We start from the raw sequence: 72089 nt of genomic DNA on the forward strand, positions 1-72089 counted from the left end.
GGCATTTTCTTTGAGAGAGAGTTCATGAAGGAGAGGGGCAGGGGGAGAGAGAGAGAGAGAGAATCTTAAGCAGGCTCCACATCTAGAGCCTGATGTGGCCTCGATCTCATGACCCTGAGATCATGACCCGAGCCAAAATTAAGAGTCCAGTGCTTAAGCAACTGAGCCACACAGCTACCCTTATGATCTGGCCTTTTACAGAAAAGTTTACCAACCTCTGATCTAAGCATATCAATAAAAAAAGATAGTAAATTTGATAAAAAACAGATCCCAAGAACCAACTGCATGCTACATACAGAAAAACCACTTTAAATTTGAAAATATATATGTTAAAAGTAAAAGAATTGAAAAAGATTCTAGAAAAACACAGTAAAAATTTTAAAAAGAATTATTAGTGGTGGTGTTTCCATCAGAAAAAGTATTCCAGAATAAGGATATTATCAGGGATAAAGAAGGCTAAATAAGAACATAATATAATAATAAAACAGTTGACAGCTACGTAGCTAATAAAATAACTTCAAAATGTACGAAGTAAATACTATTAGAACTTAAATAAAGAAAAGAATTAAATAAATCCATAGTTACAGGTGAATATTTCAATGCTTCAAGGTTAGTAGATATAGAAAATAAGTAAATATATAGAAAGCACAAATATCACTATCAGCCAATTTGACTAAATATATGTATAATATATGCATACATATACACACATGTAATTTTTGACTGTTCATGGCAGAACAAAGAATATCCTAGGCCATAAAAATTGTCTCAATGAGTTAAAAGAACTGAAACAATACAAAGTATATTCTCTGACCAGAGTGAAAGTAAACTAGAAATCATGAGCTCAGAGATATGTGGAAAATGGCCAAATACTGGGATTTTTTACTCTACACTTAAAAATAAACTGTGGATCAAATAGCTAATCACAGAAAGATACAAAGATCTTTTAAATTGAAGCAAAAGTGAAATGCAGCATATCGAATTTATGGAATAATGCTAAAGTGGTGTTTTGAAAATTTTATAGCTTCAAAGTTATCAAATTAGTGATTTAAGCTAGCATTTTAAGAAACTAAGAAAAGAACAAAAATACATCCAAAAGAAGCAGAAAAAAATAGAATTAGATCAATGCCCCCAAATAAATTGATTTTCAATATACTATCAATGAAGAGTTGGAAATTACAGTATTAAGAACATAAGAATTATGAATATTTTTAAAGATTCATTTGTTTTAGAGAGAGTGCATGTGTGCAAGTGAGGGGAAGGGTAGAGGGAGAGAATCTCAAGTACTCACTCTCCCCACTGAATGTGGATCCTGACTGGGGCCTGATCTCATGACCCATGGGACCATGCCGTGAGCCAAAACCAAGAGTCAGATGTTTAATTGACTGAGCCACCTATGGACCCCATGAATGTTTAAATTTCATTAAATGAGTGCATTACCTGAACTGTGAAAAACTGAAATATTAGATAAATAAAAGAAGCCCCCACTAAATGGAGAAATGTACCACACTCATGGATCAGAGGAGTCAATCTATGTTTACTGTCCAAAATTCTTGCAGGTATTGAAAACTTCATGGATATGACAATCTAAATGAAGGGAAACAGGCCAAAAGATAAATAATTGATAGATGATAGATAATATACACATATATACTTTCAGATAATAATAAGTGTTTGGGGAAAGTACATAATGTTTTCCGAAGAAATACCATAGATATATCATTAAATACTTTTAAGGAATATTTTTATTTATTTATTCAAGAGAGGGAGGGAGCAGAGGAAGAGAGACAAGCAGACTCCATGTTGAATTCAGAGCCCTACACAGGGTCCATCTCACCACCCTGAGATCAGGACCGAAGCCAATACTGAGAGTCAGATGCTTAAGAGCCTGAGCTACCCAGGTGCCTCTCGTTTTACAATTTTTGTGACTTATGTAAGTATTGTGACCGGCTTGAAATGCCACTAAGGTAGGATGCTCTATACTCCTTTGTGAAACCCCTTATTCATGGGTGTACTAAGTTCTTATCAAAGGAGTTACAGAATAAATACATTTCCTGGAATAGAATTGGTCAATGTACTCTTCAATTTGATGTATACTTCCACAAATTTCTAAAGGAGTAAACAGAAATTCCTTATAGTTGAAAGGATGTGTCAACTTGTCAAAACCTATCTTAATATTTCACCTTTATTTTGCAATGACTTAAGGGAAAAAAGTTAAATATCTTTTAATCTGTGCTTATGGGAGTTTCTTAGAGATTCTTTTATAAGGAATGGAGCAAAACACAAATATATAAAATTTAATCATTTCCATGAAATGGTATACATGAAAGATAGTTTATCTAGAGGTATACAGTGTGTGTGTGTGTGTGTGTGTGTGTGTTTATAGGGTCTTGGTACACAGATCAGAGAGATGGAAAAAGGAAGTGTGATGTACCATCTATCCTGTCCTTGTCTTCTGGACAGGTTTTGAGTTTTTCATGAAAGAAAAGTTTGAGATTCAAAGCACAAGCAAAAGTGAATCATGGGCTTGGTGCAAGGCCACTCTTCTCCATTCTACCACAATCTCCCATGCAATTATTGGAGCCCAGAAGATGAGGGTGGGGCCAGGGTGGGTAACAGCTAAGAACTTTTGGTTCCAATTAGCAAGCAGCATAAATACCTATGGCTCCCAGGTGAACTGTGCTTTAATGAATGACAGTGACAGGCTACCAGCTTAGAGTGAGCTTTAATCAACAGATATAAACTGCTCTAACCAGGTTATCCAGGTGATCCTTCCAAAGAAACAAATATAATCATGACAGGCCCTGTCTTATTCAATGGCTTTCCATTTCTTAGCGAATAAAAGGCAATAATGAGTACAATGGTATACATTCTGATAACATCCCCACATTAATTACTTAAGGATTGAGTAATTGTGTGATTAGTCATTTAATATTATTCTTCTTTCAGTGTTCCATAAAGTAGACACCATGCTTGTCTTTTCATTTATTCTCAGAAATCAGCATAGAGCCTAGCCCATTGGCTAAGTAAATGAACAGATGCTCTTCCTGAGTTTAGAGTTGGAGTTCCCAAGAAAGTAGTAGATATGTTCTCTATATAAAGATATTGACCCAATGGTGGTGGAAAGATTGAGTTTGTAGCGATAATCTCAGAGTTACATGTAAAAAGGGAAAAGATTTGAGTATAAGCACAGATGAGCTTCAAGCTTCTCATGTCAAATTTGCAAGTTTGGAGATGACATTGTTTGGCTGCAACTTGCAAGCATGGGGTCTGCCTTCCAGAGACTGCTGTTCAGTTCATCTGCCAAAGGGGATTCCTAAAGTGGTTTCTTCCACTTCTGTTATTACACAGGATTTCCCCTTCTTCTTCATGTACCTCCTTTGACTACTTCAGTTCCGGAAGCTTTATAGGAGCACTGTGGCTGTCTTTCAGCAACTCCAGTGATAACATTGGATTTTACCCTTCATTTCTAAGTTTCTTGACATTTATCTTCCCTCTGTTGGTCCTTTCAACCCCTGCTATCTTCCTTAGATGCCTGCTAATCTCTTCTGATAGTTACCATCCTGACAGACACCACAGCTCTACACACAGACTCTTATCTGCCCCAGTTCCTCCACCCCCATCTTTCACTACTGCATGTCTTAAACAACCATATGTTCCATAATGTCAGAAGTTCTGTCAAATGTTATGAAATCTCATGAATAACATAATTGAATCCTTGTTGCTCATGTCCCTTTCCTCTTTAGATTTCCTTACATCCTTATCCCAGGTGTTCCTGTGGTTCATGGCCTCTTTTTATAGGAATAATGTACAGAATTTAAGCAATAGTTTATACAAATAATCATGACTTGTTAATATCTATTATAAAAGACATTAATCTGGGCACTTTGAATGCATTTCTGTAATTGTGAACAGTAGTCTGGCAAGGTAGGAATTACTATCCCATTTTCTAGATAAGGAACAACCAGACACTCTGAATTCCTTTTGACAGGGTTCACATCCTACACATCTCAGAAGACGAAATGTCCTTTCTGAGAGCACTTGGAAAGAAATGGTGATATTTCCTCATTCTCTGTGCCTCTCAGAAATATGGGAGTAACTGAACTCTCTACCCTTTTCACAAGGAGAGAATCAATAATTCTACAACACTACATTTAGGTAACCTGGAAGATACAGAAGGGGACTTATCAAACTAACTAGTAGATAAGGCAAAAATATACAATGGGAAAAAGACAATCTCTTCAGGAAATGGTGTTGGGAAAACTAGATAGCTACATGCAAAAGGATGAAACTGGGACACTTTTTTACACCATACACAAAAATGAACTCAAAATGGGTTAACAACCTAAACATTTGTGACACACGAAATCACAAAGTTTCTAGAAGAAAAGATAGAAAGTAATTTCTTTGACATCAGTCACAGAAACACTTTTCTGGATCTGTTTTCTTTGGCAAGGGAAACAAAGCAAAATTAAACTATTGGGACTGTGCCAAAATAAAAAAAAAACTTTTGCACATCAAAGGAAACCAAATCAGCAAAATAAAAAGGCAAACTTTGAATAGAGAAAATATTTGCAATTGGTATATATGACAAAGGGTTAATATACAAAATTTATAAAGAAATTCTACAACACAACACCAGAAAAAAAAATCCAGTTTTAAAAAATAAGCAGAGGACCTGAATTTTTTTTAAGATTTTATTTATTTATTCATGAGAGACACACAGAGAGAGGCAGAGAAACAGGCAGAGGGAGAAGCAGGCTCCATGCAGGGAGCCCGACATGGGACTCGATCCCAGGTCTCCAGGATCACACCATGGGTTGAAGGTGGTGCTAAACTGCTGAGCCACCCGGACTGCCTTTTTCCAAAGAAATCATATAGATGGGCAAAAAACACATGAAAAGATACTCAACATCACTAAATATCCCAGGGAAACAAACCAAAACAACAATGAGATATCACCTTATGCCTGTCAGAATGGCTAAAATCAAAACCACATGAAATAACAATTGTTGGTGAGAACATGGAGAAAAGGAACTCTTGAGCACTTAGTGGGAATGCAAATTAGTGAAGCCATAATGGGAAACAGTATGGAGTTTCCTCAAAAAATTAAAAATAAGAATTAGCATATGATCCAGTAATACCACTACTGGGTATTTACAAAAACACTAAGTTGAAAGGATATATACACTCCTATGTTTATTGCAGCATTATTTATAGTAGCCAAGATATGGAAGCAACTTAATAGATGAATGGATAAAGATTTGTGTGTGTGTGTGTGTGTGTGTTTGTGTGTATGTGTGTGTATATATATTTGGAATATTACTCGGTCATAAAAAGAATGAAATCTTGCCATTTACAATAATATGGTTGGATCTAGAGGATATAATGCTAAGTTAAATAAGTCAGAGAACAGTAAGTATTATATGGTTTTACTGATATGTGGTATTTAAGAAACAGAACAAATGAACAAAGAAAAAAAGGGACACATGGGTGGCTCAGCAATTGGGCGTCTGCCTTTGGCTTGGGGCATGGTCCCAGAGTCCTGGTATCGAGTCCTGCATTGGGCTCCCTGCATGGAGCCTGCCTCTCCCTCTGTCTAGGTCTCTGCCTCTCTCTCTGTGTCTCTCATGAATAAATAAGTAAAATCTTAAAAGAGAGAGAGAGAGAGAGAGAGACCAAAAACCCTGGCTTATAAGTACAGAGAACAGACTGATGGTCACCAGAGGGGAGGTGGCTGGCAGCTGGGGGAAATAGGTGATGAGGATTACGGTACACTTATCCTGATGAACACTGAAGAATGTATACAATAGTTGAATCATATTGCATACCTGAAAACGAATATAACACTGTATGTTAATTATACTTGAATAGAAAAAAACCTGGTAGATAAGTCCCTAAATTTCCCTAGTTAACTGCAAAGATGACTTTGGTCATGACTGAGAATACAATTGAGCTTGATGTCAGTGCTGTTGTCATCAGGAAGTAAAAGCAGCATTGAGTCTATATTAGTGCCATGCCTTTGAAACTATCCTGCAGCTTTGTCCATGTTCTAGCTGTAGCTGCCCTTCTTAAAAATGTTCTTTCTAATGCCACCTGATAGAAATTTCTAAATGGAAATGTATTATCTTGATGTAAAAGTTTTTCTGTGGCTCTTACTTACCTTGGTTAAGCTCAAACTTTTTACCGTGACATATAAAATGCTTCAGAATTTGTATCCCACTAGGTCTCCACACAATTAATACTCCTTTCTTCATATCCTACCTTCTGCATTCCAACCATATGAGTCAGATTTAGTTGTCTCTATACCTTGTCATGTTTGTGTGCAATGTTCTTTTTATGGCTTCTCTCCTATTTTTGACTGCAGGAGCAACTGTTACTAACGGAATTGTATCTTATCCTTCATGTGTTGGGGAGAGATAGGAGTTGAGAACCTCTGCATGTGATTTTCTACATAATTATGGTACTACGAAATTCTACAGCAATTAAGTGTTTACCTGACTATCTCTCTTTGCTAGGTTAAAGCTTTCTTTATTATACATGCTTGTATCTCAGTGCCTGGCACATGGTTGATTATAAGTTAGTAATTGAAAGTGTGAGTGTTGGAGTGCTTTCCAGAAAGATGCCTTGCACAATATACTTCTTTCTTTTTTAAGATATTCATCTTCAAGATTAATGAAAGCCCCAGTGTTTGAGTTTTTGTTTCCTTAAAGAAAGAACACTGTAGAAATACAAAATGGTCTTTATTAATACAGTGCTGCCAACTCAGTCTTGCTTCTATTAACTTGATTAATTTAACACTATTTTAAATGTCCCAAACACAAACACAGATATGAAAGAATAGAAGAACCAACCTGGTATGATTATATTCAGAAATAGCAAACCCAGGACATTTTTGAGAAATTAATGAATTTAATGGCATTTAGAACTTGATTTGTGAACAGTTGGGAAGAAAAATCTCCTGGGATCACTACAAGTATTACTTAGGGTTCTGTTTTTAGCAATTCATAAAATGCAGCTCCAAAAGAAAATCTCAAAGGGCACATTCTCAACCAAAGTTTGCAAATTGCACTGTCGTCTTTAAGGACTCCTCTTACTTGAGTAGGGAAGACTTTACCATGGGGATTTCTAGTTTCCAGTCATGCGCTCACCACCTCAGCCCTTCCATCTATATTAATGCCAAATCTGCTTGATGGTGACTGACATATTCTCTCTTTGAAATAGACAGGTCATAGAAAAAAAGGCATTTATTTATTTTTTTTTAAGATTTAATGTATTTATTCATGAGAGACACACACACACACAGAAAGAGAGAGAGAGAGAAAGAGAGAAAGAGAGAGAGAGAGAGAGAGAGGCAGAGACACAGGCAGAGGGAGAAGCAGGCTCCATGCAGGGAGCCTGACATGGGACTGGATCCCAGGTCTCCAGAATCACACCCTGGGCTGAAGGCGGCGCTAAACTGCCCAAAAAAGGCATTTCTTAAAACAAGGGTTGTTCTAAAGCCACAGATGGGTCTATGGCACCCACAATCCTACCTCTGTTTTACAAACAGTACTTGGCAGCCTGTGTTAGTTGAGGATTGCGTAGTGTCAAGAAATCTTGAAGGGTCTCTATGGGCCTTCATGAAGACAGCCAGCATTGTCATCTGGTTGTTTCTATGAGGGGGAGGATAAACCAAAAGTTTTGAATTCAATATTTGAATGAATTAGGAAATGAATAGCAAATGTTACAGTGAGACCAATTCCATCCCCAATTAGCCCATCAGGACTTTATGTTTCCTAGTAGCAGAATTTATTGTGTCCTTAAATTTGACCTTTACTTAAAATAGTTATTACAGCTTAATGGAGTAGAGTTTGGATTCTTTTTATTTTTTTAAGATTTAATTTATTTATTCATGAGACACACACACACACACACACACACACAGAGAGAGAGAGAGAGAGAGAGAGAGAGAGGCAGAGACACAGGCAGAAGGAGAAGCAGGCTCCATGCAGGGAGCCCGACATGGGATTCAATCCCAGGTCTCCAGGATCAGGTCCTGGGCTGAAGGCGGCGCTAAACCACTGAACCACCTGGGCTGTCCTGGATTCTTTTTATTTTTTATTTTTTATTTTTATTTTTTTCCTGGATTCTTTTTAAAAAGGTAATAGGTTATTCAGTTATTTGTAAGATTTTGAAAGATAATACCTTTAGGGCCTCAATAATATAGGCAATATTTACTAAAACCTACATATCATGTAAAGTAAGAAAAACAGTAAATAGAAGTACGAATATCTTTTTTGACTGTACTTAAGGACCTCAAAGTTAAGCAAAGAGTGACACAGAGAGGCCCATTTGTAAACCAGCAATTATATTTGAAAAGTATGTAGTGCGTATGTAAGAAATACCAACCCCTATGTATACTAGACTTGTATCTAAAGACTGTCACATAGTATGTACCCCTTTTTGTCTGGGATATTTCATTCAGGATAATTTTTTTGTGACTTATTCATTAATACTATGTGCCATTAGTTCTATTTGTTATTGCAAGTATATTCCATTTTATAATTTTTTCCACAGTTTGCTTATTCATTCACCTATTGAAGGTTGTTTCTAGTTTTGAGATAATAAATAAAGCTATAATAAATGTTCACATGTAGGTCTTTGGACATTCTTTTTCTCTCTTTTTAAAAATACTTTATTGGGCAGCCCAGGTGGCTCAGTGGTTTAGTGCTGCCTTCAGCCCAGGGCCTGATCCTGGAGACCCGGGATCGAGTACCACGTCGGGCTCCCTGCATGGAGCCTGCTTCTCTCTCTGCCTGTGTCTCTGCCTCTCTCTCTCTCTCTCTGTGTGTGTGTGTCTTATGAATAAATAAAATCTTTTAAAAAAACTTTATTTATCTGAGAGAGAGAGAGATGGAGCATGAATGGGGTGGAGGGATAGAGGGAGAGGGAGAAGCAGACTCTCCACTGAGCAGGGAGCCTAATGCAGGACTCCATCCCAAGACCCCAAGACCATGACCTGATCTGAAGGCAGACACTTAACTGATTGAGCCACCCAGGTGCCCCTCTACTTTGTCTTCAGTAAATATCAGGAGCGGGATAGCTGGATTATATGGTAGGTGTATATTTGACATTTAAGAAACTACCAAGTTAAAAAAAAAAAAAAGAAACTACCAAGTTGTAAAACAAACAAACAAAAAAGTGAAAAAGAAACTACCAAATTGTTTTACAACAATGTTTGTACTCATATATATATGTTATACATATGAGTATGTGTATATATACGAGTATGTGTATATACATATACATATACATAATGTATATACCTCTATCTATATATAAGTTTATGTACTCATGAGTATGTATACTTTTGTATACAGGCATTGAAAGAGAGCTTTTCAGAAATTGGCTCATGCTGTTACGGGCCCTGGCAAATCTGAAATCTGTAGGGTAGGTCAGCAGGCTGAAAACACACACACTACTGTTACCCTTCACTAAGGAGACAGTCTATAATCATATTCAGTATTTGCTTCCAGTTTAAAGTAAAGGATTTTGAAGTGATCTTCATGCCTCTGTTAGATCAAATGTGGCTCTGTTATTCTGTACCCTACAATTAAACATACAGCCACTGAAAAACCTTTCAAATTATAGAGGTCCAGGGAGAACCCCATTAAATCTCCAAGAACAGGAGCACCTGGGTGGCTCAGTGGTTGAGCATCTGCCTTTGGCTCAGGTTGTGATCTGGGGTCTTGCAGTGAGTCCCACATCAGGCTCCCCACAAGGAGCCTGCTTCTCCCTCTGCCTATGTCTCTGCCTCTCCCTGTGTGTCTCTCATGAATAAATAAATAAAATCTTAAAAAATAAATCTCCAAGAACAGATGTGTACACATGTACAATATGCACACACCTACAAACAATAAATAATAGGTAGCAAGTAAATAAGTAAACTGGTATGTGGAAGATTTCACTTGCTTCTTGCTTAGGGTAAGGAATAATCTCTCTGATAATAGAATGAGTTCCTTGATTTGACAATCTGGCAGCATAGGGAAATGCTTCCTAGGATAACAGTATTTTTTCTCTGGCCATCAATGGCAAAACTCAGGGTATTTTAAGTGAACATAAGGGACAGGATGCCATTCATTTTAATTGGCTAGATTATGCAGTAAAAAAAAAAAAAAAACCGGTTTTTGTATAACATTGTTTGGAGTTTCTCAGGTAGAAATGTAGCACTGTATCAGGCAGCTAGTCAATTTTGTTATAATAAACAGCATGGATTAGAAATGAATGATAGAAATGTTGTAAATCCATAATTGTTGAATCTGGATCATGCACTTGTTTCTTTTTCTATGTGATATTCTTCTATCATTATCCTTTCTTGAAGCCCTCAGAGAAATGACATCCTTGTCTTTTCTATCTAGAGACTATGTAAAGTAATAGGCATGTGTGATGAGGCTTGGCTCCGTGTTCCCCATTATATGGTGCTTGCATAAAATGGAAGCAATTATTACCTCTGCCATTGGAGTCAAGATCAGGAGATTTTGGAGGAGTGGAGTAAGAAGAAACAACATCACACATCTCTATAAACACTCCTGGGTCCAAAAATCAGTCCACGCTCTACTTGTTGACTAATTGCTCATTGCAAAATGTTTTGTTTTCTTTGTTTTACTCTGCTAATAGAGGTATAAAATCTTACCTCTTTCTGTCTTAGTGGTGCCTTATAAAAACATTTAGAAGAGAATGGACCTTTATCTGATTAACATGAAGGATGCTTCATCAATAAACAAGGACTGAAGTTTTGAGGTGGTCTTCTTCCCTTATCCAGTGAAAACTCCTTATTCTGGGTAAGTGGTGGAAATTAAATTGCCAGCAAAACTTGGAGGAAAGAACTCAATCATAATTTCTGTGAATTTGGGCCTATAGAGCAGTAGACACCTGTAGGGAAAAGGCTGAAGAAGCAAAAGTTGTAACGTAACCCATTGGATGGATGTTTTAAAAATCATTCACTTCCTTATTTTTAATTATTTGACTGCTTTGCATTGTTCACCACCATAATTAATGCTTTCATGCATATGTTTAAATACACATTTCAGACCACAGCTTTAAGTACTCCCTTGGAATAGATTCCTAAGCATGGATTTATAGTGCCGAAGTATATAAACATTTTTATGTTGAAATAGTAAAATTGATAAAGACCATAAATAGCATACACATACACAATTATATATGCATATATATTGGATACAGTATCATATGTTATGTATTTTATATATATATATATATAGTATTGGTTTTGTTTGCATTTTGTTGATAGATGATGATTGGATATCCATACCGTCTTATGAATTTTGTGTCTTTGTGCATGTGTGTGCATGTGATCTATTTATATTCTTTACCAGTTTTACTTTTTTGGCGTTAAAATGTTCTCAATACTTTCTCAATATTCTCAAGCACTTTGCCAGTGTGGATCAAGAGCTCAAAATGTTATTTTTCATTCCAATTTGTAAGCTTTATTAAAAGGTAAAAGATATCCGCCTTTCATTAAACTTTTAATTATGTCGTAGGGAAATAAAAGATTGTTAAGTATGTGATTCCTACCCATATTTCCAAACTCCTGTCACACTAACCTGAACTGCATGTACTTCTTGTAATGTATCACATATTTTCTCTCATTTCAAGTAGAAGAGAGAGGAAAAAAGAAAAATACACTAAAATTTTTATAACAGTTATTTTTGGGTAGTGGATTTTAGATACATTAATTTTCCTCTTTATACTTTTTTCTCCTTTTCACAATGTTAATTTAATAATCAATAAAAGTCAAACTGAAAAAAAAGTACCAAGGGTTCACAGAGGTGAAACTGGTGACTGGGCCTAGTCCAGCTGGGGCAGAAAGGCACAACAGGCTCCTCTGTATTGATGGGCTTCCAGGGGGTTGAGAAATGGTAGAAAAGATTGTGTATTTCTCTGCACCATTTGTTGAAGTCCTTGTAAGGGCCTCTTTCAGGAAAAAATCACATGTTGCAAAGGTCCTACCTAGAATCCCAAGAATAACAGTCCAGCTGACTGCACATGAAGCCAACCGCACCTCATGGCTGAGAGGTGGAAGCCAAACATTATAAAGATGCTAGATGCTTACTGAAGCAGTTGCAAATCTAAAATGATAACTTTTTAGTGGCTTTGGACAGTATAACAATTCTGACTAGAAGAGTCTATTTTGTGGTCAATATCCTTCCCTTTTAGGATGGCTTTATCTTTATCCATTAAGAAAAACATAACAGAGCTCTGCTTTCTTCATGACACTCAAGTTTTTATAGGCAGTGATCTGGAAAAGCAGAGTCTGGGTTGGGTCCCAATAGCTCCCATGTGCTACTGCCTGATATTTACCAAGAAGTCCCTTGGGGTGGAGTAAATGGCGTGTTGTACCTCAGTCACTAATGTCTGAAACAGAGGACTGGTGAGCAAGCCTATAAAAAACTGAGTCACTGGGATGGGGTTCAATAAAGCAGGGCTAGGATTTCTGCTCTGGAAAAAGGAGAAAATAATCTTTCACTGTATTTAAAAGTAAAGATTTCATTTGACCATGCAGAGAACATTGTTTCTTTTTTCCCCCACTATTTTGATGAGAGTGATAATACTGTGTGTGTTTAACTTGGATGCTGCAGTGGGCATCATGCAGAGCTTCTCAGCCTGAGCACTGTCTAGATAGTATCTGATAACAGGGAGAGATTTAGAGACTTAGAGATAGGTCATGTCTGATTAAAATGTGTAATAAATTATGAGAGAGAAAAATTAAGAAGGAAAAAAAGTGACCAAGAGATATGCTAAATGGAGCATAGTCTCCTAGCATTTTTTTCAATTAGTTCCCTTAGAAACTCATGGCTGACTCAGGACACAAAAATTTAAATAGGGTAAGGAGGACTTGAAAAGAACTCAAAGAAAAATGACAAAATTATTAAAAATATGTAAAGCACCAAAAAAAGGGGGGGGGGCTAAAGACTCTATTTCAGATTGCCTACTAGTTGCTGTGCCTTTCTGGGTGTCCACTTTCTCACCTGTGAAGGAAAGAGTTAAGATGAATGGTAAGATTTCCTTGTGTGTGGAAATCCACCTCATTCCAGAGAAAGACCTTTCTCTCCTCTTTTTTTAACTGTCAAAACTTTCATCTATCCTTTTTAGCTCAACACTCTAAGAATTTCCATTAAATATTGATTATTTTTTTATTCTCTCTCTCCTCTCCCCTCCTTCCTCTCACATTTTATGTCTCTCAGATTTTCAATCTCTACTAGCTTTCTTCCTAGGGAATAAACATGCTCTCAATCTAAAAATATAATAATTAAGGAAAAGAAACTCCATTGAAACTTTATGTCTCTCTCCTCCTATTATATTATCTTTTTTTTTTTTTTTTAACTTTCAAGCTAGACCCCATGAAAGTTTGACTTGCATTAACTATGTGAACTCACTTTTCACAGGATAGCCATGATCTGGGAAGGCAGAATGGGGCACTTTTGAGGCAAAATTATTTCTAGCTCAATTTGGTATAAGGAGAGAACTAAGTTCATCAGAAGGGGCAGCCTGGGTGGCTCAGCGGTTTAGCGCTGCCTTCAGCCCAGGGTGTGGTTCTGGAGACCTGGGATTGAGTCCCATGTTGGGCTCCCTGCATGGAGCCTGCTTCTCCCTCTGCCTGTGTCTCTGCCTCTCTCTCTGTCTCTGTCTCTGCGTGTGTCTCTCATGCATAAATAAATTAAATCTTAAAAAAAAAAAAGAAAATTTCTCCAAATCTTCTCTCCAATATAAAATTTGGATATTATAGTAGTATTAGCCAAATATTATTATGTAAGTCTGTGTCAGAGTATAGTGTGTATCATATATGTATGCATTATATACATAATTTATTGTTAGGTATCAAATACATTATAATTACGCATATATGTATTACATATACATATATGTATGATGTTATATGATATATGTATTATGTGTGATATATGTGTATATATATGATATATGTATTACATACTTACATGATACGTGTATTATATAAGTCTGCCAGAATGCAGTACAAACTAGCAAGATAAATCTGTCACAGTTGTCTAAGCCACAAATCAAATGCCACCACATCTTTGTATATTTAACTCAGTTTTTTCATTTAAACTTCATTCAGTCTGCAGCTCTCCTTACATATGCTTGGTCTATGTAATAATCATCTTATCTTCATTCTTCAAAAAAAACAGCTTTTTGTTTTTATGGTTCCATGCCCTACTTGATATTGACCAAGATACCTAATAATCACTTAATTGGCTAAACTAGTAGGTTCCTTTCAGTTCTCATTTTGTTTGGCTTCCCCGTAGCATCCAGAATTTCTCAAAATTTCTTTTCTTTCAATTTACATGACCACAAGTTTTTCCTACTTTGAATCTTCTTACTCTTGCCTTAGTTTGCTCTTTTGAGAATTTAGTTCTTTTATTTAATGTGTTCTTGATAATCTTCTCTTTTCACTCAATAGATGAGCTCATTAGCTCTACAATTTTACTTCCAGTTATAAACATATACAAACACACATACACATCTGTATATACTTATGTATATACATATATATTATATACAAGGCATATTTCCATACATATGACATATTACACATTTCTAAAGTGTTGTGTATAACTTTTTGCTCTTCTTAAATAACTGTCCATGAGCTTCCTGTTAGCTGGCAGCTTCAATTTTTCAGACAAGGTCCAAACCCTAAGGAGTCATGGAGCAACACAGATAGAATTAATTTGGAACTCTGGATGACTAAGCAGTGTTGCTTGACCACCATGGGTCCATAGCAATTTTGGACAGTTAACATGAGTGATAAATAGAACCTCCATCTTTCCTGAGGAATTATTTTAGTATCTTTTTGTTGATAGCATCATATGCACATTGTATACTCTGCTCTCACTAGTTTAATGTCTCCCTGTAGAATATCACTAGACTACTAACTAAATTAGTAGAACTCTAAAACAGTGAAATGGCTGGTTTTGGTAATGTAGGAGTGTGTGTGTGGAATTAAAGGTTTTTGGAATGGGATAAACCAAGACCCATCTAGACATACCTGGTAGTCACTGAAAAAACCACAGTTTGCTTGAGAGAATGATCAGCCCTGCTCAATTCACTGGATTTATCTGTTGAGAGCCTTCGGAATATCTTGGGATCTGCTGCAGAAGGAAAGATTCTCTTTCAATTAGACATAATACATCCTGTTAACTTAGAGGGTTCACAGACCACTGACTTGCAGTCTTATTCTTCTTCCCCTCTATTAGCATAACATAAGAAACCTTTTTGCAGTTTCCAATATTGGAAGGATCTACTGGCTAGGATCTGCCTTTTCCTTATCAAGAGTAGGTGAGAAGCAAGAATAAAAATAAGTAATACAAGTAAGTGTGTGATATACACACTTAACTAAAAATCTATCTCTTCAAAGAGTATGATCATGTTTAGTACTGAGAGCTAATGTGCTAGAGTCTGAGACTATTCTTGTGGCCAGACTACTAACCAATACACCAAAGTATATCCGAGAACTTTGTAATCAACATAGCCAAGTTGGAATTCCTTTCCTTGTGATATCAAACCATATTATAAACCATCTTTGACCTCCTGAATTTCTTATCAGTCTGCATATGGCAGCATGAAAGCTATTGCATTAGCTCATCCCTGATGACTATTGCCATAGTGCATTAGGATCTGCCTAAGATCTTGCCTCAGCCCACTCCAGTCATCTACCATTGTTCCAAAAAGATTTCATTTCCATCATTAAAGTGGCCTATTAGTTATCTCCCCACCCCAACCCCTTGCACAGTTACTTATGATTCTTCCTAATTGGGTTACTGCCTTCCCTGTAGTCTGTGGTCTCACAGCATCATCCCTCGCCCTCAGCCTTTCATCATACCGACTGTGTCTTATGTACTTCCTTTAACCTTGATGCACTTTCCTCTTGAGTTCACTTTTCCAACTTCATTGCAAAAATCATGTCAAAAGCTGCCTCTTTTTAAACACCATCCCACCCCTTTTAATTCTCATGTCACCAGCAAGAGTGGAATTAACCAATACCATTCTTTTTGTTCTTTCTGTATTCTATATACATATAACCTACAATACTGAATTTGTGCACTTTTAACAAAATGCATCCCATCACCCAAAATAATACTTGGCACATGATAGTTAGGAAATATTTGCTGAATGCGTAAGTGAGTTAATGAGGAAGGCGATGAAATTACTACTTTAGCAAATATGTCCTTAGAGGGATACTGATTTGAGTTGTAAAATTTTAAAGTCATGGCCTTTTATTTTATGATTAAAATGAAATTCTGACACTGATTTATCGAGATGTACATTGCCCATAGGATTATTTAGTCAAACAACTGGTTCACTTAATTGACCAAGTTTATCCAAACTTATATTTTAATCTACTTTTAAAGTCTACAGCAATTCAGCTGGGGTAAATCGGCAAGTCTAAAGTAAAAGTTCTGGAGCTTTGATTTGGGGATATAGGCATCTTTATACCCCCTCCTGCTGCTAGCCTCCCTTCCTTTTGCCCTGCTCTGCCCCAAAGCTTCTCTGGGGTTGGTGGGGTGGTGTTTTGCATTGAATCTCCTGCCTGTCTTTCTGCCAGCAGAGGGGCCTCTTGCTCTGCACCAGTTTTTAAGATTCAGTATCAGGGAGCTGGCAAAGATCAGTGAATGTTTCCTGATTAGCTGTCATGATATTAAAATAAAAACTAAGGCTTAATGACTCTTTGGGAAAATCTTCAAATGCAGTTAAAAACAACTAGATTAATATTAAGCGTTACAAACTGTATAAATAAAGTGAACACGTTTTTATTTGTACATAAATATGAAAATATGGAAAAATTTTCAATCAAAAAAATTTGGAAAGAATCCCTAAAAAGAGCTGAAGTGTTAGAAAAATTGGAAACAACTTTGAAAAGATGAAGAAATCCATAAAGAATGGCATCACATATCAAATGAGGTTTAAGTTATCATTACAAAATATGGAATTTAAGAGAAAAACTAAGTCATCCAATAATTTTCAGGTTTGAAAAGTTGAACAAACAGCCCTTTAAAAATGTTTCTTACAAGTTCATACTGACTGAATAGATTCAAGAACACTCTTTTCAAAATAAGATTTTATATCTATGAGGATGTTAATCATCAGCAAAGAAGATTTTGGTAGATTGATTAATTTGTCAAGTTAAATTTTCAAAAAAATGATGCTTTGATGAATTAATTTGTGCAGTGTTGACCTTTTCCCAGTATGAGACAACTAGAGCCCACCTGCGACAGGATGAGCATACTGATGGCCGAGCTGGGGAATAATGTCTCCTGATTACAAATCTTCCTCTTTTTCTACTACAATGTGTTTTCTGTGTTGCTCCTCATAGCCACAAAATATAAAAAAAGATAACTTTTATTTATTTATTTAGATTTTATTTATTTGAGAGAGAGGGTGAGTGAGAGAGAGAGAGAGAGAGATCATAAGCAGGGGGAAGGAGTAGAGGGAGAAGCAGACTCCGTGCTCTGCAGGGAGCCCAACATAGGGGCTGGATCCCAGGATCCCAAGATCAGGTCCTAAGCTGAAGGCAGACTCTTAACCAACTAAGCCACCTACATGCCCCAAAAGAAAATAATTTTCAGGTAAAAGGAATAATTTCTAAGTCATTGACACAGAAGAGACCTAAAATAAGGTGAAGTTGAGCAAAACAACAAAACAAACAACTCACAGATCATCTGTCAAATTTACTTTATAGACTAAAAATAAATTGATAAATTTTATTTTATTTTTAAATTTTTATTTATTTATGATAGTCACACACAGAGAGAGAGAGAGAGAGAGAGAGAGAGAGAGAGTGAGAGAGGCACAGACACACACGGGCAGAGGGAGAAGCAGGCTCCATGCACCGGGAGCCCGACGTGGGATTCGATCCCGGGTCTCCAGGATTGCGCCCTGGGCCAGAGGCGGGCGTCAAACCACTGCGCCACCCAGGGATCCCAAATTGATAAATTTTAATTTGTATTTCAAAAGGGTGACTTTCCCAAGGCTAGGCAAACACTAAATTTCTATTATTAATTTTCTCTCATTTCATCTCTTTCATTTTCTGCCTCCACTTTATCTAGGATATTAGTATTTTCTTAGACTTGATTTGGGCGGTAGACCTTCAGTACTTAGCCTAAAGTCCATAGCGATTCTACTAATGACAAATTGGTTCTGGGTTCTTCATTTACTCTATTCTAATGAAATTTTGGATCTTACCACACAAAACTGCTCCTCTCCCATCCTATTCTGTATTCACATTAAGTTTTCCTCACCTTGATATCAGGCCTAGGTATGCAGCAATGATACTTACATTCATTTGATCATTATGTACCAACTATTTGGTGAGGGCATGAAATGTCCTACCAGGCAATGAGTCATAGAGACTTCCCAAAAGAATCAGCAGGCAAAGGGCATCCTGAAGCCACATGAAAGCCTTGGTTTTCAAACCACAGGAATTTTCACCATATCTTAGAGCTGAATGATCTCTCTAGTTTCCAGTATTGGGCAAGTATTCTTTGTGGAATCTCTAAAGGGCAGACTGATCTCTGAATCATGGCTGACAAAGGTTGATGCTTAAAATTAATTTTCAGCCTAAGAAAAATTAGTCCAGGAAATACTCCAATCAAAGGGAGCTGAGTTCTGATAGTAAGTAATTCTGTGTGTTTTCGAATGTTGTTGAAATAATGATGGAGAAATGGAAATCCATGAAAAGTGCTGTATGCTGATTCTGCCCTGACTTCTTCCTTTACCTAGATATTTAAAGAAACCAAAGCTTTGTCTAGTTTTTAGTATCAGTTTCTGCAGTACTTCCTGCCACTTACAGACACTGATAAAGTGCATGGGAACTTGATTTGTTCTGTGTCTCTCGTGATATTGGTGTGCTAAAGGAAGTAGCACATATGCCAGCAGTGTAGGCCAGGTACAAGAGCCCAAATTAGCTGTGGAGTTGACTAGCTGAAGGATTCTGAACTTCTTTGGATAGAGGAGTTAGTATAACATCTTCCTTTACATTTTCTGAAATTTAAACTGAGAAAATAGAAGTGACTGTTTCAAAGAGGAAAGGAAATGTTTTGTTTTTGCCTCACTATTGTGTATGAAACACTGAGCTGATCCCTTTTGACATTTGTCTAATATTAACATCATACTAGAAAGATAGGATTTTCTTCATTTAAAAGAAAAAAACAGAAAATTGGGAAGTTTAAATGACTTGTGAGAGGTCACATGGGTTACAAGAGGCAGAGCTGGGATTCAGATTTGGAATTTCCGTCTATCTGAGCTTTCATATCACACAAAAGGCTAAACAAATTGAACATGCCTTTTTATCAGTCTATCATGTGCTTTAGAGAATTTGCTAACCTTTTATTCAAAGAGTATCACTTTTAACAGTTAATAAAACTATAACACTTTCCATAATTCTTTATTTCAAATATTTATATTAATGAAGTCAATGTTGTAAGATGATGGTTTTCAGTACATGCAAAATAGGGTTATACTAATAAAATGCCACTTTTACCTTGTATTTTGGGCTTTTGTATATTAATATATTTAAAGGCTACTACCATAGGCTGAAAAAAAACAAGAAAAAAATGAAGGAAGGGGAGAAAAGGAAAGAAGAAAGAAAAGTAATAAAGTCTTCCAAATTTTTTAGAATTTCTAGACAGACTTTGCTAGTGTGTGACTGTATAATTAAGAATTAGAATTTGAACTGGAGGGTATTATGCTGAGTGAAATAAGTCAATCGGAGAAGGACAAACAGTGTATGTTCTCATTCATTTGGGGAATATAAATAATAGTGAAAGGGAATATAAAGGAAGGGAGAAGAAATGTTGGGAAATATCAGGAAGGGAGACAGAACATAAAGACTCCTAACTCGGGGAAACGAACTAGGGGTGGTGGAAGGGGAGGAGGGCGGGTGTTGGAGGGGAATGGGTGACGGGCACTGAGGTGGACACTTGACGGGATGAGCACTGGGTGTTTTTCTGTATGTTGGTAAATTGAACACCAATAAAAATTAATTAAAAAAAAAAAGAATTAGAATTTGATTTCCTGATTCTCTGTCCTCTGATCATTCCTTTGTGACATATTGCTTCCTTCAATTATCAAACTCCACAATTCTGAATTGATTATCTTTTAAAAATTTGTTCTTTCTGTAATTTAATATGGTTGACAATTTTTTCTTTAAAGTTAATGTATTAAAATTATGAAATATAGCAGTTATTACTGTGCCATTGTTGTCATATCAAAAAAAAGTAAAAGTTAAAAAATGTAGCAACAATATCAAGAGAAAACTGGGTTTTCAACAGGTGGAGAAAATCAAGTTCTATTTCTAAGGGGCAATTTTAGATTTTGATAATGTAAGATTCAAATTGCAGAAACAAAGGACAACAGTTTGATTGAGGCTATTCAGGTATAAAATAGTAGTGGAAGACTTTGAGAAGATGTAAAATCCCTAAAATTAGTGTTATTCTCTTGGAATCTGGGAATCCAAGGAATTTGTAGAAGGGTTTCAGGAAATTTGTCAACGAAGTAGTTGTATCAAATGGGTATGTGTGTGGGTACATGTGTGTATGTGTATGAGCGGTATGTGTGGTGTATGTATGTGTGGTATATATATGTGTGGTATGTGTGTAAAGTGTATATGTGTGTGTAGTGTGTGTGTGATATATGTATGTGTATATATGTGTGTGATGTGTGTATGGAGTGTGTGTGTTCGTGTGTATCTACACACATCCACACCCAGACACATGTGATTATTCAGAAAAGGGGGAGTCCATAGTTTTCTTCAGACTTTCAAAGCAATTCATGTTGACTTTTTTTTTACGCACTTCAGATGCAGTACAAATGGCACTTAGGTCTATTCCTTATTGTAGATTCTGTGATTCTCAGACGACCACTTTCTACCAGAGAAAGACATGAACATTGATATTATTGAGGGTGAAGTGTATGTTATTGAAGAGCATAAGGGTTAGATATGCGTGCTAGAAGCTTAAAAAGAACATGAAAGAGGTGGATTAGATGGAAAAAACATATATCCTGAGTATATTCTGAGTTAAACAGGTCTAAAATCCTTGAGGATGGAGTCTGACTAGCCTTAATCTCGTATTTGCCTGAAAGCAGCTCATTTAGCTCATAATTATATATCATCTTTTACTCATCATTCATTCTTTCAAGTATAAATCTGATCCTCATTTCAATGGATCTTATTAAATTCATGAATATATTCTTCAGACCCTAAAATTATCAGCATAATACATCTTTGCAAATCCCTTCTTTAAATATGTAAGTGATAAAAAAGAATTCTTCCTCTAAAATAGAAGCACTTTCACTCTACAAGTCTGACAGAGGGCTTATCTTCCTATTCTAAATGATTATACTGAAAGCAGATTTTTCAGTAGACATCTCTTCCTAGGCTTCTAGATTCTCAGGCTGAAATAAAATCCCAAGACCCCATTCTTCCCCCCTGTTATTGTTAATACTTCAATTTCCCAAAGTATATACAGAGAAAGATTTTATTTTAGGAAAGGAATATCATTATATCCCAATTTTAGATTTTTTTTCCTTAGTGAATGCCCGAGCAAAGATCTTCTATTTCCAATATAAGAAATATAGCTATAGGTATGTTTTCAACTGATTTTCTTAATTTATTCGGTAGGATTAGGAATTCTCAGAATATCTCTAATTTTCTTCCATTCTACCAATTAGATTTGTTTCTTCTATCAATAAGAGATTGTATGTTATTGCTGGTGAAGGTTAAAAATAACAAACCCATATTTATTTGAATTTGAACAGTTGTATGCATTGTAAAAGCCATGGAATATATCAATAGTGGTGACATTTCAGTCACAGTGACAAAATGTTGGGAAAGTACAAAGGGAATTTTAGGCAAGGGTTCCATTTTAGAGGTGTCCTCCATATCAAATCACAAAATCCATTACCTACATTATCTAAAGGTCAATTAGCCACTCCTGAAAAAAAAATAAAATTGTAAAGAATCTCTAATGATTCCTGTCCCTAAACTTTCCTAGTAATATATTATTTTTTTGTCCCTTGAATGATAAACCAGATAAAGATTAAAATTCTCATACGATTGGAAAAAGAATCAGAACAGACATTAAAGTAGGTAAGTAACAACGTCTCCCGTCAAATAGGGGCCAAAACTGGATGTCAGATACTGAGAATGAATGAGAAGTGGGGGAGTGGAGAGAGTCCATATTGAGCTACCAATAGACTAAATATCCCATGAGGTTAGATATCTCTCACACTGGTTCTGACTATTTGTATTACCCTCCTTCCTATATATTTCTCTCAGTGCTTTGCTCAAAAATGTTCAAAATATATTGTCTTTGCATTTTTTTTCTTAGAGTAACAATTTACTTAATGATGGATGAATGTATACCCATCAGTGATTTCAAAGTATAGATATTTTTCTGATGACTTTTCTGTTGACTCTGCATAAACTCCAGAGGGAAAGTATGTTTCAAATGTATTATCAGTCTTTGTCTATTTTTTCCAGAGGGACATTCAATACTTGGAGTTCATGCTGTGTATGCCTATATTGGGGTCCATGGAAGGCTGTGCTGTGCCAAACTTCCTAGGGCAGGTGCTATTAATTATGTTATATAAACGTCAAATTGTATGCGGTCATTTTGTAATGAAGAATAAATAGTAGGAACTTAACTAAAACCATAAATTATTCAATACATTTTATTTCTGAATCTTATCAGAGATTTGATTTTCTCAGCAATCCTTTGCTTCCAACTAAAAGGATCAGGGCAAATGCACAATTTTGGCAAAAAGCAAAACTGCCATTAGCATCATAGCAAGTCATATTGGACACAGATATTGGTAAGCAGATCCAAGTTGTCCCTTGATGACATTTTCATAATCACTTAGTGTGTATTCTAGCCATAAAATTAAACAGTTACTTCCCTAACATCTAGAAGAAATGAATGTTCTAGGTGAGAAATGGTCTAAATTGAAAATATTTAAATTCATCTTTCTAATACTTGCTTGAATAATTTTTTTCACAGGCTGTCTATATTTTTTTAAGTTAGTTAGTTAGTTAGTTAGTTTATTTATTTATTTATTTATTTATTTATTTATTTATTTATTTATTTTGACAGAGTGAGCAAAAGAGAGAGAGCACAAGCAGGGGCAGAAGAAGAGGGAGAAGCAGACTCCCTGCTGAGCTGGGAGCCTGATGCAGTGTTCAATCCCAGGACCCTGGGATCGTGACCTGAGCTGAAGTCAGATGCTTAACTGACTGAGCCACCCAGGTGCCACACATAGGCTGTATATATATCTTTTAAAGATTTATTTATTCATTTGAGAGAATGTGTGTGTGTGTCAGGGGAGGGACAGAAGGAGAGAGAGAATCTCAAGCAGAATCTCTACTGAGTGCAGAGCTTGATGCCATGGAACTAAGTTTCACCACCCTGAGATTATGACCTGAGCTGAAATCAAGAGTTGGACACAACCTATTGGGCCATCCAATTGGCTCCCCCCACCCCCACATGTTATTTGTTTGAGTCTGAAAATTCCTGAGTAAAAAACAGCCATGTAGCCCAAATACTGAATGGGTCAGGAAGTGATAATGCGTTAATATTTGGAATTATAAAAGACATAATCCTGCTCTAGTGGACTCTACAGTAAAGAAAGACATATAAATAAACACATGATAAATGTATCAGATGATGAGATCCATAAGGATAAATTCAGTGGGATCTTAGATGAAGGGTAAAAGAGACAAATCATAACATCCTTGAGATTAGATATTATGGAAAGGAAATGGGGGTAGAGAAGGCTTGGAAGATTATAGCATAACTGGGTAGGGATTATGATAACATGTTAAGAAATTGTGGCACTACTCTACAATCTAAGGATTCTTTTATTTGGACTGTAGAGTGGTTTAGAGGTAGGGGCTGAACACAGAGTTCATAGATTCACCAAGCATTATCCATGAACTATGTTGTATATACATGCCTATTTTACTATTTCTCAAATCTATATAAGTGCTTCCAAGATTAATGCAAATTCATTACAGGATTTCATTTTTATTTTCTCAATACTCATTTTCTTGATGAATAGAAATGACCATAATCAGTGTAATATAGAGGAGGTCTGGAGATTATTTGGCGTAAAAAAAGAGTTGATATTTGTTGAGCACTTACTAGGTGCTAGTCATTGCACTAAGCTAGCATTTGTCATTTATCAACCTAAAATTTAAAAGTTTGCAAAAAGCAATTCTAGGTAATGGTAAACTATCAAATTGTATGAAGAAACAGAATGAAGTAATGAGATGTGCACTTTAGAAAGATGGTTCATGAAAAACTTAGCAGTAGGGAATGTATAAGGATGACATCTAAACCCAAACAGAAGAATCTTAACCCATGAGATCAACAGCAGAATAGGATAAGGAAGGGCTATAATGAGAATGTTATAGTGACTTGGTAAGTTGTTAGTTATGGCAAATATGTAAGAGGAAGCCATGGGTAGATGTAAACAAGTTTCAGTTTACATACTACAAGATGACAGTGACATGAAAGGGAGGTAGAAGTGGCTGAGAATTAGTGGTGTAAGACTAACCCTTGTGTCATGGGGAATACAAAATTGGCGTATCTGTGTACAGGCTGAAGTCTCTTCCTACAGAGTTTATACTCTTTCAGCCTCTTCAGTTAATTAGCACCACAGAGTCTCAGAAAGAGATTAGAATTTACAGGACTTCAGTTTTATTTTTAATGTTAATTTCTTGGCTTCATGAAGCAAATGGTGTAAGATCACACCTCCTTTATTTTCAAATTTAATTTATTTAAATGCAATTAATTCACATATAGTATATCATTAGTTTCAGAGGTAGAGTTCAGTTACTCATCAGTTACATATAATACCCAGTGCTCATTATATCATATTTCCTCCTTAATGTCCATCACCTAATTACCCCATCCCCCACCCACCTCACCTCCAGCAACCTTTAGTTGGCTTCCTATGGTTAACACACCTTAAAAGGAGAGGCTTCAAGAGTTTGGAGACCCATCCTGTTCAATCTTCTCTTCTTTATCTTAAGACTTCTCCTAACCCATCTCTCCTTTGAACTCATTTGATATCTAAAATACTACCTTAAAAGAAGTGGCTGATTATGTCTGGATATTGAGTTGTGCATTACTAAAGTTGATTATTGGAATGTGTTTGGTTTGAGGATAGGAATACTGAAGGCATCTTTCCCCCACTATACTATAAAGTCAATTTGCTTTTTCACTTTTAATTATTTTGGGACCTAAAATAAAATGCTCAGAAATCAAGCTCAGAAATCTTGTACATTAAAAATATAAATTATCTGTAATTACTCACATTAAGAGATACTTTGTTATGTTTCCCTTAGAATCTTTTAACTGCATATATGCCTATGTATAATTTCTTTCACAGTGGCTTCTGTGTACCTGAAATTCAGACACTGGATTTTTTTTTTTTTAATTTTCCAGCTTTACTGAGATGTCATTGACAAATAACATATGTAAGCTTGAGACTTACCATGAGATGATATGATACATGTATATATTGCAAAATGATTACCACAATAAGATTAGTTAACACCTACATCTCCTCACATAACTACCATTTGTTTGCGTGTGTGTGTGATAACATTTAAGATCTATTCTCTTAATGACTTTCTTATATTCTTTATTTGTAGTTTTATCTGGTGATTGCATGGTTCCTAATCTTTCACCTTTCCATCTTGGTAGAATATAAATGACCTGAATAGAGTTGTCCATTTGGGTTTTTGCTATATTCCCAGAGCCCAGAAGAGAGTGGAGCATATACACACTCTTTCCAAGATTAGGATAAATTATAATTTTCTATGTCATATTTATTTATATTAAGTGGAGAGAAATAATCAGTTGGTTAAGTATTATTAAAAACATACTTTTATAAGTTAACTATCTTTAAAATAAATGAACCATAATTTATATAGGTGTTTTTGATGTTGAATATTTAGATGTTTTCAATAGCTTTCTTATAAAGTACCAATTTGAATGAACATCTTTCCAATTACAATGTTGATAGCCTCTATTTCTTTAATGCCAACTTTTAAAAGTGATCTTACTAGTATAAAGGGTATAGATGGTTATAAGTCTTGTAACATATATTACTAAGTTCATTTCTAGAAATAAAATACCAGTTTATAGTCAATTCTGTTAGCCTATTGTAGAATCTCCTACAACCACCACATAACTACTTCTTAAATCTCTTAAGAGAGATGTGTAAGATGTATATATATTGGAGTTCTTCCTGTAGATTCCTCCTTCCAGGAGACAGAAACACCAGTCTCTCAATTTTAATGGAAAAACACGGTGGAAACTGCATCCAGGTAAGAATAAGCTGGACTCTAAGCAATTCGAATTTAGGAAGGCAGAGAAAATATGGAAAATATGGATAAAAATTATATATTTGGAAACCTAGTAGATATTCATTTGATTAGAGTAAACATTGATTGGGAATTAATATTAGACACTGTTGCCTTGATTGTGAAAAAAGGGAAATTAATTTCTTCTGAACACTTGTATGATTTATTTTCTACCTGTCAAAAATGATTATAGATATAAAGGTATTCCACAAATTCTAAGCAAATTGCAATCAAATTGGGCTTGATCTTTCCATTGTAATGATTGTATGCCTTCCTGGAGTAGCATTTTCCCATTTTCAACATAGCTATTTCTGCAATAGTCTTGCAATGTTAGAAATTCCTTACTATCCACATAGATGTACAGGAGCTACAGATAAGAGAACAGGTACTCAAAGACCAAGTCCTAATATGAATTTTAAAAGCCACAGGAAAATGAGAATTGTGTATCAGTAAAGCTTGTTAATCTCTATTTTGGCAGGATAGGAGGAGTTCTGGGTGGCAGGAGTCTGAAAGTCTAGAAAAGATTAGAGGATGGTGTTTTAATCTCCCTACTCAGCACCAGCTACTTTATGTAAGGGAACTGGGAGGCATCACTTCTCAGTATGAATCACAGTACAGTGGTTTACTTAAAACCCTGCTCAGAAGTGTTGCCCTGTACTCAATAGTTCTTCTAACTCCCATGTGAACACAATAGGCAAATAAAAGAAAGATGTATCATAAACAGAACTGTGGCTTTTAAAGTCTGCTCTGGGATCATCTGATTCAGACCTTGAGTAATGGTCTCCAAATTTTGGTTTGAATAAGAAACATGAGGCGGTTGTAACATAGACACCTTTCTAGACCTTGTTTCCAGACAATGAATCTGCATTTTTTACTATTCTACAACACTAATAGAGGTGTAATTTATAGTATCACATCTTAAGAAATATCCCCTAAAATTTTTTCGTATGTTTTGAGGAAAGAGAACAGTTCTCAACTACACTTTGGTTTTATAGGTCTTATATCTGTCTCCAAATTCTAACCACTCAGGAAATACACCCCTGACCTATCTTAACACACCTCTTGCATGAAGAATAAGTAATACTTTTTGATAAGGAACCCGTGTATTTTTACCTTAAACTTAGTATGTGAGATACTGCATCAATTTCCATAAATTATAATCATGTTTATATTACATTTATATTTAATTATATAATTAAAATTACCTTTATAATCATAATATTTAGAAGAAATACCATCTTCAAAGGCAAGGTAAAAGTTTATGTATAGACTTGACATTGATATCAATGTTTTAATGTAGCTCTGTGACTCTTAGTAGTTTAAATGATCTGATCCCTGGTTTACTAGGACAAAATGAGATATTTGGATATGATTTGTGAAAAACTCATGTTTTTATTGTTTTCTGTTTATTTTTTGTTTTTCGAGCATATTTCTCAAAGTGAATGCTTACAATTCACTCTATTAATTTATTGTTTTTCATTATGCATATTAAAAAAATTTGACCAGTGACTCAAGACTAGCTGGTCATTAGAATCACACAAAGAATTCTTAAATACCTAAGCTTGGCCCCACACCAGACCAAGAGAATCAGAATCTCTAGAGATGGGATTAATGTATCACATTTCTTTTAAAGCTATCTAGGTAATTCCAGTCGACAGCATGAGTTGGGAATTAGTGGCATGGATTATTGGCAAGGCAAGTTTTGATTCTGAGATTAAAATTCATCTTCTCATTCACATGTTGCCTACATTTCTATCTCAGTGGATGTGTGAATTTCAGCTTACATTTCTTCAGCTGCACAAATGCTTCTCTAGTTGTTGGATATTGACACAAATAAGAAGGAGATATCTAAATCATTTTTTCATAAATGACAAGATCTATGACCAAATTTCCTATGGGAATAGAAAAAGCTAGAATAAAATCATCTATTTTTTCTGAAAGTCATTTTTTTCAGGTTAAAGATTTTTTTGTTTTTTCCTAGATAGGTATTGTTTTACTATTTTGGTGTTGAAATATTTTCCTGAAGAAACTGATGGTGAAATTACATTATTGATGTCTTAATGGCTTAATTCAGTGAAGTAAATTTTGGCAAGTCTATGTCAGTATTTAGTTTTATGAAATTTTCTGATCAGTGGAAGTTTGGGAAGCATTAAATTAAATAACTGAGCCATACCCAATTGCTTTGACCTGTAGAGTTTAGGAAAGTAGCTATTTACCAATCATTATGGTTGTATTTCAATTCTAAAAAAATTAACCATACCACTGAGAATGACTAAATATAAACTGTGCTTATTTACATGTTGTTCTTGTATGTTGCATATATATGTACCTGTGTATTATTCTATGACCTGATTTTCTATTTCATAATATGTTAGGAAAATATTATTTTCATAATATGTAGCATGATTATATTATTATATTCTATGATTGATGGATTTAGGATATTCTCAAAATTTTGCAAACATAATGAAATTTTCAATCAACATCCTATTACGTATATATTATACACATGCAAATATTTCTATAAAGTACATTTTAAAAATATCTCTTTGGAGAGATACTATTTTTAAAAAGCCAGAATTATTTTTCATTCTCCATGAAAATTTATTAGAGTTCTTGTTCTCTTGTATCCCCACACAAGATATTACCAGTATCTATCATTTCTAACAACCTAAGGAAAAAAAATGCATCTCTAAAAGAATGAATCTATGTCTAATTTATGTGTTGGAGAATTGGTAGTTTTTCTTCTGTGAACTGCATGTCTATAACTGTTTTCCGCTTTCTGCTTGTTTTTCTGGTTCAGATTATTTTTCTCTATTGTTCTTATGAGAAAATGGATTTTACAGAGATTCGGTGTTTGCCCAAATGTTAAACACAACACAGCTAGTATGTTGCAAAAGTCGGAACTCAACCCAAGCAGTTTGGCTCTATCTCTAGAACTCTCCACCACTTTACTGATACCATGAACAGAATGGGCTGGAAAGACCAAAGTTGAATAGTAGGGCTAAAACAACAAGGTAAACAGTCAAGGAAATAAAGATTAGATTTCAGAACCTGTTCTTGGAGAAGCCAGTTGGTCAGAAATCTACATAGGAAATAGCAAAAACAAAGATAATTCAGTGCAAAAATTCTTGGATGATTATATTATATTAAAAGCCAGCAAGAGCAAGAAAATAAACAAACTTGGGAAACTAGGCTTGAGTTTTAGCAGGTTTCTATGGAGTTTGTTTCTTTTTCTTCTTGCTTATAGAAGACACAAAAGTCGATGCAACCCAGCAGGGTACTTTATTCTGCTGTAAAGACATGGCTCATCATCACATTCAGGCACAGTTGGTCCTTGCCAAATGGTCCCACCTGAAGATTTACTCTTTTCAGGGTGGTGCTACTGTCACTTCTTTGATATATTACTCACCTAATAAATCCAAGTGTCATTTCCCCATGGACAATTTTATTAAAGTTTTTACAGTAAGACTCTCATGCTGTGGTTGGCTCTTTATATTTCAAAAAACATAGGTAAAAAGTTTCTACATTTCTAGGTTTCTCTGTATCCTGTACTTGGTGACACTCATGCCAAGTGATTTAAACATTAGTGATTTAAGCTTCATCTGAGAGCTGAACAGAGAATTGGAAGGAAACTCAAACTCATAAGAAAACTGGCTCCGAGGGTGGGGTCTGGCAGCCTCACCTTGTAGGCCACAATTTAGACTGAAAAGGCAAAGGAAATAGAGCAAAGCAAGAGACAGTTTGTCTGCCAGGGATGGAGCCCCACTGAAACACTGGACAAAGACATGTATCCTTGCCCTATAATTAATGTTCATTTTCCTTAGATACAATATTTTTCTTTTCAATTTCATTATTTATTTCTCTTCATTAGCTTGAAGTTTATATCCTCTTTCCATACTGGTACTACCTATCCTTAAAATTTGGCTTAACAAAATTTATATATAGTTGAACAAAACAGGTTTTTGGTCTTCTAAACAATACAAGGATATTAGAATACTTTAAGTGTGGGCTGTATTTTCTCCTGAATGAAATGCTATTGCAACTGAGTGACTAAGTTCCATCTTGTAAACTGTAAGTCCAAAAATTAGATACTTATTGTATTTATGCTTGTTTTGTTTAATAATTTTTCTTATCATAGCCATATATATTTTTCTATTATTCTTCCATTTTTCATCTCTTCTATTCTGGTATTTTTCTTGAATATATTTTAATAATTTTTTAGCAAATCTTTCCAATTTTTAAGTCTGAATTCTTAATTTGCTCTTGAAATGTGTCCTGAGAATTGTTTTCTTGTCTTACATTATAGATATTATTCTACTTTTCAAAGGTTTATCTTTTTATTGTTGCGAAATCATCTGTCTCATTCTTGGTAAGTAAACTATTTGTTTTTAAATGTTGGCTGCTTTTTTGGTTCATCTCTTTAATGTCATGTTATTTGATTTCACTCTAATGTTTTAAATTGCCAATGTTAAGAGTATTAGAGATTCCTGAAAATGCTATTCCTATCTTTGTACTAGAGTGGAAAATATTCAATTATATTTCAGGTATGTCCTTGATCTCATTATTCTATTTCCTCTGGAATCCTAAGTAGACAGATGTTTTAAAAAACACTTATTATTTTATTATGTAGTTGAGTATTTCTTCCGTGGTTTATATCACTTAGTCCTTCTTGGCTTTTAACTTGCACCTATCTTCAAATTGCTTCACTCTCCTTTTGACTTTGTGTAACTCCATGTTTAAACTGCTATTAAATTTCTAAATTTAATTCTATTCGGCTCTTAAACTTTCTTGAAATTTTTAATTTTTTTCAAAAGACTATTATTAATAGCCTCTGGATTAGTTATACTTTATAAACATTTAAATATATTAAAATCAATTTTTTGTGCTTTGTCTCATAGTTCAATATCAGCAGTGCTTCTGTCTCTGATTCTGTTATTTAATATTAATGATTAATCTTGGTCCTGTCTGCTTGTTTCTTATGTATTCATTGTGAGTTAATAATCCTTGAAACTTGACCTTTAAATTCTGGGTTTAGTTTTATTTATTTAGTTAGTTAGTTCATTTCCCCAGGGACAGTTTGTGTTTGTGTCTCTAGAGTCATAGAGGCATTCCTATCTGGGGTCTTTTTAATCTAAATTATCTCCTTGCCATATTTTTAGGTTGTGAAGGAAGAGTGAGTTCTCTCTCTACATAAGCATGAGATCAGACTTTCGGTTGGGAAACCCCAGGGGGATATTTTTCCTTTCTATTCCTTCTACTCTCCACATGCCTAGATACATTCACATCTTCTGAGAGTAAGCATTTGCTTTGTTTTTGTTTTTCCTCATTCATTCACTGTGAGTTATCTTTCTCAGGGTTCAGGTTTTATGTAGGGGTCTCCTATCAGATAGACTTGTCATTTTGCATGGACTTTAAAAGACTTTATCTCTTAGCTCTGGAGTGGTAAACCAACTGTGCTAAACTACCAAGAACAATCCAACATCCCCAGGACAAAGGCAAGCTTTTACAATTGTTTGTCTGTCTGAACTTGTGCATTCTCACATTTTTTTTCAGAAAATATTCTTTTTCTTTACTAAGCTAACTATATATTTTTAAACTGTCCATTGAACAGTTTTAGCTATTTTATACCTAGAAAATTTCTCTGAACATCTAATCATCTGTATTGCTAAATAATAAAACCCCTGTTGTATTTGTTTTTGATTAGAAAAATGCAAGTTTGAAAAGATGTCAATTTAGACCATATTTATCCATTAATAAAAAGTAAAGTCACTGCAGCATGGCATTTTGAGATTTATTTGATAACCTTATTATTCTAAAGGATGTATATAAGAACAAATATGGAATTTTAAAAAATTAAGACTTGAAAATTGAGTAATGAAAGCAAAAGAATGCTGCCAGGTATTAAGATCTATTTCAGAATTTAGTTAAATGTAAGGGGCAGGCACAAGGAGAATCATGTAAGATTAATAAGACAAAGTAGACTTAGCTTGAGACCCAAACAGATATGAAAATTGAAAGCAGAATTCCAAATAATGTAGCAAAAATGAGTTATACGATACTAATGTTATAAAGGATTGGCTGGTCATTTGGAAACAATACATCTAAATTCCAGATATATATTCCAATATAACCATTGTTAATTACAATGATTTACATAAGATGTTAATACTTGATAATCAGATTTTATCATAGAGTAGATTTTTCTAAGAATAACTTAAAACCCAGAATTCATATAGAAAAATATTGATAAATTTCATTTATATATAGAACACAAGTGAGTGAAAGGTCAATAGGGAAAGATAATGGTAGCTAATGGAAATAAAAGAAGAAAGAGTTGGAGAAGATTAGAGAGAATAAATGAAATAAGAGATGGAAGGAAGGGTTGAGGAAGAAGAGGAAAGAAATGACAGGAAAGAAGGAGCAGGGGAGGAGTAAGGAGAGAGGGAGGATGAGAAGACAGGGCAAGATATAAAATACACAAAAGACAACTTGAGAAAATTATTTACAACAAACATATGATTGATACTGCTAATTTCCCAAATGTAGAAGTGTTATCACTGTTAGACTAAAAGCTCCATAAAATAATGAATCACATTTGTATGATACATCACTGTATCATTATTTATCATGTATGATGCCACAGTTTGTAGACAAAAAGAAAAAAAAAACTAAGTAGATTTAAAATAAATTAAATAATTCTAAAGAAAAAGAATTAACCCAAGAGAAAAACAGGCAACTCTTTTTTTTTTTTTGGTTTGATATTTTATTTATTTATTTATTTTTAATAAATTAATTTTTTTATTGGTGTTCAATTTACTAACATAGAGAATAACACCCAGTGATCATCCCGTCAAGTGCCCCCCTCAGTGCCCGTCACCCATTCACCCCCACCCCCCGCCCTCCTCCCCTTCCATCACCCCTAGTTCGTTTCCCAGAGTTAGGAGTCTTTATGTTCTGTCTCAAGACAGGCAACTCTTAAAAGATAATAAAAGGAATTGATAAACACTGGAAATTTATTCAAAGTTGTTAATAATTGAAGAAATAAAATAACACATGAAAAATATAGTTCATTTTTCACATGTAACATAGTTAAAGGCTAAAAGTTCTAGATATAGAGATTTGAAAAATAGAAGCATTTTAATTAGGAAAAAGATCAAATGCTTATTATCATCACATTAATTTTTCATTGCTTTAAAGTTCTGACATCTCAAACAGAAAAAAGATATAGATACATAAAATAAAGCAAAATAAAAGAAAGGGATTAGAAATGAAAAAATCAGACAGCTATTATTTATAAAGAGATGATTTTTTACTTATAAAAATTAAATACATAAAGATAATTAGAACTTGTGAAAAATGATTGCTTGCTATTAGTGCAATGTAAAAAGAAATCAAATTCCTATGAACCAAGAAAAAAATAAATAAATATAAGTTTTTAAATGATGGCATTTCAAAGAAGAATAATATATGTCTCAAAAATACCCTAAGACAACAACTGCTAAATCTATATAAATCTTCATAGAAAATTATATATAAAAGACTAAAGGAAACTTATATCAATGGAGGTACCCTATTTATTCAAGGAAAATACTACATTTGGACTTCATATAAATTGCATTATATATTATTATTATAGATCTTTTTGGTCTTATATTTTGCTCACTATTTCATATTTATACTTGTATTTATATTTTGAGATTAATCAGTGTTGTCACCTATAGGTCATTTATTTTCATTGCTAGGTATACACAGTGACTTACTGATAGATTTTTTTTGATGGATATTTGGGCTTATTCCATGGATATTTGGGCTTATTCCAGTTTTATGTATAATAGACAGTGCTGCTATGAACACTCCTATTCATGTAAGTACTGCAAATGAGAAGATGTTTTTCTAAGGAATGGAAAGTAATGGAAATGTAGATCAGAGAATATGTATATTAAATTTATTAGATAAGGCTGAACTTCAAAATGGCCTTATCAAATTACATACCCATCCGGACTTCAAGTGTCTTTTTCTTGCTCTACATCTTTGTCAATATTTGTATTGTTTTCAACTGGCCACCCATTTACTAGGTAGATAGTCCTATCTTATTGTGGCCTAAATTTACTTCCTCTTCTTAATAATAAAGAGATTAAACACTTTACATATATCTAATAACCACTCAAATTTAATCTTTGTAAATGCTGTTTTTTTGTTCTGTTGTCAATCTTTTTCTAATTTGTTTTGCAGAAATTATTATTTTTTAAAGATTTTATTTATTTATTCATGAGAGACACAGAGAGAGAGAGAGAGAGAGGCAGAGACACAGGCAGAGGGAGAAGCAGGCTTCATGCAGGGAGCCCAATGTGGGACACGATCCCTGGACTCCAGGATCATGTCCTGGGCCAAAGGCTAAACCACTGAGCCACCCAGGGATCCCCAAAATTCTTTTTTATATTTTGAATATTAGTACTTGTTGGTTACAAATATTGTGTTGGGGAGGAAAATATTTATTTTATCCTTCAAGATTCTTCTGGCTCTAAGAATTAAATTGACATGAGACAGGTTGACAGAAAATTGGATTTAATTACATACGCATGGGGAATCCACATAAACATGAGAGATTCCAAAGACAGGTAAAACGAAGTATATATGTCATTGTAGATTGAGAAGAAGTGGGTAGGGGTCTGGGGCTGCAAAGAGATGGAAGGCAATTCATAGAAAGAATGGAAAGAGTAAATGATAAACGAATATTTGCTGGGCCATTCAGAAAAAATGGGACACAGAGGACGTTGATCAAACAGGTCTTGCTAAGTTCCTTTCTACCATACCTAGTTCATATTATATTATGGTTAATTATGGTTATAGCTTCCTTCCTGGGACAGGTTCTTCTCTAACTAAATCCTTTAAGACAGTTAGCATGAAGGCAAAAAAGAAAAATTTGAGTCTTCTGTTCTACAGAAGTCTACAGTTGCAACTATTTTCTCTCACTTTATGATATATCTTTTTTTTTAAAATGCTATTTTAAAGGTGTCTCTAAGCATTCTTAAATTTAATATGATTTAGCAATAGGCTAAATGACTAGTGCTTTTAGTGTCATTCCAGAAGATATTGCCATTCTGTAAGGTCATAAAAATATCCTTCTATATTGTTAAAAATAGCCTTTCGTATATAGGTGTATTCTTTTGTGTAAGGTATGAGTTAGTCTAATGTTATTTTTTTGCTAATTGTGTTACCAATAATTTCAGCTTCGTTAATTGCAAACACCATCCTTGAACTTTCCTTTGAAGTGGCATGTGTAAAGTCCATATACGTGTGGGAGTGTCCTGGGGATTTAAGAATTATATGAGCATTTTCTACTTTCATTTTTCCCATGTGTAATTTGAATGAAGGAGTCAAGAATGGAAGGAAATTTGGTTTCCTAAATCAACACATGAAGAATAGCATTGGCTGAATAGGAATACCTACATTAATGTTTTCCTGACACACTTTGCTAAAGTAAATAAACATAAACTTCTCTTCACCAAAATAATCTAAAAATGTAAAAGTTAAGCCGCAACATATGGGTAAAAACATTTTGTCATTCAAAAGATATTTACTAAAAAAAAGATACTTACTGAATATTTACTATATATCAGACACTTTTCTAGATATTCTAGATGTATCAATGAATAAATAGAAAAAACTGTCTATTTCTGTGGATCTTAAATTCCTTCTGTCTTCTCTCTTTCTTTCTCAAAATCTGACCATAGTCTCCCCTTTTTATACAGCAAACTCCTGCAAATCAGTAACTCAAAAACAAAAAGAATAGAAAAGTGGAGAATGTAGGTGTGTGGGCAATTCCAAAAGAGGAAAGCCAGATGATTTGATAGGCATATAAGAAGCATCTTAACTGCACTTATGCTTAGAGAAATGCATGTTAAAATCAAAATAAGATTTTTTTATGATAATCGTGTGAGAAAAAATTTAATAAATCGACAATACAAATCTTAGCAAGGTTGTGGCACATCCAGATCCAAGATCACTTATATCTTGTTGATTTGGTTTTGACTTATATAATGGCATTAGATCTAAATGTGAGACAAGATTCCATCAAAATCCTAGAGGAGAACACAGGCAACACCCTTTTTGAACTCGGCCATAGAGAGGAATTTAACAGTGTTTAGTAAATGTGTTGTTCCACATCCACCTTGACCCAACAATAGAATGTAATATTCTCCTAGAAGTCCATAAGAAAATTCATAACAATGTTGTTTATGGTGGGGAAAAATGGAATAACTTTCTGACAAAAAATATGACATATAAAAATGTGAGATATATATTTGATGGAATACTGAGTAAAACTTTAAAAGAACAAGAAATAAAATAGATCCATGTAGATAAGCACTGCGAAATCTCAAACACATATATTTGAAGGAGTAAAGCAACTTGTGGAAGTATGCATGTGATGTTTCCAACTACATAAGGTTTAAAAGTATGTATAACTATATTAGTTATTTTTTAGGAATATATACATTTACAGTAAATGTAGGGAGACTTACATGTGAATAATAAGTTTAAAATTTAGGAAACTATTTTATTAGAAGTTAAAGTGGAGTAGGAGTTCAGGGAGGGCAGGAAGTAGACAGACACTTTAAGAAAGGCTGTTTGTTGTTTGGTTCTCTATAGTTTTTTATGTAATTATAAAATATTTCATAAGGAAATAATTGAAAATAAATGAAAAGCAATGAAATATTGTATTGGAAAAGTTTAAGGCAGTATTTTGGATGTGACCACCTGCTGGGTCAAACACAAAAATCCAGGATTTATCCTTAGATATGCTCCCTCCCTCCTCCTCCCCCTAAAAACCACTAAATATCAATACCTGCTGATTGTACCTAAATATTTTTCATAGTCTCTTCCTTCTTGTCTTTCCTAATTAACTCTCCCTAAGCTTAATTCTCTTTCACGTGGATGGTAGTATTGACCTTACTATTCTACTGGGTTCTAATTTTTTTTCTCTATACCAACTTTAGCTAGAGAAAACCATAAATCCAATCATGGATCCTTTTAGTGGCTCCACATCTTACAGGATATAGTCCAAACTCCTTAGTGTAGACTTTCCCTGATCCATCTATACTTTGTCCTCAGTCTGCTTCTGACCTTTACATATTTACATTACTTAATTATTAAGATACTATTACTATAGTATTACTATACCACAATAATAATATCTGCTTATTTTTTTCTTTGTCTAACATATTGTATGCCTTTTACCATAATGCTCATTACCCAAAGAGCTCTTATTTCTCCTTCAAACTAAGATCAGGAATTATCTCCTCTAGGAAGGGTTTTTTGAATTCTCTGACAGACTTACATATTTAACTTCTTTGCTCCTGTAGCATGGTATAGATATCTTTTTTTTTTCACATGTAACAGCTTATTTCAAAATAACCTTTTTCAGATTTGTTGTATCTTTGTGGACAAAGAAAGGGTCGTGTTTTATTCTTCTGCATAGCCTTAACATTTAGGCCTGGGGTCAGAAAGCATTTTCTGGTTTTGCAAAGCACTCTCAACTCTGCGGTTGTAACAAGGAAACAACCATAACATATAAACAAATGAGTGTGTTTGCATTCCAATAAAACACTATTTAGAAAAATGGGCTATGGGCCAAATTTGATCTGTGAGTCATAGTTTGCAGACCCCTTATTTTGGCAAATGTCTAGCAAAAAGTGGGTGGATATGAGGGCAGGTAACACCTAACCTTTTGTAACACACTGCCAAGGTCTTTATCCATTCTCTTGTAGCTTCTTCCTTTAGTAGAAATCAGATTCAAACTGGTCTAAGATGGTGAGGAAATGATCTGCCCTTGGGTTCCTCCCACATCTTTTCTCTCTAACACCATAACACATCTAGGCTCTCATTCTAGCAAGGGCTGGTGACAAAGGAACATTACCATGGCCTGTCAGAAGCTGGTTTTCTCTTGAAGCAGGGCCTAGTTCCTTTCTCCACCTTTGTACTTTCTTGTCTGTATATATCCAGGTTGCTTCTACATAACAACTCAGGGCCCATAGAGTTGTGATTTTTTTGGACCCACTCTAAGTGAACATGTGTGCCAAGACCTCAGAATGTACATTCAGAGGCTATCCCTGAGCAAAGCACATTGCAGAACTCTGCTAAGAAGCAGAGAGCATGGGGGCTCTGGGTTAATTTGGCCACGTTTCTCAAATGTGATGCTCACAGAAAGAATTTCCCACATTCTGATGTCCTTTTATTTCAAGTTCTTCCTGACTTGGCCCTTCATCTTTTCTCTCTCCAAGCACGCATTTTGTCCTTCTCATTGCATTATGAAATGCAGTGGCGTTATGGCACTGAAATGCAGTGGCATTTCAGAAGGCTTGGAACATTTCAGACCCCATCATAATAATACCCCTGGGAAAGGGGCACTGATGGACTCAGGTGTCTCTTTTAAACACAATAATCTATTTCAATTAAAACAGTAGAGTTTGCCATCTTAGAAGCCTGTCTCCATGGCAGTTGCCAAGATGAATGAATCAAAATTTGGCAGCTCCTAGGTTTAAAGTCCCTCAAAGCCAAATTTCTGCAAGGGAGACGGTGGGAAGTGGGAACTTTGGTAATTTATCTCTACTGCTTTACTGAACAACCCTGAGAAAAAGTTGCTTTTTGTTTGTTTTTGTTCTTGCTTTGCTTTTGCTGTTTAAGAGAATGGGAGAAGAAACATTTTCTCAGCTTCCCTGAGTGGTTCTCATATCTTCCTTTCTAATTCATAGTCTTTGCTTTTCACTTTTTTTTTTAATGGTACTGTATATTTGACCAATTTCATAAAACAGTGTGATCAAGTGTTCAATTAATATTAACCTTTTGCAGTTAAGGATCATTCAGTAATTTTAACTGAATATGTGAATTTTCACCAATTTTAGATGTCCTTCAAAGTGCCTAAAGACAGGAAGTTTATTTTATTCAACAGGTTAAATGGAAGCAAATTTCCATTCTTTATCAGGAGAAGCCTCAGCCCTGCATTTAAGACTTCCAATTGATTAAGTCAGACCCAGCCAGATTATCTAGGAAAATCTCCCTATGAAATTAATAAAGGGAAGCCTCACTGAAAATGGGATCAGGAATCCCTGAGGGGGAGCTCTCATGCATATACCACCCGTCCTGCTTATTTTATATTCCTTGGCAGGAAGAGGCTTACTTTCCCCCTAGCAGGAGGAAGAAAGTTTTCCCTGCCTTAGCAATAGCCCAGGCAATGAGATGCTTTCATCTACTAACCAATGAGAAACTATACACTTCAAACCCCCAGTTTCCTCCAATGGATTGGACTTCTGTTCAAAACAACTCCTCCCAACACCACTTCCTCCACCCCCATACTTTTCTCTATAGAAGAACTCTCCTCTCTTTTGTTCTTGGAACCTGCCTGTGGTTTGCCATCATTTGTAGGTCCCAAATTGCAATTCCTCTGCTATTTCTGAATAAACTATGCTGGTAAAATAACTGGCTATTTTTATTTTTAGGTCCATACCCCTTGCTTAAAGTCAAGTGATTAAGGACTTTAATTACATTTTAAAAATCTCTTCTGGAGGTGCCTGGGTGGCTCAGTGGTTGAGTGCCTCCCTTCTGCTCAGGGCATGATCTTGGAGTCATCGGGCTCACTGCATGGAGCCTGCTTCTCCCTCTGCCTGTGTCTCTGGCTCTCTCTGTGTCTCTCATGAATAAATAAATAAAATATTAAAAATAAAATCTCTTCTCAGCAACACCTATATTAGTGTTTCATTGAATAATTGGAGACTATCTCAACCAAGTTGACAGGTCCAAAGAGCTGACACAACTGTAATCCTTAGTTACTATGTTAGTATTTTCACTTACATAGCTCTTTGCTTTGTTTTTCTTTCTTATCTCTCTTCTTTTCTCTCTTCTTTCATTCTTCCTTTGGAGTCATTACCTGTATTGACAAATATTTCTGCTTCTCCTCCTCTCTGGACAGATAGTGGGTTTCCATTTCCTGGTCCTTTCATTGGATCCTGCATCGTTTTGTCAGTGATCCGTGAAGAAAGTCACTGGTGAGAAACCACCTAACACAATGATGGACACAACCTATGGCTTGTGTAGGTACAATTAGGATGGGAAGATAAGCTATCAACCCATGAGCTATTGACCAACAAGTCTCATCAATTCATTGTAAGTTCTAGGGCACAGAGTTCAAAGAAAGAAGATATTCCAATGAGCCTAAATATAGGTGTAGATTAGCTGGGCAATGGAGTCTAACAAATAAAACAGTGAAGGCAGGGTGAGCCTGGGCATTGTGAAACACACCTGGTTTCAATTCCTTTTATTAATTTTTTCCACTTTTAAATGTGTTCATTTCTTCACATTTTTGTGTGCATATAGTTTGTTCTAAATATTATTCTAAGGTCCCTGCCCTCACAGAGATTGTAAAATAAAAAGAAAAATTATGTAATTGTATAATGTGATACTTATTAAGGAACAGGTTTCTGAGACCTCTTTTAGATGAGAAGTTCAGAGGAGGGCATGAACAACAACTGAGTAAGGAGAAATGTGCTGTATCAAGAGGCGAGGCAAGAGAACAGACACAAGACTATAAGGCAGAGAAATCTCGGATATGTGGAAAGCCAGTGCAATTAAAATATAGAAAGAAAGTAAAGACTGGTATGAGAGAGGTGGGAGACCTAAGCTACTGCCAGATTTATTTAAAATCACATAGGCTCCAAAGCCAAGGTAACGACATTTGTTTTTAGATACTAAAGGAATCTATGTCACTTATGATAAGGTGATTCTGTCTCTGAGCCTCAGTTTCCACATTGTAAAATAAAAATACTTCCCTCAAATCAATATAATAAATAAAGCAAGACATGTAAAAATGTAAAAATCTTAGCTTAGTTCTGGGCCATTCAAACAAAACTAAACACCAAGATCTCCTCACTTTCCTTAGTGAACATAATTTACAAACACACACACACACACACACACACATTTCTTTTTTTAATTTTTAAAATTCTTTAATTAAATTTAATTTAGTTAACATATACTGTATTATTAGTTTCACTGGTAGAATTTAGTGATTTATCAGTTGTATGTAATGCGCAATGTCCACAATAGCCAGAATAAGGAAAGGACCCAGATGTCCATCGACAGAAGAATGGATAAAGAAGATATGGTATATATACACAATGGGATATTGCTCAACATATATATATTTCTAGAATAAAAGAGAAAGCTGACATAGTGTATGTGAAAAATCCTAGGACTTTTTTGGCTACTTGGCATTCACTTCACTTAGGTAGTCAGGTAGTATTTAGGCTACAGCCAATTTAAGAGAGAAAAGTTTTGCAAATACTTTAACAATGAAGTATTACGTATTTTAACTACTCTTTTTCAGTCATGTGGCACCACATACAAGAACTCAAACAAACAACCTGAGTTTTCCATATCCTTTCTCTCAACTGACATTCAGTGATTTATAAGATCCAATAGTCTCCACATTATTGTTTGTAGAGCAAGTTATTCTAAATTTTATGGGTGACTGAGGTTCATTGGTCAGAGATGGGAAAGATATGAAAGGATGTAGCATTAGAGCTGTATTCCAAATTACTTTGGACAACAAATAGAAAAAAAGAACAAGAAGTGAATACATGACCATTTAGAACTGGCAAAGATGTTGTGGTTCACAGAAAAATATCAGATAATAGAAGCAGATATACTTGCAAATTTTGTTTCTCAGAGTTCATTTCTTATTGTATTTTACCACTACATCTCCATAGAATACGTTTATTATTTTTCAATAAGACTTTGCTGCAAATCCACTGTGGAATTTGGCAGCTGACATTAAACCCTCTCAGCACTAGTTTCATTATATGTAAAATGAGAAAGTTGGATGAAATGATCTCTAATGTCATAAAAAATTAGGTCTCTCATTTCTTTAGTTCCCAGAGAGATATGTTATGCTGCAGTTTAATTTGTGAAGTAATTTGACAGCCAATTTTCTTTGATGATATCTTATTGTTGGGGGAGTTAAAATAAAGATGGTAATTTTCAGTCATGGCTACAAAAGCCAAAATTCTCCACGATGAAGTGCAATGATTTCTTCTTGTTGTCTTGTTCTTCCTCCCCCTCATTTTTCTTCTTTTTCCTCTTTTTTTTTCCTTCATTGTCTTCATTACAAAGGTCTCATAAAAAAAAATGTTCCACTATACAAACAAATCTCCAGCATTAAACCATAACCTTTGAAAATGTATCATCTAAAACCACAAGCAGGATATACTTTACTGTCTTTAATTTATGGAGGCAGATGGAGATCGGGCCTTACTGAGAGTCCAGAAATATCTGACTGATCTACCAAGAGGTGAGTTCCATCCATTTCACTTTACTCACTATAGCTCAGCTCAGATATAACTTCCTACTAAAAGCCTGGGTTTTCTAAAGATTATGATGGTTTTATATCACAGCAAAACAAAAACACAAGTAACTGTCACTTGTACCTGATGCCTTAAAGGACCTTCAACTAGCCTATCAGAGTAACATTTTCACAGATGGTTTCCAGAGTCTTCTTTTTCCTCCTCCTTTTTTCATCTTTTTTTTTTAATCATTTTTCTTTATAACATACCAATATACCCATAACACCATCACCAAAATCAAGGGGATAGACAAATCAAATACCTCTCAAAGTTTCCTTGTAACCCTGACTTACTGATTATTTTTGTGGTAAGGGCACTTAACATAAGATCTACTCCGTTAATACATTTTGAAGTACATGATACAGTATTGTTAACTGCAGGTGCTATGTTATATCGCAGGCCTCTAGAACTTAATCATCTCGCACGATTGAAACTATACCCATTGTACAACAACTGCCCATTCCCTCCCAGCCACTGGCAACCACTTTTGTGTTCTCCTTCTTATATCCAAATCCAAGGTGTATACTAAAACAAAATGGCTTTTCTTTTACCAGGATCCACCTCCGTTAGAAAGTAATGGCATTTGTCAATTATTTGTTTCAGTTGTACTAAGTTCCAATTAACTCTCCTCTAAAATGAGGACAAGAGTACTTACTGCTTGTGCTTAGCATATATGCAATTGTGTTTGTATAAAACACTGAGGAGAGGAGCTAGATGTAAGTAACCTGGAAGTGCTTAAAGGATCCTGACTGTGGCTGAACCATCTTGGAGATTTTTCTCTTCAAATAGATTTCAGAACACTAAATTATAGACCTCAGGCCTTAAATATAATTTCCAGGAGCTTTTGTTCCCCACATCAAACATGAGTAGTTATTTATAAGCCTTTCTCCATGATATTTCCTCTTCGGCTGCAAAGGATAGAGGGGACTTCTGTTGTCCAGGAATTTTCTGCATTTTTACTGATGGGTAGCTAGTGTTCACAGCTTCCCTGTAGTTTGAGCTATTGGTTCCCAAAGTCTTCTGGGTGCTATACAAATAGAGGATCCAAATCTACATTCTTCTCCTCAGCCTGTTAAAGTCTACAAAGTCTGTGGTCGCATCAGGTTACCTGCCCTCCAGTGAGGGTAAATAACAATCCGGATGTGCCCATATTCATGCAGACCGTGTATTTTCTAGTCGGCTAATTCATGCTCAGTGTAGCTGAAAGGATCCCAGCTCTAGACAGCTTCCTTCTCTCTGAGGCCCTCAGGCTGAGAAGCCAGCCTAACATTTTGTTTTCTTTGTCTACGCAAAATGAAAGCTTGCTAACTTAGATCAGACTGTGACAACTCTATTTCTGAAAGAATCTATTCATTACTCACTGAGCCAATGTTAATGTGGGAATTTCCCAGGAGGTAGAGCAAAAAGAAGCACTGATTCTCTTCTTTTCCTATACAGGCTGGGATCTGGCACTTCCTAGATATGTGATTGTGGTGGAGTCACTGAACTTTCGGGGGCCTCAATGTCCTCCTCCTCCTCATTTTTAAATAAGAGCAAAATCATCCATTGAGCAAAGGTAACACAGCTGAAAACATGCTTTGTAACATATTAAAAGTATAGAAATGTAAAGAGTTTTGCCTACTAGAATTTCTAAAGTAACATATTAAAAGTATAGAAATGTAAAGAGTTTTGCCTACTAGAATTTCTAAAATAGCAAAAATAAAATGTTTCCTATAGATTAAAACAGCAGATTTGAGAAAAACAGCTATTTGAGAAAGAAGCTCTGGAATCTGAATTAAAAAAAATCAATATTTAAATTCATGCTTCTACTCATATTACTCACACAGTATGTATTACATTCATTACTTGATTCTTATTTTAATTCTCTTTTCCCCAAACTCCTTCTCATTATTTATAAATGCATGATTTATAGTAACAATTAGATGATATATTTGCTTACCAAGTGGATAAAGATTTTAACAAGCCAAGATATTTAATGTTTTCCAAAAACTTAGAAACATGGCTGTTAGAATGAAAACTGATGTAATCTGTCAGCAAGCAAATTTGGCCATATGGATTAATATTCTTATAAATTTCATAGTCTGATGGAGAATTCAACTTCTAGCCACTGTTCAAAGGCCAAAACTGGAGATAATTTTAAAGATTTAGCTACTAGGAGAGTGATGATAGCATTGTTTAGAATAGGAGCAAGAGCAATACTCTCAAAATGTTGAGAACTTTACCATTGGTTAAATAATGCAGTGGCAACCAAATGATGATGACAAATATTTATGAAGGAGAAAATAACAAGTGAACTATACATTTCTCAGATCATCAAAAAGAAACCTAGGAATTATGAAAAGTGATTCTAGTTAAATGAGGAATTTACTTTAAGTAGTGTGTGTGGTAGGGTGAGGGTGGGGGAAGAATGGTGAAAATGTTTCCTTGGGTCAGAGTCATTACTTTGCCCTGCCCCCTCAAAAAAATTAAAAAAAAAGGATTAGATTGCATTAAGTATATGTGATGAATATCATGTTAGTTAGGAAGATTTCACAAAGCAATGATTCCTAATGGTTGTAAGGTATAGGATTTCAGAAACCTTAGGAAAATGTGAAACACTTGCCAGAGTGGAAACTCCCTACTGACTCTCCCCAAGTAGGTAAAGACACTGGACATAGCATCACTTCACTCTATCCTAAAACCACACAGCAGAAACTGGGCAGAAGAAGAATTCACTGACTTTCAGAGAATTCCAAATGTTCTTGAGATTCAAAACCTGAAAAATGGACAGTAAGTAGGAAATTATTTTTCTGGGAGAAGACGTGGCACATCCAGAAGAGGATATAGTGCAAAAATCTCAAATGGGAAAGAAAATATTAGTAGAAGACCATGGGGCATGAGAAGTGAAGGGAGAGAGTTAGAGACCAAGAGAACATCCCAGGGGGCCTTCTCTAAAGATTTAGGCAATAAAACTTTTTACTTGTTGAGGTATAAGATAATAAGATCAATGGATGAGAGGTTTAATTTCTAATTTTCTTCCTCTAACCTCCTGTAATTAATTGTACCCTCAATAAAAGATTACTTAAACCATCATCAGAATCTTATGTATATTTGATTCAAAAGAGAAGGAAACAATATTCCTTGATAGGTGGTAACCAGAACCTTTTCCATAATCCCACGATGGAAACCAGTAACAGTCCATTTGTCAACCAAAGTATAAGTGGTATCTCTTGTTGATAATATGGGTGATTTTATTATGGCTTGTTTTGATTTCCTTTCCTTATTATTTTTTTTTACCTAATTTTCTCTAATTACCATGTATAATCTCATAATAAGGAAAATTAAAAAATCTACACTGATGACCAATTTTACTTTAGGCTAATGTTCCCAGTCAAGGCCATGAGATAGAATGACAGTGTAGACAAGAAGTCACTCTACTGAGTGATAAAATGAAGAGTGAGGCAGGGAACATGGAAAGAACAGTGGGACCCTCTGGGATACTGATGCTATTGGTGGTGACAGGATTTTTAAAATAGTTATATCAGTAAGATGTATGAGTGAGGGAACCCTGGGTGGCGTAGCAGTTTAGCGCCTGCCTTTGGCCCAGGGCGTGATCCTGGAGACCCCAGATCGAATCCCACGTTGGGCTCCCGGTGCATGGAGCCTGCTTCTCCCTCTGCCTGTGTCTCTGCCTCTCTCTCTCTCTCCGTGTGACTATCATAAATAAATAAAAATTTAAAAAAATTAAAAAAAAAAGATGTATGAGTGAGCTAGAGTTTTAGAATGGAACCCATATTCCTCAAGTTCAAAAAGTTTGTTTTTTTAAATAAAATCTGTAATTTATCTGAGGAACTGGCTGCTTCACCTAGATGACTTCCCAGGGTAAGGTTCTAGCTTTATTTACCCCAAACACCTGGCTTCCATTTGGACAAATGCTACCTTTTCCACTCCACCATGGGGTGAACAGGGGCAGAGTGATAGAGGGGAGGGTGGGTTACTTGGGTGTGTTCAATTCCAGGCCTGTCACAATCTTTTCTTCTTTTTTATCCCCACATAAGAAGCCTGCCCTGATGAAGACACTAACATTTAGGTAGACTCTGCTTTTTTCCCAGGGTTTGTGTTGTAAGAGATGGGGTGAGGTGGGCTGCTGGCATGAGGAAAAGAGAAAATTCTTAGGAAGGTAGTAACAAGACTATGGCTGTGTGTTTAATGTAAGAAGGAAATTACCCATCCTACTGGAATACTCATATATAAGGCAATATAGCACAGACCAATATACTGGATTTTCTAATATTATTTTTGGAAGGGCACTTTAATGTTTGAGTTTTGGATATTTGATTTTGAAAATAATTTTCAGGTTCACCATATGTGTTTTTACCTTTCTAAGCCTCTTAATTTATTTTCTACTATGTGGGTATATTAAAAAAAAAAAAAAAACCTCTGACAAGATTGTTTTAAGGAAGGAATAAAAGAATCTTTACGAGGTGTTATAAAGAAGTTGATGATTGTAGCTTCATTACAGTTCTTATTATTTGTTTCTGGGGAACTTGTTCCTGATTCCCAGATGGGGTCTTTTCTAGAAAGGACCATGATTCTTAACATTCTGGGGAACTTTCTCCTGATTCCCAGATGGGGTCTTTTCTAGAAAGGACCATGATTCTTAACGTTCTATCAAAAATGCATGATATGCGCCATGTTGTGTCTCTTTTTTCCTGGTAGATTAGAAGTTCTTTGAGAACAGGGATATTTTTCTGTTTTCATCCTGACACATAGTAGACACACAGTTAATAAACATTTAATTAATGAATAAAAATACATTTGGATGCAGTATGATAAATACAATATAACAGATGTGAGTAGAAAGTGCTCTAGGAACCCAAGGGAAGAATAATTAACCCAGCATATGACAATCAGAGAGTGCATGCATCTCTTTTTGGGGTGTGTTTTGGACTAGGACTCAATCAACTTGTGATTACAAAGAAAGCACCCTCCTTTCCCAGAGGACTTGTAGGAAGAAATGTGGCAGGTGGCTAAGTTGGCAGAGCATTTAGAGTAGACGTGATCGCACTGTCATACTGGGCTGTTTTCAGTATCCAGGAAACAGCATGAGCTCACCTACTTGGAAAAAGCAGCCTCACTGATAAGAGAGGTGCTGTGATTCCAGATAAATGTGAGGGGAAAGTCCATGAAAGAGAAAGGAAACACAGAAACTAAAACGCAATGGAAAGTAGAAAAGAAGACAGTAGTAAGGGGCATATATTTTGTTGTTAGAATGAAAATTTCGAATCACACGCACACACACACACACACACACACACACACACACACACCAACAAGGTCAACAAGAAGAAAATTCTCTTGAACATGTCAGTCTAATAGGTCTATGAAGTACAATTTTCCTAGTGGAGATGTGTCAGGGAATCTTTAGGAATTCTTGGCTAGAAAAGATTCCCCTGGATAGGGTATGATACTTAGAAGAAAAGTTCCTATTTTGCTAGTGATTGGCTTTGAAAGCTTAGACAATTTGCTTAGACTAAACCCCAGACCAAGGATTGTGGGAGAATAAAATGAGATAGCAGATATTAATGTTATATTTTTAAAAACACTAAAAACCACACTATTATTGCTTTCCAAACTGAAAAGCACTTTTTTTTTTTTTATTTTTTATTTTTTTTTAATTAACTTTTATTAGTGTTTAATTTACCAACATACAGAAAAACACCCAGTGCTCATCCCGTCAAGTGTCCACCTCAGTGCCCGTCACCCATTCCCCTCCAACACCCGCCCTCCTCCCCTTCCACCACCCCTAGTTCGTTTCCCCGAGTTAGGAGTCTTTATGTTCTGTCTCCCTTCCTGATATTTCCCAACATTTCTTTTCCCTTCCTTTATATTCCCTTTCACTATTATTCATATTCCCCAAATGAATGAGAACATACACTGTTTGTCCTTCTCCGATTGACTTATTTCACTCAGCATAATACCCTCCAGTTCCATCCACGTTGAAGCAAATGGTGGGTATTTGTCGTTTCTAATGGAAGCATAATATAGGGTAGATATAAATGGGCACATTATTTTTAATATTGCACTTATAGGAAACTGCCTCCAAAAAATAAATCCAAATATTAGGGACTCATGCCAGAATTAGAGTACAGAGAACACATGGATCCAGCAGAATTAGTGAATAACAGGAGATTGTTGCTTTGGAAACCACTAACAGATGGAAATATAAGATACAGGTTGAATTCCCATTACATTATAAGCAGGGATGGTACAAATGCCTGCATATTCTTTTGTTATTTCCTGTTTTGTTGTTTTGGTTGCAATATATTTAGCCAAGAAGCCTTATCATATTGCAGTCGTATTTGCTGAAATAACCAAACTCTTGAATCAGTAGATTTTTTTTTTTTTGACAGACTTCATTTTAGGAGGAAAAGAAATGTGTAAATGTATTATCAAATGAGCTGTCAGGAAATTATTTAATGATGATGAAATTTGCCTAATAAATCCATATAACCTTCATCTGAAGCCAGAGTCTTATATATTAAGGTTTACTGATTAGAAAAGAGCCATGACCACCTCAAGATCCTAAACTGAGGAATGACTGGAATGATTCAGTTTTCTCTAGAGCTAAAAAAAAAAAGAAAAAAAGGAAAGAAAAGAAAAAGAAAAAGAAAAAAAGAAAGAAAAAGAAAACGGCTGAAACAGAAACTAGATTCTGACAAACACTGAATTCAAAATTTACATTTTGAATTAAACTCTTTATTATTTCAAATGTTTTATTATGCATATAAATTTATTTTTAAAAATTTTAATTCCAGTGTAATTAACATATAGTGTTATATTACTTTCAGGTGTACAATATAGTGATTCAAGAATTCTATACTCAGTGCTCATCATGTTAAGTACTCCTTCCTTTTACCTATTTTGCCCACCTCCCCCTAGTCACCACCAGCTTGTTCTCTATATTTAAGACAGTATTTGTATAAATTGATTTTTAAATTCTTTTCATATAAAAGAATTTTTCCTAGCTATATTTGTATTTCTTAAGCTTAGGAAATGTGATAAAGAAGATCTTAGTGAAGGGAGATTTATTATTTGTTATAAAAGGCCTACCTAAGCAGGCGACTTTGCTGAGAATAGTACTGAATTTGAAAATAAATATTACCAATCATGAAATGGGCAAAAGACATGAAGAGAAATCTCACAGAGGAAGACATACACATGGCCAACATGCACATGAGAAAATGCTCTGCATCACTTGCCATCAGGGAAATACAAATCAAAACCACAATGAGATACCACCTCACACCAGTGAGAATGGGGAACATTAACAAGGCAGGAAACCACAAATGTTGGAGAGGATGCGGAGAAAAGGGAACCCTCTTGCACTGTTGGTGGGAATGTGAACTGGTGCAGCCACTCTGGAAAACTGTGTGGAGGTTCCTCAAAGAGTTAAAAATAGACCTGCCCTACGACCCAGCAATTGCACTGTTGGGGATTTACCCCAAAGATACAGATGCAGTGAAACGCCGGGACACCTGCACCCCGATGTTTCTAGCAGCAATGGCCACAATAGCCAAACTGTGGAAGGAGCCTTGGTGTCCATAGACAGATGAATGGATAAAGAAGATGTGGTTTATGTATACAATGGAATATTACTCAGCCATTAGAAACGACAAATACCCACCATTTGCTTCAACATGGATGGAACTGGAGGGTATTATGCTGAGTGAAATAAGTCAGTCGGAGAAGGACAAACAGTATATGTTCTCATTCATTTGGGGAATATAATAGTGAAAGGGAATATAAGGGAAGGGAGAAGAAATGTGTGGGGAAATATCAGAAAGGGAGACAGAACATAAAGACTCCTAACTCTGGGAAACGAACTAGGGGTGGTAGAAGGGGAGGAGGGGGGTGGGTGGGAGGGTGGGGGTGAATGGGTGACGGGCACTGAGGGGGGCACTTGACAGGATGAGCACTGGGTGTTATTCTGTATGTTGACAAATTGAACACCAATAAAAATTTTATTATTAAAAAAAGAAAATAAATATTACTGAAATAGGACTGTATAATGCATTTTAATTTAGGAGCTAAGGATAACATAATATTCTAAGCTTACTTCTTAAGGCCAAAAAAAAAAAAAACCATACAATTTTAGATGAAAATCTCCTAAGAAATGATCTAGACCAAAAATGAGAAAAACTGAAAAATATATGTGGCAGAGAAAGAAATTCATTCATGTAGAAGACAAGTTAAAAATCAGGAAGTTAGTCAGAGGCTTTATTGCCCAAATATAATATTGTTTTAAGATGACTGACACCCTGATGCATTTAGAATATCAGCGATCCAAGAGAATCTGCCTAAATCCATGACTGAGTCAGTCATGTGAAATCTGTACTGGACTGTATGTCTAAGATAGTTCCTTCAGGTCTGGCATCTCAGTTGGAATGAGCTGGAGCCTAGTCATCTTTCTCTTAAGATGGCCTCTGCTTGTGGCCAAGTTGGGTTTCTTCAGAATATGGTAGTCTCCGGGTAGTCAGACTTCTTACTTGGTTATACTTTTCCCCACAACATGTGTTCCAAGACATCCATTTTAAGTTGCAGGGCATCATAGAACCTGGCCCCAGATATCTCATGCCTTATCCATTCCAGTTCTCAACAGAGAATCAAAGAGCCAGTCTAAATTCTAGGGGAGGAGATTACAGAGAGATGGAAATACAGCAGGACACACTGGGGACCACCACACTGTCCTTTATACTTCATTAAACTGCTTTCTATGGATCACTGAAACACCTTTCCTTTCATTTCACTTATAATATTGTTTTCAGTTTAATTCAGAGACTTTTCAAAAGTCTATGGCTATAATGTCTCATGTCAGAGGTATTTAACTGTTCTTGGTTTCCTTTTTATTTTGGCAATCACCCTCCTAATACATGAATTAATACATTTATTAATACAACAAACACTTTATGGGTTTACCTGTTCTGGGTTGGGGTTACAGAGATAAATACGTGAAGATCTCCGCTGCCAGAGTGTGCCCAGTATAACACAGAGAATCAATATGCTAATAAGTAATTATAGCTATTGTAAGATAAAAAAAATTTTTTTGTTGACCATATTGTCAGTACTATGTGAGAAGCAATTTGAAGAAAGAGATAAAATTTGAATAGAGTAAAAGGGATACGTTTTGAAAGGGATGCTTGAATGAACAATGTGAAAACTAGGTTTCAGGAGCTTCGATTTTGAAAAAGGGTAAATTGAGGCCCAGCAAAATATTGAGGAACTGTTCATATGATCTTACCCTGGTAATCCTGAAATACCCAGTAATGTTGCTGAACTAGTAAAAGCCAGTCTGTTTTCTAAAGGCTGGAAGCAAGGGGGCCATGTCTGCCTACCACTGACTTAGGACTCAACGAAGACAGAGAAAGTGGGGGTGCCAGAACACAGAAGATGAAAGAAGCACAAAGAATTGTGGGAATTCATGAAAAGACATTTTAGCTGCCTCAGGATCTGAATTGTGGGCCACTTTTACCAGGTCTTCAAGCATTGGTGGGGTTCTCAGCCCATTATTGCAGTACAGTATGGTGGAGGATATTCAGAGTATGAGGGCACAAAGGAGAGTGCCTGAGGCTATTTTGTCACGTCACACCAGGCATACGTCTTAATAGTCCACAAAACAATTCTAGTTTACATTTGTTTGTCAATAAAAACTTCTCTGTCTTGTTATGAAACCAAATAAACCAAGTTGCTTCCAAGTAAGTATGGCTATCCAAGTGCTCCTGGAACCATGAGTAATTGATGTATCTAAGATCAGGTGGTGCAAGAACACAACCACCTCAGGAATGTTTGAAGAGAATAGGAAGAAAAAGAAGAAAGGAGAGCAGGAGAAATGCTGAAGAGAACTTTGAAAGAAACAGTATCTCTGACTCCACAAAAAAATTACAAATGCAGGACACACTGATATACTCGATTCTCCTGGTATTGGATTCTTGATTAACACATTCCAGGAAGATGCCAGGCAAAATGTGTAAGCATTATATGGACAGTGTGACATTATTCTTCCAACCCCCTAGAGTCAATGAATTTACTTTGCTAGAATGAGAACTCCGGGAAAGTCAGAATTATGCCATTTTTCTCACTTAAAAAAAAATGTCTTTGGTGTGTGAGTGGGGAAAGGGGAGGATACACAGGTGCACAAGGTCCACCATGCTTCTGGAAGTTTTGGTGTGTACAAGGACACCTTTTTGTTTTAATTTGATCTGCTTTAGTTTGATTTTCCTACTTTATTGCTAATCCTTAGCACCATTTCTTCCTAAGAGATAACTACTCAAATGTTTTACGTATTTACATGTGTGTATATATTGTGTACATATAACATATGTGCATGCATATGTATGTATACTTGTACATGTATAATAATTTTTGGTATTTTATATTTGTATAACCTTTAATATGCATGGATATTATTGTGGTATACATTTCTCACTTGTTTTTTACTCAGCACTATAATTTTTAGATTTATCGCTGTATATACAGCTGGTATCTCCAGCCACTGCCCATTTGCCTACTAATACAATTCTAGTTTACCTATAAGACCACACTACACAACTAATGCCATGGTGAACCTGTGTCTTTGAGGCAAGAGTATTATCATGGGGCTTCAGGGCTTGTGAATATCAAATGACGCTAACTTTGGCCACATTGTTTACCAATTTTGTTGACAAAATTTATACTGTACCAGCAGTGCAAGAGATTGCTTATGATCCCAAGGGAAAAATTTAGCATCTAAACTTTTGTCCTTTGGATGTGGAAAAATGATATTTTACTCTCATTTTTTTTCACTGCTGCACCCCTCCTCCCAGCACAGTACCTAGAATTTAGTGGAGGCCCATAAATGTATTTGAAAGGGCACTGTGATTCAAAGGTAAAACACTTGAATCTAAAAATATATAGAGAGAGATTTTTTTAAAATTAGAATTTAGTATGGTTGAAGGATGTCAATACTCTGGGAAAGTTATGTCTTTTTGAGCCAACTCTTTGGAGTACTCTGGCAAAAAAGGTCAAGTTGAACAGAGTTCCATTGCCATTTGGACCCAATATTTTATATGATGTTGATTTCTTAGCATCTCAACATTTCTGCTAGAGATCTATTTTCAATACATGAAAGGGCAATGATTTAGTAACAAATTTGTGTTTGTAGTAGACCCACCTTTTTTGTTTGTCTTCCTCATTCATGCCTCAGTTTTCTGAGAAGTTACTTCTGTGCTCACAGAAGCCCAGCCATCCAGAAGTGTTGTTGTGCGCAGTAATTGATGTTGTCCCTCTGGCAATTACTAATCAGGTGAGGTTTGGATGCATAATCTAAGCAAAATATCTCAATGATTACCAAAAGCCTATACTCAGACATTATACTTTGGACATTAAGGAGTACTCACTAGCAAGAGGCAAGCCCCAGAAATGCCACTTGTCTTAATAGCTGACACTGATGAACAGAAGGGAAAGAATGTAATATACCTCAGCAGTATATGGGTCTCTTGAGGAACTCTTTTCATCTTCTTCCAGGTAGGAAAGAGAAACCACTTCTGAGCATGTGCAGCAGTATCAATATAGGAAAAGCAAGTGTTTCTGCTGCAGAGTTGTCCCAGAGAGTAAAGAGTGCTTTTTTCTTTTAAGGCTACCTTAGTGTAGCTGTATTCCTAACAACTGCTACTTATAGAGCCTAAATTTCACATTTCTATTCATGGTAAATATTAAAAATTCATACCTATGACATTGTTCATGGGGTATGCTGATCAGCTTCTAATATACCCAATAGTCAGAGGATTATCTATGAGAAGAGCCATTGATGGTTGTATGTAAGCTTGGGAGAGTTGGTTTGAAAGGATTTTAGTTCACAGTTTCCTCAGGATGAATTAAATTAATTAGATTCTGCCCTAGGAGTATACAATCAAGACATACTAGTTTTAATTAGTTTTTATCAACAGTGTGACTTTGGAGGAAAACCTGTAAGTTAGGGAGATGTAGGATGTCAAGTTCGGCAAAGAACATGCAAAAGAGAAAACTGGATTTGTAGAAAGGGAGCCAAATACAAAGAGAAGTTGTAACAGAGAGCACATGAGATGGGGAGGAAACAAAAGAAAGACATAGCCAATGACTGAGAGTGTGCATCTTTTCTTAATACAGAGGCAGACATACAAACGTACACACATACACACTTTTTCAAACTAACCTAGTTTGAGTGAATTTTATCATTGCAAAAATTTATAATTAAGAGTTCTTTCTGACAATTATGTGGATAAATTAATTGTTTAGTTGGTTTAATCTAAAACCTGAGGAATAGATAGTACAGTAATAAGAGTTATGGCCATTCCTCCTAAGATGTGTTGATTCACACCATGTGTAAACATACATGATGTGTACAAATAAGCTCAGGATTATTATACAATCTTTTTGAGAAATATGGATTGATATATTTTTGGAAGTTTTATTAAAAGACAATTTTGTTTCTAATAAATGTACCTTCTTTGACTTTTTGTGAGGTTTTCTTAAATATGGTTCTTTGTAATCTCATATATAATTCACATAAATTAAGGATAATGATATCTTTTTTTATATGCCATATTCATTCCAAAAGATGTTTGGTTAAAAACTAGGAAGGAAGGGTTAATTAATGGTGAATTTCTCGAGAAAGCAAACAGTGAGCGGAAACAAACATTTAAAAAAGGAGAATAAACTTTAGGAAAAGTAAAGCAAATGGTAGAGTACTCAGTAACATAAAGGAGAGATTAGGGAAAGCAAATAATAGATCTATATAAGAGGATTATGTTGGAAATTAGAAAGCTGTAAGAATACCAGCTGATTTTAATATAGGTAAGAATAACTAAAAAGTGTGCAAAAGAGATGAAACAATATATGCTAACAAAAAAATATATGCAAAGAAAATTCAACTCTGTTGGAACAAAATGGTTAAGAATTTTTTCACAAAGTATATGTTCTCTAGAGCACCTCCCCATTTGGGGCAGTAGAATTCATTAACAGAGATTCTTCCTGGAATACCAAATTTCTATCTTACAAGAAAGGGCTCATTATCTCTTAGCCCGAGGCTGGCCCTGGAAAGTGTAAATTTCAGAGCAAAATAAGACTCAAAAACCAAGAGAAAGACCCGAGTCTCACTATAACCAACTGTCAGAATTGTAACTGAAGCCCAGCTGATCTTATTTGCAAATTTGATGCCAGAGGCAAATAGGAAAGATAGGCAGGCACAGACACCTGTGCTTTCAGGAACATACAAGGAAATAACATGCTATGTGTGAGAAATGACAGATTTTACATTTATATCCACCAGATTAAAAGTTTTAGTTGAGATCTAAATGAGATATGTATCCTCCCAAACAAAACAAAAACCTAAAACTTTTGATTGGCAACTCCTAAAGTTTGTTCTTTCCTATATCTAAATAGTGCTTTAGCTATGAGACATTGATCAATAGGTAGATAGATAGATAGATAAATAGATGATAGATAGATGATAGATAAATAGGTAGATAGATGATACACTTCTTCAATTAAAGTGAAAGACTCAGTATCATGAAGGAATATAGAATCTAGATATCTGCCTATCCTGTCCCAGACAGAGTGAACAAATAGAAGGAAACACATTCAACAGTATCAGATGGAAGACTCAACCAATCAAGGATTTTAGTTTGGGTTCCCTTCTTGTCTGTTTCTGAAAGCCACAATTGCAGTATAACCAGAGAAAACTGATAAATCTGAAAATACACTAACACTAATGATCCTGAAAGTCTGAAAACTGTAGATATGCAGGTGGTAGGTGACATATCAGAATTTAAGTACCGCAAAGAACATTCCATGACATTGTTAAATCCCAACTTTCTGCTGATTTTTGCTCTTTCAAAACACCATAGATATTTTTCTGAAGGTATGTTTCTAGAAAGAAGTAATGCATATTATGTAACAATTGAATAAGAAAGATATATGGCCATGTACCTTGAGTTATACACTCCTAAACAGGTAACATGTGTAATATTCCCAGCACTCCATTAAAAAAAGCTGAGATTTGAACTAGAGTCTTCCAACTCAACATCTGTCTCTTCTGAAGGTAGATCATTGGCAATAATAGCTGATATCCTATTGTATTTAATACATCACACTGCATACTCCCTTCAATGAAAGAAACAGCTATTTCACATTTTTACAAGTAGCTGGTTTTATATTGCTAATTTCTTAATAGTTCTGTTTTAAATTCAGTGGCAAATCAAGAATGGCCAGATAATCTTTACTCATTAGAATAGCACAAAGCATAAAATTCTATAGGAAATCAACTAAAACATACAAAATAAAAAAGTACATGGGATGGCCATGGTGCATTTTTCTTTAGATTTCTGTGATTTTACTATTCTAACTCGCAAAATTATAAACATATTTAGGCTTTGAGGCACAATCTCCCTCAGCAGTGGCTTATTATGCTTACAAATTAATGGACCTGTGTGTGTCTATATTTATGGGAGATATTGGGCCGTGGTTTTCATTTCTTGTGATGACTTTGGCTTTATGCGACAAGTGAAAACCTTTGTTTTCTGAAAGACTTTTAGTAGGACTTGGTACTCTTCCTTTCTTTCTTTCTTTCTTTCTTTCTTTTTTTTTTGTACTCTTCCCTTCTTTCTTAAATACTGTCAGTGGGAAAACGTGGTCTGCCCCTTCCTGTTAGAGACAATCACTCCTGATTTTTGCATGAAGATGATGCAAGAACCACTTTCTTTTTTTGCAAAATAATATGAGCCATCTCTCTAGGAGACCCCCCTCTCATTTCTGGCTACTAGACTAAGATAACCTGCCCAGAAAGTGCTGATACTACCAAGGATATAAAGAAGTATATTTAAAGGATCCTTAGGAACTAGCCATACTGTACTTTGGGAACTTAGAGAGTACATACAGATCTGGATTTTGAGGATATGAGATGAAGAGGGGCAGAACATAAAACTTGACAAGATAAGAAGAATGTAATGATTGAGAGCAATACTATTTAATTCCTATCAAAACTTTTTAAGATGGGGTTTGCACATTGTTAGGTTGGGCCTTAAAAGTTTGGAGAAAAGAATAACTTAGGGTAAGCTAAGTCAGAATTGCCATGAGAAATGATGGAATAAATGACTAAATGGTCCTGAGTAAACATGCTGGAGTACATATCCTGTGTAAGGATTATTAAACTTCCAGATTACTAAAATCTGCAGGAGCACCTATGGAATATCCTGTTTACCAAAGCAACCAAGTAATTTACTGGTAAGAGGGGCACTTCCCTCACTGAAAAATTCAGTGTTGGCTCTGCTCTGCAGGAGAAGGGTGATAGTAATTGATACCAATACAGAACCGGCCTCACTCATAACAATGAGAAGGATGGGATCCTCAGAATAAAGAAAGTATTTGTTAGTACTTTAACATTAGAAAGAAGATACAATTATTGTAATGAACAGCCAAGTCAACATTTCAGTCATAAATTCTTGACCCACAGAATGATGGGATCTTTAGGGACAAGATGAATTTGCACTTAACATGGCCAATGCTTGATCTAAACAACTAAAAGATATCATGGATGGATGAATAAGAAATTGAAATCTGCCTCCAGCAAAATGTGATGATCCCTTTTATTTTTCAGACATGAACGAATTTTCAGATTTGAAATCCACTCTTGAATAGGCTGGCTCCCCAGGAGGCAGGACCCTGAAACACCTTGAAAGTGTATATGGTTAATTACTTTCAAAGATTAAATGGGATCCAGAGCAGAAAAAGGGGTCAGTATTATGTGCAAGATAGAGTGCCATCATTCTAGCAAATACAATAGGATCAAATATGTCTGTACTGGCAAAAACAAACAAACAAACAAACAAACAAACAAACAAAAACACCCTAATAATAGAAGCACAATGTAGATCCCTATTTTTCCGAGCAAAGCTTTCTGTGTTCCAGGATTATACAAGTTCTAAAAAATATCCCTTAGGTTGTATTATTCCCTGATATTAACCTTAATGCCTGAATAAGTGCCAGAATGGCCCATCAAGAGCTGAGTCTGTCAAAACCACCAAATTATACATTCAAACCAGTCCAGAATCAATAAAAATTAAGGTTGAAGTGGTAAATCAGGGATTGGACACAAACAAGTCTGGAAGGTAGAGGTTGTATGAACTGATGGCCCAGATCCCCCATGGCATCCAACACTATTATACCAGTACCTATACCTCAATTGTTATCTGTGGATAGATGGGGATGATCCTTATGACCAGGTGACAGAGGAGAAAAACATCCATATTGATTTACTAATACATTGGCTTTGTATGTGTGGGCAAACTAAAAGTAAATTGCACATACTGCAGCCCCCAGTAACCAGTGATCTTTAAAAAATTAACCTAGTGAGCCTAAATCATGTGCAGAGCTTTGAGAGGTGTACTTGGTTATCCATTTTCTGTGGATAGAGAAATGACCACGATTAGTATATATGTGTGCTTCTGGGTGATGGCAGATGACTTGGCTAGTTTGTCAACGCATTTAGGAAGAGAATAATTGGAAGATGAGGGAAAAGGAGGTTTGGGGTAGAGACATTTGGATGTTAATATGGGAGTACAGTGTGTGGAGGTCTTTGTATCACAAGAAAATGCCAGTAGAAAGCAAGTACTATTAAACAGAAACAACCAACTAGGTAAATGACTGAACCTGCTGATAATTAAAACTGCTGTTTTCTGTCATTGACCACCCTGGTGCTGGCACAAAGGGTATATGAAAGGAGTAGCTATTTGGGCAGAAATGGAGGCTCTCATGTGCCCCAAAATCTGAGTTCCCATTCCCAAAAAGTTGATCTAGCTGTTGTTCTTGGCAAATATCCAAACTGTCAGCAACAGAGACCAGTGCAGAGTCTCCAATATTGTGTCATTTCTTCAAGATACAAATCTCCTATTTGAAGACAAGTTGACTACAGTGGGTCTCTTCCACTATAGAAGGAAGAAGACTTTATTCCATTGTCTGGAATAGGTACATATTCCAGATATTGTGTTGCCTTTTCTACCCTTAGTTTACCTTTGCAACCCTCAGAGCTTCAATTAACATTAAAGCTTGCAAAGTATTTGAACCACTAATGTAGGATTGCAACAAGCTATTGTAACAGACCATAGAATCCATTTTGTAATAAAAAGAAGAGGTAATGAGCATATGATGATGGGATCCAATATTCCTCTCTATTTCACTAAATTTTTGGCCTGATAGAATGGTGGAATGGCCTGTTGAAGGTACAGATGAGGCACCATCTCACAATAATGACTTGTGAGGGTTAAGAGCTACCCTCGTGGATTCAATAAATACACTAAATTTTATATGGCACTATGCCCTCAACATGTACGGTGCAAAGATCCAGGAACCAAGGTGTGAAAGTAGGAATGCACTCACTTATCATCATTCTTATGACTTGCTTAAGGAATAATTTGTGTTTTCCATCTTCACAAATGTGGGCTTTCCAGGCTTTCTGGGTTTAGAGCTCTTAGTTCCTTGTTCTTAGTTCCTTGGCTCTACTGGGTTAAATAGCAAAAGTCTTGTTTATATTTAAGCTAAGGCTACTTCCTGTGTGTTTTTTGGGCTTCTTACCATGTGTGACTTGCCCACAAGAAAAGAAGCCAGCACCCTAGCAAAGAGACAGATGTTTGGCATAGAAATTCCCCATTTCAATGTCTCTTATTATACCCCTGGCCATTTTATACGACAAATGAAGGAGGAAGTAGTGATAGCCTGAACATGGCATGATGACTAGAGGCTGATACCTTTCAGGGATAAGGATCTGTGTTATACCACCAGGTAAGCCACCTAGGCCTATACAGGTGCCTGTTGAGGGGAAAATGAATTTAGAATTGATAGAAGAAGGAGAGAATGAGCACCATGATGTCAGTATCAGTGGGACAAGGAAGTTTACTGGGAGAGGAGAGCACTACTAAATGTTGTTTTTTTTTGTACATTTCCTCCATCAGGAGATCAGCCAGGATCTTGGAGGAGCTACTCTAGAAAACATTTTTTGAAGAGGGGGAGCTGCATGGTACAAAAAGTAAACTATAGTGGACCATGAGCCATGTGTCCCAGATCAGCTTGCAAGATTGAAGGAACCATTCCCCTAGATGCTGAGAGAGTAACTGAATGACAACCCTAATCTATTAACTCTTCTCTGGAAGTTGTCCTGGCTTAAAAAGAGCCATCTCATCGAGGTTCCATCTGCTTCCAGAGGCAGCCTGTATATCATGATGGCTGATGTAGGTATATAAAACACTACTCTCTTTACTTAATTCAGTAGTATTAACAATAAAATTCCATCCTTAGAGCCCCTTATGGCCTTGACTGAGGCCGTCAATGTGATTACATCATTGCCAACCTCCTTCACTACCCAGTTTGCTATCTTTCCCTTCCTAGCCCGAATCCTGTGAGCTTTCCCTGATTAACTTTCTGCATGCCAATCTCCATCTTGGAATCTGCTTCTCTAGGAACCAGGTCTGCAATAGTAGTCATCAATCAATCAATCAATCAATCAATGTTTAGGTGCTTTTTAAAAACATGTCAAAATCCCCAGCCTGCTGGAGAATGCCAACTTTGACATAACCATAGTAAAATAGATGCTATTTCAAAACACCCATATGAAAATGTTACAGACTTTTCCTTTATAGAACTACCTCAAAAAGTCCTGTTGTGTTGTTCTCTTTTGAAATCAATTCTTGATAACTATGTAAAATAGAAATGAAAATTCATTGAAATGTGTACTAATTATACTGTAGGTGATCTATTTTTACATACAATCTTTGTAAGAGTTATAGAGTAGATACTAAACTTATATATTGCTTCCTCCATTCAATAGATTATCTCAGAGGTAGATATTATAAAGGCAAAGAAGTCTGTAACTGCGTGGCCTCTTTCCAAGGCTCTTGCAGGGGTCATAGCACTGTAGGTGTGGTTGTAAATTTCACAAAGTATGGTATTTAAAGTTAATTTTCTAAAGGAGGAACTCACAAAGTATATAAGTGTCAGGCCACAGAAAACCTGGATGTGCTTCTGGTATTATTCATTGCTTTGGATATTTTCCTTCTTTTAAAAAGCTTTATTTATTTATTCATGCGAGACACACACACACAGAGGCAGAGACACAGGCAGAGGGAGAAGCAGGCTCCATGCAGGGAGCCCAGGTGGGACTCTGCGTGAGACTCCACGGGGGGACTCGACGTGGGACTCGACGTGGGACTCGATCCCGGGTCCCCAGATCACGCCCTGGGCTGAACGGCGGCGCTAAACCACTGAGCCACCCAGGCTGCCCGCTCTGGATTTTTTCATATTGGCTCTATACTCAGTGCAAATTGAGTATTTGCTCTGAGAGCTAGCACTACTTTTATTCCATTGATTTTTTTTTCCCCTGTGATTTGATCAAAGTTTTGGGTGGAAGCTTAGTTTCTTTCATTGGATTTGGATGGCTATTTCTCCAGGACTTTCATATTTTCCAGGACAGAAATACCGGGGTTCCTCATTATCAAGATTTCTAGGTTTTCAGCCTCAAGATTTTCTAACCATGCTAGAGCACGTTGATAGGATGTGAGGAAAATTAGCCTGTACACCAAAGAAATGCTTCCAATAACTTTCCTCTGACCTTAAGGGTGTGAGAGCAAGACTTGAAAATGGTTCTCTGAACATTGGCTTATCCCATATAAGACACCAAAGGTTTCAGCCAAATCGCTCTTTCAATGCTGCTTGCTCCTGGAAGCTCTATTTTCTGGCCCAACAATATCCCCTGTCACTTATCACTAGGGCATGTCACATTTTCACGTAAAAATGTAGTATTGCTTGTAACAGTAACATTGAAAGTTGATCTGAAATCTCTGCATAAAATAGATGGATTTTTTAATGTTAACAAAATTAATAATTTATACCATATACTTTTAAAGTAGCTATATGTTGAGACCAACTTCTATTTGAGTAAGATATGATGATGAATATAATGAAAAATATTGCTGAATTTACAGAATAAAATCTTGATTATTTTTAGTTAAAATTAGCATTGAACACATGATATAAAGTAGCTAGTTTGACAAAAATTCTTCTTATTTAATGTTTTATAAGTCATTTTCAAAGCATATAAATAAGACTTAAATAGTTTGTTTTTGAAATTTTTTTCTTTCTTCATTTTGGAGGGTAGAGTTTGGGAGAATGCTCTCTTCTGAGTTCTTAAATATAGATATTGTTCCTCTCTAGACCCTCTCTGGTTTTCAACAAATGCTGCGATCATCTACACTGAGGTTGGTCTTATCTCTACCATATGTACCTGCAAGCTAATACTTAAATAAGATAGATCATAGTTTCCTGACCTGCATCTATTGACCCTTGGTCCAAGAATATACATTTACCTCAAACTGAATCCAAAACCACATATATCTCTTTTTCTTAATTTGTCTATGAACAGTTAATAATCTCCTGTAAGAATATATATGTTAATTCAATACTTAAGCAAGAGGGAGATGACCCATTACCTTTTTTTCTAGAGACCATACTGCTTTGGTGTTGGTGTCTAAATTCAGACATAGTTTATTGGTTCCAAAAATATGATCTCTTAAGCAATGTGAGTTGAAATTTAAAAATTGATTATAATCACGATTTTCCACAGAAATTGCTAGTCTCAAAGGTTATGCCCCTGTGAGATGGGTAGAAACATGTTCTCTCAGTAGGGAATACATTTCTCAACATGAATTCATCTCTTTAATCCACTCTAAATCAAGGAGTCTTAGCTTTTTGTTTTCACACTTTAGAAGGCATAGTGTATATAGAAAGATGAGTGTGGCAAAGGTTAAGAAAACACACAACAAGAGTGAATCTCACTGGCAAATACATTTTCTGTCTTGAGGCTACATAGTCTTTATTACACTCACCCCAGAGGCAGACATTATTTTTGGACAGGGTCATTCTATGATCTTATCCCACACTCCAATCCCAATAATATTTTAATGACAAGAAATCCAAATACTTACCAAGACAAAACAAACTGCATGATGGAACAATGGAAATGGATATTACATGAAGAAAAAACAGTCCAACACACTCCTCTTGGTCAAATAGAGAAAAATGTGGGTTAATTCAGTGAGATAAGCCTGTAGCCTAAGACTAAATATTTGTGAGATATCCATTCTCTCCAAGTTAATTTATAGATGTAACACAATCCCATTTAAAATTCCAATAGGGTGTTTTAGCTGAATGGATTCTAATTACTTTTAATTCAATAAAGGTAAAATAACATGACACACAATTGTTTTCCTTGAGATGGTAAAGCTTCAAACTTAGTTTTCCAGTTTTTTTTTAATACTCCATCTTTGTTTTACCATGTACTATTTATAGATTGCACATCTTCTATAAAGCTTTAGGTAATTTCTCCCAAATGGAAATAATTGTCCTGCCACTCTTTGATCCCATGAGCAATTTTTCTGTACTTTTCTTTTCACATGTACTACTTTCTACCAGGGTTGTATTTCTGTGATTTTTACCTTCCTGCTTTACTGTAGACTCCATAATGGCGGTTGTCTGTGTTCCCACCATAGCCTTCATCATTACCATCTCTTGAGAACCCTGGAATTTCTTTAATAATGTCTTCTTGCAGTTTACTCCTTAAGCTCTAGCTCTGCGACAGAACTTCTGTTAGAACTTGTGCTTTCCTTGACGGGATGAGCACTGGGTGTTATTCTGTATGTTGGTAAATTGAACACCAATAAAAAATAAATTTATTTAAAAAAAAAAAAGAACTTGTGCTTTCATCATGAACAAAAGTTTTCCAAAACCCAGTCCCCAAAGAATATTTTCAGTTGATTTAAATGCCAAAAGGCAGAGGTGTGGCTTTCAGTGCATTCCCTCAGCTCCCTTGCCTTGCAAAACTCTGCTCCCTCCCCATTAAAGAGCTGTCTGTGCCAAGCAGGCAGAGCTTCCCCACCGACACCCCCTGTCACAGTGGAGAGAACATGTTTGACTCTTTTGGTTATTATGTTTTAGTCCTTGAAGGGAGACAAGCCCAATGATATCAGTTTTCAGCAAAGTCTCTTGCTGCCATGAGGAAGCAGAGACTGTGAACTTGTTGCTTCTCCTAGATGAAGCCAGAAATATGTCTACGGTGGGATTGTCACAGGGTGTGCTCTGTGCACTGGTGTGCTCAGCATGGTGAAGAACAACATGTGCTCATTCCTTGGTGACGACTTCCTCCTCTCTATGATGTTCTCATTTCTTCAACTCTGTTCTTTTGTGGCCTCTCAAGTTTGTTTGGCAACTGTATGCTGTGGGTACATCTAGGAGCTGAAAGAAAAATGGTTCTAAAATCTGTTGAGACAGGGAAAAAAATTGTCCACATTTCACAAAGTTTAGTTATTTGATATCTAATGTAAAAAAATAAAGTTTTTTTTTTAAATTTTGGAATTGAAATTGGAAGAAGAAAGTGTAATGGAAAATTAAGTTAAAATTCATTAAGTAGTTAATTAATAAATGAATTCCTTCATGTATTGAAATTTTTTTTTTTTATTAAGCCAGCTCCATGTATAGAGTTTCAGGGAACTCCTTATCTTATCAGTTGCAATGTGTTTGTAAGACTGTTTCTGACCCAAAGTGCATAATTCCTGGTGATTTCTAATAAAATGTTAGAGCGGGGTTTCAGTCTTGATTTCAACATACAATCAAAAAGCCACTATTGAAATGGAGAAATAGAAACATAAGTGAGTATTTTATTTAGTATTGTAAGACTTTTCTTACATTGTTCAGTTTAATGTATTTGCAGTGTGTAGCAAAGTTAAAAAAAAAAAAAAAAAAAAAAAAGCAACTCAGGACAGCCCGGGTGGCTCAGCGGTTTAGTGTCGCCTTAGGCCCAGGGCCTGATCCTGGGGAACCAGGATCAAGTCTCACGTCGGGCTCCCTGTGTGTAGCCTGCTTCTCCCTCTGCCTGTGTCTCTGCCTCTCTCTTTCTCTGTGTCTCTCATGAATAAATAAATAAAATCTTTTAAAAAAAGCAACTCACATTTTATTAGTAAATAGCAACATAGTATATCATTATGTGTAGTAGAAAAGAACAATTTTTACTGATGACTCAGGCTAATGGTTTTCAAATTTTGGTTAGCACCTAAATCTCCCCCACCACAAACAAAGGTAATCACTTTAAATACCAATATTTATAAATTGATTGTGAAGACTTGAACCAGCTCTACGTTTCCTATAATCTTCAATCTATGCAACATAGTGCATCTGCTACCTACATGAAACTCTAGGATTTGACACTGAATTATGCCACAGGTCCCTGCGTGATTCTAATCAGTTTTATAGCTGTGAATCTACAAAGTTTAATAATGAATATCAAATTATACCAATTGCAGCATAACCCTAAAACATATTCAAAAGAAGGGAAGATGGCATCAATATCAGCAATGATAACATTAACTAAACTCAACACCCCAAAAATAAATAACCCAGTTAAGAAATGGGCAGAAGACACGAACAGGCTCTTTTCCAAAGAAGACATACAAATGGCTTAGAGGCACATGAAAAGATGCTCAACATCATTCATCATCGGGGAAATACAAATCAAAACCATGATGAGATACCACCTCACACCTCTCAGAACGGCTACAATTAATAACACAAAAAACAGCAGATGTGGGCAAGGATGTGGAGAAAGGAGAACTGAACCCTCTTACGCTGTTGCTGGGAATGCAAACTGGTGCAACCACTCTGGAAAACAGTATGGAGGTTCCTCAAAAAGTTAAAAATAGAGTTACCCTACAATGCAGCAACTGCACTACTAGATATCTACCCTAAGGATACAAAAATACTGATTCAAAGGGGTACATCCACCCCAATGTTTATAGCAGTATTATCAACAATAGTCAAGTATGGAAAGAGCCTAAATGTCCATCAACTGATGAATGGTTAAAGAAGATGCGGTATATGTACACAATAGAATATTGGCCATCAAAAAGAGTGAAATCTTGCCATTGCAATGATGTGGATGGAGCTAGCATGTATTATGCAAAGCAAAATAAGTCAGAGAAGGACAAATATGTGGAATTTAAGAAACAAAATAGATCAACGTGGGGAAGAAGAAATAAAAATTGGGAAGCAAACCATAAGAGAACATCCATAAGAGACTTTTGCAAATCATAAGAGGACAAACCATAAGAGACTTTTGACTATGGAGGACAAACTGAGGGTTGTTGGAGGGATGGTGGGTGGGATACAGGCTACATAGATGATGGGCATTAAGGAGGGCACTTGTTGTGTTGAGTTCTGGGTGTTGTATGTGAGTGATGAATCACTAAATTCTATTCCTGAAACCAGTATTACCCTATATGTTGACTAAGTAGAATTTATTTATTTATTTTTAAAGATTTTATTTATTTATTCATGAGAGACAGAGAGAGAGAGACAGAGAGAGAGAGAGAGAGGTAGAGACACAGGCAGAGGGAGAAGCAGGCTCCATGCAGGGAGCCCCATGCGGGACTCGATCCCAGGACTCCAGGATCGCGCCCTCGGCTGAGAGCAGTGCTAAACCGCTGAGCCACCCGGGCTTCCCCTAAGTAGAATTTAAATAAAAACAACACATTGAAACAAACAAAAAAGTTAATCAAAATTTATTGTTTGTTTTGAGACTACTACTACTGCCATATTTAAGCATTTTATTTTTATTTTTAAATTTAAATTCAAGTAGCCAACATATAGTACATAATTAATTCCAGATATAGAGCTCAATAATTCAGCAGTTGCATATAATACTCAGTGCTCATCACATCACATGCTCTCTTTAATGCCCATCACCCAATTACCCCATCCTCCCACCCACCTCACCTCCAGCAACTCTCATTTTGTTTCCCAGAGTTGAGTCTCTCATGATTTATCTCCCTCTCTAATTATTTCCCATTCACTTTTCCCTCCCTTCCCTATGATCCTCTGTGCTGTTTCTTATATTCCACATATGAATGAAGCCATATAATTGTCTTTCTCTGATTGACTTATTTTGCTCACCTAATGCCCTCTATTTCCATCCACGTCGATGTAAATGGTAGGTATTCATCCTTCTGACAGGAAGGATATTTATTCACATCTTCTTTATCCTTTCATCTGTCGATGAACATCTGGGCCCTTTCCATAATGTAGCTATAGGGGACATTGCTACCATAAACATTGGGGTGCAGGTGCCCCTTCAGATCATTATATTTGCGTCTTTGGGTAAATACCTAGTAGCACAATTGCTGGGTCATAGGGTAGTTCTATTTTTTACTTCTTAAGGAACCTCATACTGTTTTCCAGAGTGGCTATACCAGTTTGCACTCCCACTAACAGTGTAAGAGAGTTCGCTTTTCTCTGCATCCTCACCAATATTTGTTGTTTCCTGACTTGTTAATTTTAGCCACTCTGACAGATGTGAGGTGCTATCTCATTATGGTTTTGATTTGTATTTCCTTGATACTGAGTGATGTTGAGCATTTTTTTCATGGGTCTGTTGGCCATTTGTATGTCTCCTTTGGATAAAAGTCTGTTCATGTCTTCCTGATTGGCTTATTTGTTTTTTGGGTATTGAGTTTGATAAGTTCTTTATAGATCTTGGATATTAGCCCTTCATTTGATATGTAATTTGCACATATCTTCTCCCATTCTGTAGGCTGCCTTCAGTTTGTTGACTGTTTTCTTTGCTGTGCAGAAGCTTTTAATCTTGATGAAGTCCCAATAGTTCATTTTTGCTTTTGTTTCCCTTGCCTTTGGAGACATATCTAGAAGTTGCTGCAGCCAAGGTTGAAGAGGTTGCTGCCTGTATTTTCTATAACTTTGATAGATTCCTGTCTCACATTTAGGTCTTTCATCCATTTTAAGTTTATCTTTGTGTATGGTATAAGATGATTCAGTTTCAGTTTTCTACACATGGCTGTTCAATTTTCCCGGCACCATTTGCTGTAGAGACTATCCTTTTTCTGTTGGATATTCTTTCCTGCTTTGTTGAAGATTAGTTGACCATAGAGTTGAGGGCCAATTTATGGGTTCTCTATTCTGTTCCAAAGATCTATGTGTCTGTTTTTGTGCCAGTGCCATACTATCTTGATGATTATAGCTTTGTAATATATAAGCACTTTATTGTAGCATTATCACATTTAATCTTTGTGATGACCTCTCTATGATGTGGGTACCAATTTTACCTTTAAGTAAACCTGGGATTAATGATATGAAGCAGCTTCCCTAAGGTCAAACATCTAGTAAGCATCAAAGATAAAATTTTTTATCTGTCTGATTTTATCTAATTCCTAGTCAATAATGTTATTTCATATGCTGTAACAATTTCTGCATCGAGTAGGTCTCTTTGTTAGATTCCCCAATTTTCATAGTGGGATGTCAACATTCCCAATTATATGTGGTTAAATATAAAAATCCACTGCAATTCAGAGCTAAAGAAATTCACTGTAATATCATGCTGCGATAATAAATGTAAATTCTGTTACTGACCATTTCTAAGAAAAGCCAAAATAAGAGATTTGATATGTATGAAGATCTTTTCATGGGAAACCAGTCTTTTTATTCTTTTAGAATTCCTATCATTTAACTAGGTATAAAACAAGAGTAGGTGAAATATGAGGTATGATAAACACAGATTTTGTACCTGAGCACTAGAGAGAAAAGTTTACCACAAATTAAAATCATACAGAAAGTTGGATCGACGGAGAAGGACAAACATTATTCGGTCTCATTCATTTGGGGAATATAAAAAATAGTGAAAGGGAATAAAGGGGAAAGGAGAAAAAATGAGTGGGAAATATCAGAAAGGGAGATAGAACATGAGAGACTCCTAACTCTGGGAAATAAACTAGGGGTGGTGGAAGGGGAGGTGGGCAGGGGTGGGGGTGACTGGGTGACGGGCACTGAGGGGGGGCACTTGATGGGATGAGCACTGGGTGTTATTCTATATGTTGGCAAATTGAGCACCAATAAAAAATAAATTTATTAAAAAAAAGAAAATTGGATTGAGTTTTGTATTTGGTTTTGGTTTTGGTTTTATTATGCTATACATATACTGAGTTTGAGGCTATGGTATAATATACATGTGGAAATTTCCAATATTTCTTGGAGTTACAGATTCAAGATTAGAGAAAGGAGGCCAGAGCTGTGAGTAGAGGTTTGGTAGTTAGCTCTGCAGAAGTGACAGTGAAATTAGGAGAACAAAAGTTTCAGGACAAAATAAAAGAAAAAAAGAAGCTAAAAACTACATGCCCCAAACTCCTTTGCTTAAAATTTAAAGGAGATCTCTTTCCTGCTACAATTTCTGTTAACAAGCAATAGGGTGAAATGTGACATGTTAGAACAGTTTAGTCATAGGATTTGGATCCTAGTAGCTAGACCCCAGCTTCATGAGCAGAAGGGCATGTGCAGTGATAGAAGTGGTAGGGCAGAAGCAGCATCCTGACCTCTGAGTCATATGAATGACAACATGCTCTTGGATTCAGTAGTACAGTGCTGTCCTTTCTGACTTCTACTCCTCCAATCCATCAAATAATTTTGTAAGCAACTGATTCCCAGTATTCAATCCCATAGTGCTTGAAATATACACTTTATTTCTACACTGGACTCTTATTGACACGAATGGTCAACAGGGCCACATTTTGTGAATGTAAATCAGGAAGAAAAAAGATTGATGAAAATCTACTGGTTTTAAAAGTTAAGAGTCACCTAAATGATTTTTAAAAATATTTTATTTATTCATAAAAGACAGAGAGAGGGGCAGAGACATAGGGAGAGGGAGAAATAGGCTCCCTGAGAGAGGCCTGATGTGGGACTCGATTCCAGGACCCCAGGATCACGACCTGAGCCAAAGGCAGATGCTCAACCGCTGAACCACTTATGCACATCAAGAGTTACCTAAATGTTACTGACAATGTAACTTCAGTAGAATTGGGAGAATGGTTATAATAATAATAATGGTGATGATAATGATGAAGATATTAATAACTCTTGAGTGCCTATTGTGTGACAAGCACACTTCTAATTGTGTTATCTGCTTTAACTCAATTAATTCCATGACTACTTTTTGAGGTGTGTGCATTAAATCCCTGTTTTACAGATGCAAAAACTGAAACATTAAGATTTTATATCCGGTACCCAATATCATTCAACTATAAAGAACTGAGGATGTAATTGGAAACCCAGGAATCTGGCACCAGAATTGATGCTTCTAATCACTAGGCTATTTTGTCACGAAATTTGAGTAGAGAGTTTAAAGGGGCAAGATAAATGTTGAAAAAGCAAACGATGAGATTGACATAAGAGTTTGTGTAAAATGGTGGTGAAAGAAAGCAAAACCCAAGCCTTCCTTTAAAAAAATCAGGAGAGCAGTAAGTTTTTTTCTGATGGTTGTCATTGCTTCAGCACAGGAGGTATGTGTGCATATTTCAAAGTGGAGTGGAATTAGCACAACAGGAGTCATCAGAGTCAGAGAAGTGAGGATAATATTGGGTGCAGAGGAGAAAAGAGGCAGTGTGTGGGAATCAGAGTCAAGAAGAGGGAACAGCTAGGAAGAGAAATCAAGGTGAGGAGAAATACATATCAAATTACTGGAAGACCAGAGATAAACTAATTCACAGTTGGTGGACCCAATACCTGGAGGTAAGGAACTACGAAATACTCATTTTTTTTAACGTTATGAGAAATCTTCTAAAATATACCAGCATTTTCTAGCCTTTGTAGGCAGAGTATGGTGACTAGAAATGATCCTGTATTGAATGATTGTAGAGACATGACAGTGATTTGTGGGAGGATGGGTTACAATTTTGAACTCAGAGATCTTCACACTGACCTGCTGCCACTGGGTTTGAAGTCACAGGAAAATGAATTAAAGGTGCATAGAAGTCATGGCAAAACATCACAGTTTCTTTTCAAATATATGTGTCTGCTTTTTATATTGCCATTCTCCTTTGGTGAGTTAAACGGATAACAGGACATTTCCAATTAGTCAGACTTCTGTTGGAAATTTTACAATAAGTAAAATCACAGACAACTGAAATGATTTCCTAAGCTCACCCAGCCAGATTGTGATCAGATATTAGTGTACAGCCCTCAAACCACACTCATTTCCAGATGCCTAAGCAACAGAGTATGAGTAGACAGCAGAAAAAAACAAAACAAAACACCAACATTCTTCATTTTCCAGATTCCTTCATTGTGTGTTCAGTGTCTGCACATTTTGGTTCACT

The 72089-nt window shown here is 35.7% G+C and overlaps 1 long non-coding RNA gene across 1 annotated transcript; it reads left to right on the forward strand.

Annotated features, from left to right (window-relative positions):
- Positions 1 to 10735: 10735 nt before the first annotated feature.
- LOC121498505 lies at positions 10736 to 44403 on the forward strand. Its single transcript, XR_005989822.1, has 3 exons — positions 10736 to 10823; positions 42614 to 42791; positions 44281 to 44403. It is a non-coding gene; the product is annotated as an uncharacterized LOC121498505 (long non-coding RNA).
- The last annotated feature ends 27686 nt before the right edge of the window (positions 44404 to 72089 follow it).

This window comes from Vulpes lagopus, chromosome 9 (genome assembly GCF_018345385.1).
Source record: "Vulpes lagopus strain Blue_001 chromosome 9, ASM1834538v1, whole genome shotgun sequence".
Classification (NCBI taxonomy): domain Eukaryota; kingdom Metazoa; phylum Chordata; class Mammalia; order Carnivora; family Canidae; genus Vulpes; species Vulpes lagopus.